The sequence below is a fragment of the Acipenser ruthenus genome, chromosome 11, assembly GCF_902713425.1.
Source record: "Acipenser ruthenus chromosome 11, fAciRut3.2 maternal haplotype, whole genome shotgun sequence".
Classification (NCBI taxonomy): domain Eukaryota; kingdom Metazoa; phylum Chordata; class Actinopteri; order Acipenseriformes; family Acipenseridae; genus Acipenser; species Acipenser ruthenus.
The window spans coordinates 31,527,547-31,581,515 of NC_081199.1; the positions used below are offsets into that span (position 1 = coordinate 31,527,547).

The 53,969-nt window shown below is 35.5% G+C and overlaps 1 protein-coding gene across 3 annotated transcripts; it reads left to right on the forward strand.

Moving 5' to 3' along the window:
- Nucleotides 1-1,445: 1,445 nt before the first annotated feature.
- LOC117426142 (obg-like ATPase 1) lies at nucleotides 1,446-43,815 on the forward strand. 3 transcript variants are annotated; one of them, XM_034043475.3, is made up of 11 exons: nucleotides 1,446-1,522; nucleotides 2,197-2,294; nucleotides 3,631-3,774; nucleotides 4,000-4,127; nucleotides 19,523-19,698; nucleotides 24,217-24,297; nucleotides 24,596-24,693; nucleotides 36,891-37,031; nucleotides 37,633-37,729; nucleotides 39,840-39,962; nucleotides 43,298-43,815. In XM_034043475.3, the coding sequence occupies exons 2-11, from the start codon at nucleotides 2,197-2,199 to the stop codon at nucleotides 43,397-43,399; spliced, it is 1,188 nt and encodes a 395-aa protein (XP_033899366.2). In that variant the 5' UTR covers nucleotides 1,446-1,522; the 3' UTR covers nucleotides 43,400-43,815. The 3 variants fall into 3 exon arrangements, with proteins under 3 accessions (XP_033899366.2, XP_033899365.2, XP_058889651.1); XM_034043474.3 differs by having other exon boundaries at nucleotides 1,474-1,584; XM_059033668.1 differs by lacking the exon at nucleotides 1,446-1,522 and adding an exon at nucleotides 1,999-2,123.
- Nucleotides 43,816-53,969: the final 10,154 nt, after the last annotated feature.

The window sequence follows — 53,969 nt, forward strand, 5'->3', positions numbered from 1 at the left end:
AGTTTGACATACAGACAGATGAACAGATGGCTCCAATAAAACCAATTCTGATTCAATCAATAACGTGCTACAAAACCGTCTTTATAAGTTTAATCACAATTTGACATTGTATAGCCTACAGATAATGTAAGTGTGACAGTCAGGTACACGGGTGTACAGAAACACAGATAAGCCTCCATGTACCCCAGATTCTGATACACCCAACAACAACAACAAAAAAAAAAATGTTCCTAGCATGTTTCACCACAATTGGACCAGCTGTTGTCAAGATTCTAATGTGTGACGTAAGTAAATACGTACAGCCACATCTACTATACTTCCTTTGCCTGGGATATAAACTACATTGCGTATGTATTTGGGCAAATTGGCTTTTTATATAAAAAGGTGCTAAATGCAATTACTAATATTGGACTACATAGTCTAAACAAACTGTATTTCATCATCCATGCTAATCCTTAAATACTGTACATGGAATTACACGAAAAAGAAGAACAAGACGCTGGCTTTCATGGAGATTGTTGCTAAGACCCGGGATTCCAGTGACGTATTAGCCTGCACAGTGAAATGGTACCAAAGAACTCGAAATTGGCCCAAATTGGCTTGACTATGAAACGATGGAAACGATGTCCACACCATATATATTGCAGGTGATAATAGAGTAATAATAGGCTTGTGCTTTACATCAACACACTATAACTAAAACTCCAGCTGCCATGACAATACTCTTTTCCCCAATTGTAGAGATTGTTGGATTCTCTCCATTACAGTGCAACAAATGTTAAATACATAACTTGCTAAAATTTCTACCATGAATATTGGTATATCACTTCAGAGTAATCTCCAGCACTCAATGGGTTTCCCCACCAGGCAGACAGGATGTGCAAAAAAATGAGGAACTCATACATTTTTCACCAGAACATAAATAAAAGGTACAAAATATACGAAGTTTACATATATCTCTATCTCACCTGCAAGTCGCCTTGGATAAAGGGGTCTGCCAAATGAATAAATAAATACATAATAATAATAATAATAATAATAATAATAATAATAATAATAATAATAATAATAATAATACAATTTGAGAACAGGAATAATTTAGCTGACACATCTTTGCAAGTAAATTTAAACATCCTGCAGACTTGTCAACTGTCTTTTAATGTATTTTGGAATTTGAAAATAAAAATATTAATGTTTTATTTCATTTACTGTATTTGATGCGATTTCCAATCAACTTGATAGCTAATAATAATAGCTGAAAATGCTATTATAAACAACAGCTGTCAACATATGGAGCATATAGAACACATTCTTTAAATACAGTATGTCATGCAACCCGATTGCCAGCACTTTCCCTGGTATTCCTTGCTTCAATGACGCAACGTTCCGAGTGATAAACGTATTGCTGCGTGCCTTTCACGTTTTCACTGTTTTGACCAATAGGAGGCACGATTATGTTGATTTTCCGGTCAGGGGGCGGACCTCACCCTTTCTCTTTCAGGTTCTCTGCAAAGAGAGTACGGTGTGTATTGTTGTGCAGTATTTCTTATTTGTTCATAACTCCGGAACAAACTAGATTTCCAGGTGAAGTTAGACGTTTTCCAATGCATGATGTAACAATTCGTGTTTCCAGACGTGTGTTTGTAACGATATTATTCCATGTCGGCATTGCTGGCGGTGCAGAGATGAATGAAAGCAGCAGGCCGCACTTCCCTGTGTTGTCTGTACTGAGTTTGCCACATGGATTTCTGTCGTAGTAACAACTGATAAAATTTAATGCATCATCGTTGCTTGCTACCCGGGGTTTATGTAACAGACACCAGTCCAAGCCATGCTAATTACTGCCGTTGAATCAGTTTCAAAATGATGTAATTCATAAACGTATGTAGTAAATATAGAAAGCAGTAGGGTCAGCAGCGGATACAATTTCAGCTCCCAGCTGCCTGTACTGTAGTCTATTTTTAGTACTGCTGGTCGGGCTTCAGTTATTTCACTGTGATCCCAGTTCAGTACTGGTGCATTCCCAAATCCTAATTGTTCACAAGGAATGCATTTATCTCAAAGACTGTCTTAGTTTTCTACATACACGTGTTGACATTACTTCTGGCATGTCTCCAAAAAAGGTGAGTCCGTTTTACATGATGTACTGCACCAGCATGCAGATGCATATTCATTATTTGGTCTCTGCTGTTTCAGATGCCTCCAAAGAAAGGGGAAGAACCAAAGCCGCTTCCACTCATTGGGAGATTTGGAACCTGTTTGAAGATTGGAATTGTTGGATTGCCAAATGTTGGGTATGTCAGTACAGTATTATAGAATGTGTAAAAGTAAGCACATGAGAGGACAGAGAACAGCAGCATACACTATTACATGGTGTGGAAGTAGGTCACTCTGAGTCATTGACATACCATGTAGTTCTGTTCTTGATTATAATTGTGATCCAGATGTATTAGATTAAATTCAATCTAAAGAAAAATAACTTTAATATGGGTGAGTTGAAAGTTTATGTTATATAGGTTGAGCAACAGACAGAAATGCAGTTGTAATCTCCACTGGCTGTAGACTCTGCTACTTCAGTGAGTTATTTATACTAGATTGTAACATGAAGATACATGCTGTGTTATACTTTCATATTTTTCTATCATAATAGCCCCCAATCAGTAAATTAAATGCATATTCATCCAAATAGTGAACTTGGTTATCTATTTAAGCAATAAGATGGTACATTGGAGTGTACAAGGAGATAACAGACTCGAGAGGGAGACTCCAAGCAAACTTAATATGTTCTCTATTTATAGCTAATATTTAACGTGACTGGGGCTTTACTTCTTTTTACTCCTGTTTTTTTTTTTTTTTTAATAACTGACTTTTAAAAGTTAAAATTGTCTTTAAGTGCCACTTCCTCTCACTGAGTAAGACTTCAATTGACAGTCATTTGGCTCGGCTACAAGCTGCTTTTGCTCCCCTTCATCATTTGTTTGTCCAAACTGTACAGTATCGAATGATTTGGAATCCCAATGGAAGTGAATGATGTGAGATTCCACCATAACTATGTGTATTACATAATTTAATACAGTTGTCCAAGTTGACTTCAAGGAATATGTTATGATTTATGAGGTTATTAAAGCAAGTGAAAGTAGTTTTTTAATGTACCTTGGCATTTGAACATACTTCCTCATTCCATTGAAATCATAATGTGACCTTTCAACTGTACTGCCCCACTACTTTACACAGAGAGAGAGAGGCGCCAGTAGATTTTAAAGGTTACATTGTCACGTGATTTATGTTGTATAAGAAAATATAAATGTTCTTACTCTTTTGAAACACACCTTCACTGTAATTTACACTTGGAGAGACTGGGTTTGAAAAGCTTAATACCTCCAATGTTGCCATTTCCTTCCAGTGTTAACTCCTTGCTGGCAGGAAGGGATTTGTCAAGGATTCAAGTCAGTTGCCACAGGCTTTGGCACTGAGGATAGTTACTTCATAACTGCAGGCATTCCACCATCTCTTCCCTAAACTGTCACTGTTGTGGTACAACAGCTATAACTGCTGCCATTTCATAAGCCTTGGTTAAGTTTATTTTAGTGAATGTCACTTGTTACACATATTTTATTATATTTTATGCAGGAAATCAACATTTTTCAATGTCCTAACAAAGAGTCAGGCATCTGCAGAAAACTTTCCCTTCTGTACTATCGATCCAAACGAGAGCAGAGTGCCTGTACCTGATGAACGCTTCGATTATCTCTGTGAATACCACAAACCAGCCAGGTAACATTTATTGCTTGTAATATATGTTTGTGTGTAGCAGGTTAGGTAGCACTGGAAAAATTAACAAGTTACAGGAATTTGATGATGTAATAAATTGTAAACTCTTTAAAAGAGAATTTTTTTTTTAAAATCAGTTAATCCTATTTAAGGAATCTAAAGTTGAACTGAATAGTTGGTTTGTACTTGGTTTGTTTTAATGTGTGTAATTTATTTTTACTTTTTTAGCAAAGTCCCTGCATTTCTTAATGTGGTGGATATTGCAGGACTTGTCAAGGGAGCCCATGCAGGACAAGGTCTGGGGAATGCTTTCCTGTCACACATCAGTGCCTGTGATGCAATTTTCCATATGACACGTTAGTATACTATTTGTTTGTTACAATCCAATCATTGATGTGATGCATATCCCCAGCGACACAGAGGCAGAATAATGGAGGTGCCTATACAAATGCATGTCATCCTTACGTTTTGAGTACGTCTTGAGAACAACTCATCTATGTACCTTAGCACAAGTTCTTTAATCTACTGTAGGTGACCTAGTTCAGTGGTAGCATCTGATTGGTTGGTCTATGTTTCCAAAACCACTTGAATTTTACTCCACTTCAGTTTATGTCATCATCTATGCTCAACATAATGTGAATGTTACACATGTGAATATTTTTTGGCTGTGCTGTTTTAATGATCCTTCGCCTGGCCTTTTTTGTAATACAATACTATTCATGTGCTGTTGATTTAGGTCATGTTGACCTAAAATATTTTGGACACACTTTCTCATTTGAAGCACTAACCACCTACAAAACAGTATATTAATTGGTGCTGGATCAAACATGAGGTTTTCATGTTCGGATATTCACTCATAATTTAAATATTCGTTTGGATATTTGTTCGTTTTCAAAAAGTAATAAAATACATGATATTGCTCAATGCAGGCAGAGACAGCATAGCAGTAGGGAGGCGTGGCCCTGGTTTGTGTGCATTTATTTTACAGCAAGGCGTTACACTATATAACATGTTAAAGTGAAACAAAAAAAATATATCCCAGGAGTAAAGAGTAAAGTTGTGTTCAAGTTAAATGTTGTTTTGTTTATTCCCGGAATATATAGTACAAAAAGTTGACACTGCATTTTATTTATTTATTACTTTTTCTTTTTCATTCTTTGCCATTGCTGTTTCTTCACAGTAAACAGTGGCCATAGACATGTTTCCATAAAGTAATAACATGAGGTTTACTTGAGCCTTTTTGTAGCTGAACAAGCAAACGAGAACTGAAATTTAACTTTAAACATTTAAATGGCGTTGTAAAATGAAGGGGAAAAAACTGAATGTTTTGGTTCTCATTTATTACATTCCACATAACAGAAAGTCGCAACAAAAATATGTACAATCTATATAAAAAATCACTACATAACATTTCCAGCAAGTTGGGCACTGTTTAAGCGAGGAATTTCAGAATTAAGTGCTTGCCTTTTTTCTGTCCCATGAGATTCTGACTCACTCTAAAGCAGCACAACGCTTTTTTGACCCAGATGGCTTTCCATAGAGATCACTATGCGTGCATGCGCATAATCTGGTTTGTTTACATTTTGCTGTCTAAAACTTTTAAATAGAGACTCGAGCTGCTGTGTTGATCCTGTGTTTTTTTTTATGTATGTCAATCTCACATATCATACAGAGCTCTTTTTCACTTGCCATTTTTTAAACTGTGGCGCAACTTCTGGTGAGGCGGTAAATAAGTGCAAGGTAGTTTTGTCATTTCTAGCAAATACGAACATCTGATTCTTGTATCTGAATACTTGTCAAAAAATATTTATTCGTATATTTGGATATTTGTCCCAGCACTAATACTAATTATTATAATTTAGCTGAGTGCTTTCTATGTGAGAAGACTTTTTAAAGACGAAGTGTGCATGACTGTGGATTAAACATTTAATTCTGACTGTTGCATGATCAACAGCCATCCACATATGTGAATATGCCCTTAATGTTTGGGTCAGAATTTCAAATAGACCGGGGATTACATTTGAATTATCCTTTTAACTGCTTAGTAAATTAGTGATAATTAGTAATCTGTTATATGTCCTTGGAAGGATTTTGAAAAACCCGACTATCCTGATTTTACTGTAAATGAACAGTCTCATTTGAAATACTCACCAAAAATAAACATTGTCCTTTTTCATGAAACTTCAAGATTGAGCTTTTGTGTTGAAGCAGATACAAGCCCTCTATGAAGCAGTTTTGTAATACTGGGGAGAAAATACAATTGCAATGAGTCTTTTGGGTGTCCACTATACCTGTCTCTCTCTGTCTGCCCTGTTCGGTGGTAATTATTGGAGATGGGACAGACATCTGTTCTCTGGGACCTTATAATGAATCACTCAATCGGTGGTCTTTGAATGCTTTCTAAGTCAGAAAGTTTGGTGATGCCTTGCTTTCTCCCCTAATGGTGACATCAAATCGCAGGGTATTTCTTCAGCCCTATTCAGATGGACACTGCATTAAAACTTCCCATAGCCATTGTATAAAACCAAGAGGAGAGCATCTTTTTCATTATTGTATAAGGACAAATATTATTGAGGCTACATAATATAGTGTTTTATTTTTCATCATTGCTTTTTATAGGCAAGCAAATCCCAAGATAAAAATCTGTAAGGCATTTTGAGCAAGTGTTTTTCATAAATAGTCTTTGTTTCATGGATTTAGTTATTAAAAGGTTAAGTAAGAAGGCTTTCTTTGTTATTTCCACTTACAAGCCACCCCCTGCCTAAGATACATAAGCACACTGATTTGAGCAGAATGCTTATCACTTGTCAACCATCAGTGGCAGCATAAAAATTACTTGTAGTACTCCCTTTGCTAGAAGTTCTTTTGTGTCTCTGACATCATCTTTGTTTTACACAATTAAAGTGTTACACGCTAGAATAATTTAAATTGCAAGCGTTAAATGGCGATGGGGTCCTTTTTAAAAATAGCTGAATTTGTTTACTGATTGTGTGCAGCTATTGACTTTTCTGTGATGTGAAAAGGCTCTGATTAGTCAGACTTTTTCTTCGCGCTGGCTGTGCCACACAAATATTCAGTATTTTCTGACAATACAGTGTTTTTTTTATTTTGAGATTGACAAATATTGATGATTTTGTTGGGGACATTTTATGAACAGTGTTAATTTTTTTTTTTTTTAATATTGTACTGTTTGTAGTTTTTTTTTTGTTTGTTTTTTTTAAGTGCGTTTGCAGTGACATTTATTTATTTCAGCATTACTAGCACCATGTTAATATAATCATGTGTTTGCATACATTTTCCAGTGACAGGAAAAAAAAGTGGTGAGGGACAGGGGTTTGAATTGGTAATATACCAAAATTGTCTGTAGGACATTTAGTTTTGTCTATTTTTCACACCACAGTTGTGTGTACATAAAAGGAATTTTCTTTATTTTCAGTTTCAACTTGAAGATTCCTTTGTGGTCTCAAAACCTAAAATCTAGTAATCTTTGTATATATCAGCTAATCCTATTAAAAAAGAATGCTTTTTTAAATTCTTAACATACTGTTTTTTGAAAGGCGTAGGTGAACCCTTTGGAAAAGTAAGTAAGGTTGTCTTTGTCATCATCCCAGAATGAGTGAACTGTTTTATCTGTTATTAAATGGCACATACACACTTGAGGTGTAATGCATGATTATATGTTAGGTGAAAGAAGAAATCTATCAACCTAAGAAATGTGATTGGCTTACTGGACTATTTTTCCACTAATAAAAAGGAAGAACTTAAATTGCAGTGAAATGTCTGACCACTTGAATTATCAAAAGCAGTCATCATTGCATAAGGTGACCATATGGCTGTGTGTTCAGTGGGACAGTATGGGATAGTTCAGGCTTTACAACTCATAACCCAATGCATTCTGGTACATTTTACTAGTCTCGGGTACCATTCTTTCTTTTAAGAGAAGCAGGACTATGCTTACCAGAATGCATTCGGTTGCGAGTTGAAAAGCCTGAACTGTCCCAAACTGTCCCGCTGAACACGGAGCCATATGGTCCCCTTATCATTGCATATTTACTATTATAGCTGTGGATCATGTCTATTACACAGAACCATACCACAATGACACAAAACATTACTTTTCAGTGGAATTAAATGGTTTCACAGTATTAGTTGAATGATTAATGACATATGCTGCAAAGGCCTCACAGTGGGAGAAATAATGAAATTAACAGTTTTCTCTTGAAGTGCCTTGCTGCCCTTGGTGATCTGCAGTTATAATCTGTTCCAGGGAACAACATGCAGTCCTACCCTATGAGAATTCAAGGGCAAGTGTCCTGTGCAAAGTAGCACAGTAACATTTATATGTTCAAGGAAATGTTTCTTTAAGATACTGAAGTACACTACTAGCTAGCAGAAGAACAACTGTGGTTGGCCCAGAAATTACAAGGTGTTTTTAGGAACTGACTTTGTACCACAGCAATGATTCAGAAAATCTAGAGAGTACAAGGCTGTAGGTCATTCGTGTAGCCCAGCAAAAGGAAATTGTGACAGGTGTCAGTACTATGAAAAAACACCTCCGCATGACCAACATTCTTAACATTTATTATAGCATCATAGTTTCATCAGTTCCAAGCTTCTCAAGTTGTAGCATTCAATACAGTAGCTCTGTTGATTGTTTAAAAGTAATTTGTCGGAGGACATTTACAGTACCTCTGTATTAGAGCTTGAGGAGATTCTACACAGCAGTAATTAACTTGGGTTCAGCGATCGCCAGACCTGTGAGGTTCTTGTGCTTTATGTTTTGACCTAGGGGCAGGATTCAGTTTGGGTCAAGGCCCCCCATCACTGTTATAGAATTAGATATCCGTATTTAGCACCTTTATTTGAAATCTGTATTATAATTGCAGTTCCTGTTTGTAGCTCAATATTTTGAACCACCTATGGTATACCTTGAAAGGTTCTAATTAAAGGCTAAATAGTTTGCTACACATTATTTTGCCCCTCAGGACAAAAATATTATTTTCCCTTTTTTTTGCTTTCCCTTGTTTTACCGGGATGCTTCCATATGGTGAATATTTATATAAGAAGTCAGGCTTTTTTTTTTGGTAAAGTCCTGGTGATTCTAAAATAGTAATAACAAAAAGATATAGCAGTGTTTTATGTGTTGGGAGGCTTAGCTTGGATAAGCAAATTTATAAATAAAAACAATAGTGCTTGTTTAAAAATAATAATTGTTAAAGTAAAACAAGAAAATCTTGATTTTAGTATTATGTAGCTTTTGAGGTGAAGTATATGCATTTTTTTCATAGAAATGTGTATAGTTATTTATTTGTGTATTTCCATTGTAAATAGATTTAGTTGCAGATGTAAATATTGCATGTGCTTACAAACCTCCTGAGATCTATTATTAGTCTTAGAAATCTTGAAAACCAATTCCCTAAATACCTTGCAAAAGAGCTCCGTATATAAAAAAAAAAATACATAAATAAAAAATAAAAAATCTTTCCAGCATAGATGAGGCCCAGACTGGAAACAGTCAGGGATATTGGTGGCAATGCCAATGAACAAGTTTGAAGCGTATACTTCTCTGTTCTTTGCAGGGGACTGTTGAACTATCCAAGACTTTTCCCTCTGTCTCTCTGACTCTAATTGTGGTGGTCTTATATAGGCAGTCAAAATGCATACAGTTTCAGTTCGTACATCATTTTTTCATTTGCTGTACAGTATCACTAAGCCTGTCTTTATCCTCAGTTAAATACTGTGGTTATATTTTCTTCTGATATAATGTTTGTTCAATATCAGTAGTTGTACAATTGCGACCATAAACTCTTTCCAGAAGGGATGGAAATTGTGCATTTAAAAGCTTTGCACTGTTTTAATTTTTATTTTCTTAAGGCAATTTCTGTTTTGTTCAGAATAGGCATTGTGGGTTTTTTTTAAATCTTTTTTTATCTTCAGTATACTGTACATTGATTTCTTAAAGAGCAAGCATTATCTATCTGACAAATGTAAAATATTACTTTGCACACATCAGTAACACAAATACTTACTAAATTAGGAGGTAACTCAAATTCTTTCTCTTTGTGTTCTTGGATTGTTGACAGTTGAAGCTTGGAGTAAGTAGTCATGCGATGTAAACTGGAGGGAAGATTTGTTTACTTATTTGAAGCTTTAAATTGTTTTAAACATTAATGCTTTAACAGTGGACCATGTCGACAACTACAGTAATTGCAAGGTGACAAACCAGCTGTCCTTGTTTAGTTTCCTCTTCTCATCACCATGATTGCAGACTTCCTGACCCTCAGGGGGATGAGGCTTAGGGAATGCTTAACATTTTCTAGAGTACGTTTGATCTTTTCAACAGTGTATCGGCTTCTTTTGTGGTATTTTGGCATGAGAATCAGCCAGTACGAATATACCTAAGCCATGGATTTGTAACAGGGGTACAACTGGTTTTAAGTTTTAGATGGAAGATGCAAACTAGTAATAGTATGGGACTTTGTGTAAGTGATGTTGCAGTTCAGAGTTGTTGAAAACTGCGCATGATACCGAATCTAGGGTTTCCTTCGGGAGTTGGCGCTTGTTTTGTCTATGAATGCTCATCAGCTCTGTCTTGACAGTTTTATTAAATGGGCTATTGAAGAGTTAGAACAGCCTGTGGTGATCACTACAGATGCATTACCTTTTGTTGTTGCTGTAGCATGGCAATATATCGCCGTGTAATCAGGATACTGATAATCGGGATTGCTACTTAAATGGGATACAACTCTGGGAGACAGTTCTCTATTTATGTTGTTTAATTGGAACGTCACTTTGTTTAATTGAGATACCGTATTTTCAAATGATGAACAGAGATCGCTTTTCAGAGCAAGACAGGTCACGCAGCACAGTGCAGCAAGTATGTGAGTACACTGTGAATTGCGTTGAACCACGTTGAACTCTTGAAGAGTAGTCTCCTGCGGTTTTTCCGACTGCTGTTGCAAAGAAAGTTGGCATGTCAACATCGCAGGTACAATTTAATTTTGTTTAGGAATAAAAAAAAAGTTGTATTTTAAATGATTTATTTAACATTTCATTATAACATGATGGGATTTCATTATTTTTCTTTTCATTAAGAATAAAAAAAAGCGTGACAGGTTGTCTCGACTGCCTCTCATTTAATTGGGACAACCGCTTTTTCAGTATATTTTTCCTTCTCCCGAGGCGTCCTGATAAAGCGCTGCTGACTATGTTTATTCATCATTGTTTATCTGGGGAATTAAAAAAAAAAAAAAAAAAAAAAAAAAAAAAAAAAAAAAAAAAAAAAAAAAAAAGCTTGAATGTGCAACCTGCATTTGTGCACTCGTCAGTGTGCAGAATGTGTGTAGAGGGCAGGCTTTTCTCTAAAAACCTACTTCAGGTTGTTTGACATGCAGCAACAGTGGTACTCTAATTGAAATGAATGACTGTTTTATGGGGTTAAGGTAGTTACTTTAGATAAGGTAGTTTAAGACTAGTACTAATATGGGTCTGTTCTCATCATGGATGTCAGTCTCTTCTCATCATGGATGATTAAACTGTGAAACCAGCCGACAGTGAGTGGTTAATATAGAAGCTTTAAACTAAACTGACTAGTGTATACATTTACAGTAAACTTGACACAATTTGGAAAATCAGCCCAGTGTTCAAATTGTGTTCATTAGAATAAGTATTACACACAGCATTCATCATCAGCATTTGAGATTTATATTTGCCTTTAGCAGAAACAGATAAAATTATGTATGTTGCGTTTTCGATGCCTGTTGAAAGATGTTCATGCAGTTAAAATAAGCATTTTGATGCTGGTTGAATTAAGAGTTTTGGCAGTCTCTTCTCATCATGGATGATTAAACTAAAATGTCTGCTTGTCTTGACTTGAGATCACCGCAGCTTCAGATAACATGCTTCGTGATTGAAGGTCGAAATATTTTGAATTCTAATAGGCTGCCAAATGAATTGCCTGAAATAGACTGTAAAATTTCAAGGCTTCCTTTTCCATCTGCAGTGAAAAGAACCATTGGGAATGGCTGAGCTTGATGATCATAGAATTACTTGATGGTGATTCTAAACCCCTCAAAGAGAAGTTGCTATGGAGATCCAGTTCCAAACTGTGAAATGATTCACCTTTGAAAGGCTTGAGGGGCTGAAAACTGAACACATCATTGTTCAGGTGGCCATCGGTTAGGAAATTGCTGGTGCCTGTGCAATCAGCACTCCTACGATAGTTAAAGATCTAAAAAGGTTTGTTCTCTGAATGATGTGGGACAACAGTGATGTGCATAAGATAGCTTCTTTCAATCACAGCCTACTCAGCCCTGCTCTTAAAGTGCAGTGAAGAAAATGAAAAGGATTTTTTTTTTTTTTTTTTAAAAGCTTGTGCTGTATTCATTCTCTAGCTCAGTCACACAACAGATGTATAAATTGGAAATTTCATCCTGTGCTCTCAGAATAATTGACTTCCTCATTTTATATTTGTATGTGATGTAATAAAATAGATGTAAACATGGTAACATATACCAAGTCGTAACATACTGTATTTCAAGAATCAAAACATTTAGCCAATCGTCTCCTCAGATGGTGCTTTTCAAATTTATTTAAGATGATTACAAATAGATTGGAAGATGTAAGCTATTTATTTGTACCTCACATCAAGCTGTTACAGTTATTGATTCATGGAGTGCCTGTGTTGTTGTATTCCCTGCATTGTGATCACGGTGAATTACAGAATGTACTAGTGACTGTATTTCTAACCTCTTTATCTAATTGTATCTTCCCGTTTAAACATTTTAAGGCCAGAGCAAATATGTCTCTTGTGGATTCAAATTCAGCTCTTACGTTTGCAGTGTCTTTTACAGACCTCGGCTTAACAACTCGATCCTTAAAGACTAAGTAGCTGGGCTCAGAAAAATAGCGTTACGCGTCCCCATGTGTTGCTGCAACTATTTAAATAACGTACCTGTAATTTTTCTTTTCATTGTTAACATCCTGACAACTTGTTTCAAAGCTCTTTTCAAAATGGCTGCTCTAGTGCACAGAATAGTGATAGGATTATTGCCCACATTGTCAAACAGGTAGAACAGCAATAACAATCCATGATGTGGTATGGAACAGAAAAGCCAGAGTACTTGTAAATTGCTCTTCCTGCAGTGATTTATTTAGAGGACAGATCTCAAACTCCAGTGCACTACAGTGGCCATTTTGAAAAGAGCTTTGAAACAGATTTTAAAGTCATAAGTGTAAAAAGTTTTCAAGATGTTAACAGTGCAAAGAAGAATGACAGGTACGTTATTTAAACAGTTGTAGCAACACGTGGGGCCGTATAACGCTCTATTTTTTCGGAACCCCGCTACTTACTCTTTAAGTTAAGCTATTAGAGACCTCTAATAGAAGTACAAATCATTTTATTTTGATAACCTGCGTTACAGTGGCTCTTGGGTATGAAACCTGAACGCTGTAAGTAGTAATAGGATCATGTCTGTTTAGTTTCCAGAGTAACAGAACGACATTAAAGCTCCATAGAAGAAGGTTACACTGTTATAAAAATACCTGATAAATTGCTTTTTTGAGACTTGTGTTGTAAAAACAAAACAAAAAAAAACTCGTGCAAGAAAGTAGTGTACATTTGTTTGGTGTGCTATTTCCTCAGTTTCGTGTGATAACATACAAAGGATGTTGCATGATACCGTAATGCTGTAATTTGTACAATTATATAGTTGACATGTTGTCTTGAGTATTACTCAAACCAGTTTAAACATGATTGATATGGCTCTGGAATGTATATTTTGGTCTATGCTCATTTTGTAGTAAATGACAATTTCACTGTACTTCAAAGGGACAACATATTTTTAAATATATCTTTTTTTTTTTTAAACCAGAAAAATTACTTCTGCAGTTTGTAAAACAGTTGTTACTTTGTCTTATGCAAAGCTGTGATCTTTTGTAAATTACAGGTATGATGAGAGAGAAAGAATGTGAGAGTTACAGTATAGTGTTTCTTTTTTTTTTTAAATTCAGACATTTACTCGAGGGGCTAAATAAAAGGCAATGCTATGCTGCCTATATTTGAAATTAAGTGAATTCTTCATTCCTGCACCAAGAAAATATTTTCTTATTTACATTCATGGGATTTAGGCTACTGATCCAGAAATACTGTACCTGTATTAACAACCAAAGATGTGAACACATACAATCATTTCTAATGCCTGTTTAAAATACTGGCTCTTTAAAATGCTGCTGCTTCATAATGTTGTAGTACAAAAGGAGAGATTTATTGCAGATTCCGGTAACAATGGTTGAAGTGGTGTCTATCTTGCAAGGCAAATTTCAACACAAAAAAATGATTGTAGTTGGACCAAAGTGGAGGAATTGTTGATTGGTCAGTCATCATCAACACTCCACTCTTGCCTATTGTGACAGTTCTAAAGCATTGTAATATTAAACACTTAAAAAAAAAAAAAAAGATTATATATATATTCCAATTAGCAAAAAGTTATTTAGTATGTTATTGTTAAGAGGTTACTAAATTCACACTTCGATTTACAGAAATGTAAAAGTTGCTTCACAATATCTTTAGAACAGATCTAATTTATTTGTAAAAGTAAAGCATCACATTTATAAATCTAGCATGTGGTGTTCCAGTAGAAAATATGTTGCACTGACAGAAGGCTCTTGAGATTCTTTTGAAGATGAAGGCTTTTGTTCAGTCAATAAAGGCACACCTGCTCTTGGTCTTTTTAAAACATACAGTAACTGAAGTGGTAAAATGTTAAATGCCACGATAGACTTGACTTCGGAGCCAGTGTTGTGTTTTTTTATTTTTTATTACAGTCTTCCTTGTGGCTTTGTTTGGCGCCACAGTCTAAGTGCCGTCTTCTAAAGGCCTGACTGGATGTAGCCGTTAAGGGACTAATTGTGGAGATTTCCCTTTTTTTTCTTATGCATAAAGCACTGCTATTAAGGCTGAATGGAGATGGTGTGAAGTATGGGTTAAATTGGGTGAAATTAAAGCAAATTACTTTGGAATGAAGAACTCTGAAAATAGAAGCTGTCTGTGAATGCAATGTGCTTGATGATTAGCTGCTGTAGACCAAGTATAATAGAAATATATATATATTTTTTTTTAATACAAATTTGCTTGTGTAATTAAACAAGGGGTGGTGTCTTTTTTGTGTAGCTTTTAACTGATCATTTCTGAAGTAAGATACACAAGAACATACAGTAAAAAAAGTTATGAACGAGAGGAGGCCCATCAGTGCTCATCCTGCATGTTAAAATACTTACAGTGCTTTATATTACTACTAATAAGTCATTATACATAGGCAGGTTTATGATTTTACAGTTTTAACCAATAAACACAGATAGAACAAGAATACCATCGAAGGGGAAATTACTAAACACTTAATAGCAGTTTTATATTTATTTATTTTTTAATTTATTTCAGACATAGTATACTTGTCAGAGAAATGCATTGGTTTCTAGTGATGAGTGATTATCACTTTTACAAGTCGATTCGATATTTTAAAATAATCCCGATTATTGTAATAACATCATTCTCAGGGGGGGGAAAGTAACAAAAAGGTTCCTGATTAAATGTTTTTTTTTTTTAAATTTCTACTTAAAAACTGCAATAAAACTTCAATAACTTTTTTCAACAGCACTTTCAAACCTACAAAACATACAGTATGCATTATATTGAAGAGTAATAATAATAATAATAATACATGGCTGGCAGTTTATTAACTCATTAAATATAACATAATACAAAAAAGTGGCAGTCTGAAACAAAATATTATAAAAAAAAATTGCTAATTACAATTTTTATAATATTGAAATGAAACGTAATACAATAAATAGTAATTGGAAACATTTTTGTTATATATAATGTAGGAATTGTTAGAATCAACTTTCAAGGCTTAATTTACTTCCATTGCTGCAGAACAGCTGTAAGTTGTTAACCCATTACTTGTTCCCTGAAAAAGGCCTTTTTGTATAACTCTGAAATGTACATTATTTTTCAGTTTTTGGTAACCTAAACTTTTTTTTTTAACCTCTGGCAGTTTACTGCTTACCTTTGTACCATTTCAGGTTATTCACTGGACTTGAACTGCTTAAATTTCAATAAAAACTGGAAAAATTGAGGTGTTCTAAAACTTTTGACCGGTAGTGTGTGTGTGTGTGTGTGTGTGTGTGTGTGTGTGTATATGTGTGTGTGTGTATATATATATATATATATATATATATATATATATATATATATATATATATATATAATTTTTTTTTTCTTAAACCAAACTAAAATGAGAAACCGAGTCAACAATAACAGATACATAAAAGTGAAAGTCCCAGTAAAACAATACGATAACTTTGGGTGGCTCCCTTATAAATGCATATTTATATCGAAATCCATGAACCTTCAGTTTCGAGGGTGATTGATCTGATATGGACTGACCCTATATTTATATAATGTAATATCCGCCTCTTTTCTCTTGCGGAATGAAACGTCATTAATAAGGTTATTGATACATGTTGCAGTATTTAAACACTCGCTCACCTTCTTTCTCTGACAAGTATTTATACCGTAGAGTTCTGATACTGCGCTACGCTCAGTGTATGTATTTGTTCATGGCGCCATTTTGTATGCATTATGGGAGCTTTAACAGGAGGACAGGTCTCGAGGTTCCCTTGACTACAGGTGCCAGAGTGAGAGCAGCTTCCATGGCTGAGTGACGCAAAACCGCTGGAACGCGGAAGTAACTTTTATGATGAGGTGAAGTTTTATAGTATAATAATCGATCGAAATTGTACAGTTCAAAGTTGGTTTCTGTGTTTAAATTAATAATCGGAAATTAACCGTATTTTAGATTAATCTCTCATCACTATTGGTTTCCTTTTGGGTGATATCCTTTTGATAGTCATTTATTGAATTTAAAAATAAAAACAACCACAATTTTCTATAAACAGTGCTGATCAAGTTATTAATGGTATTTTGAAGCCTGTCATGTATGATGCCACAAAATAATCTGGGTATTGCATAATATTTTATGACTACTATTAAAAGCTAAACTTTACAATTTTTTTTTTTTTTAAATATAAAACAGGTCAGTTTTAAGATGCAACATTGAAAATGCATGCTGCACATTTTGGTAGCTTACAGTTCATACATGAACACAGCATACAATAGCAAATCTTTATACCAATCAGTGCATACATTTAGGATTGTAAATTGTAGCAGCAAAACAATAATTCCGCTGATTAGCCCTTTTCCGTTTCTTGTAAGTGAACTGTTTATACTGTTAAGTACCTCTGAAAAAGAAAAAAAGCCAAAACAGCCCTGATTAGTCAAAGAGTAATTGGATAACTTCATTTTAGCAAGAGAATGAATTGCTTGATAACAGCCTACACCGAAGTGCAGTGGTACTGTTCAGCTGAATGCATAACAGACTGTTATTGGATCTTTCTGTAATATGGGTGTAACGGTAATCCCCCCATTTGTCTTCATTATATTGCCAATATGGTGCTTTATACCAAATTTCCAGACATATCTACAGTGAAATCGGTCACTGTTTAGAGAGTGGAAAAGTGAAAGATCCATATTGTTTAAATAACTAGAACAATCTACACTTTGATTACTAAATTGGTGCCACAGGCACAAAAACAAACAAGATTTTTTTTTATTTATTTTTTTTTATTTGTCTTTAAAGTTTGCTGCACAACCGCAGTATTTCCAAACTATGTTCAAGGAAAGGTAATAATAAAACACTTGCAAATATTTTGTGTTAGAATATCGTAGTGCCAAGAAGAAAGGAAAACCTGGTTTGTTGTATGTAATGTTTCGGCTTCACATTTGGTAGTGATAAAGTAAGAACCATTTTTGCCCCCAACAGTTCTGGAGGACCTCTTAATCGTTCACATCCTGAAATGCCTATGAGTGTTTGTCCAATAGACTTTTTGAATACTTGTTTATATTGAGGTTTGTAACATCCCATTTTGTTTTCTTTTCAAATGGTTGTGAATGTGACCCTTAATGTATCCACCCCCAGATTCGGCAGTAGGGTTGGGCTCATTTTATTTCCAGACCAGTTTTGTTTCTGAAGTCATTAATTGTGCATGTGCTTCAAGTACATGCTAATGCATGTGAATATTATTTACCTATGTCAATTATACATTAAGAAACCTGTGATTGATACAAGAGACATCTGTAAATTATATTGACCATATTCTAACCTTCAGCTGTCAAAAAGCACTCTGCTTTTCAATGTTCTGATGGTTTACCTATGGTAACTAAATGTAAAGGTAGGGTGCATTATAGTGCCACATCATGTTCTGAAAGGGCAAGAGTCAGAGAGCATACTTAAGCGATATGTGGTTGTTTTTCCCTTCTGTTTCCAGTTGGCAGTTTGAAATTATGGCCCTAACTGCACTTTAAATCTGTGATAATAGCATGTGTTTCTAATAAGGGCCAGCACCATTTTGTTAGGTTTGTGTGAATAGTTGTCACTCATGTGACAAATGCACCGTCTTCTGCTCTTTTGGATGGCCTTAAACCCATACCCTGGAATCAGGGCGATGAAATTAGCTGCTGTGTAAATTGTGTGCCTAAGTGGTTCATTATCTAATCACCATCAGGACCATCGCAACAAAGCAGATTGATTTAGAGAAGAGAGACTGATTTCAGCCTTTCTTTTTTTTTTATGCTCCTGAATGTTGTGATTCAGTAAAGGTTTTTTTTTTTTTTTCTGTAGTATTTTCAATACTTGCACCACGACTAAAAATCCCCATGAATGTGGACATTTAAGCAGCAAACTAAATCGGCTGTTTTTTTAGAACTAGTTTCTATTTTGTTGTACTTCATACTAATGGTATTGTTAAGCTCCTTAATAGCTCTTTTGAGTTTATAAAAAGTGCAACAGACTTTTGATTAAATAACAGAATTAACCATGGATACCTTACTCAGTCATCCCAGCTGCACAGGTAGCAATCTGGGTGGACTAGAAGTTTAAACCACTATCAACAGCTGAGATGCCGTATACTTACCACTGTTTGTTCAGACCACTGAGATTTTTTTTTTTGTTATCGTTTATCTTATTATTCCATGATCAGTGGTCCTAGTTTACAGTTTAAATTTAAATCCTACTCCTGCTACTGACATTGCAGTCTGACGGTATGCTGGTTGCCTGGTTACCTGCATACAGTACAGTTTGGAAAATACTCTAAATCTGTCTTTCTGTAGAATGTGGAGTAATACAGCAGATACATAAAAGTCCTTTTTTATGAATAATTTAAACATAATTTAAAACTACCGGTTAGAAATATGTCAAGCTATGGAGACATATTGCTTCCTGTAAAGAATTCAAATGTAAAATAATTGTTATTGAAAAGGAGTTGGTGTAAAAAAATAAATAAAAAAAATCACAGTACAAATAGGTGGCTGTTAAAGGTATTCAAATAAGCAATTACGTTTTTAAGCCGTGTGCACAATTTGGAAACTATGGATAAAGTCTGTAGTACAAGCAACATTTGTGAACATCAAATTACATTACTTCTCCTCTAAAAACTTACAACTGCAGGAATGGATGTGTGATTGCATTTAAGATGTATTCACCCCCAAATGTATGTATAAAGCATCTGAATTGTAATACTGAATAAGTGTTTTACACCTGATCTCTGTCTCTTGGCAATTACCAGCTCTGATAATGATGCATTGCTAGCATTCATTATTTGGAATATGTAAATAATGAACCCGTGCTGTTTTCAGGTGCTTTTGAGGATGAAGACATTATCCATGTGGAAGGGTCTGTCGATCCTGTCCGAGACATTGAAATCATCCATGAGGAACTCCGGCTAAAGGATGAAGAGTTTATCATGCCAATTATAGACAAACTGGAGAAAGTGGCTGTTAGAGGAACCGACAAAAAATTAAAACCAGAATATGTAAGTCAAAAATCTAGGGTTCTCATTATGTAAGTTTTTCAGAAGTCCATGCCTGAGGTATGTTTCTTTGCAACAAGATTGAATGTAGAAGTGGTCTATTTTTATTTTATTTTATTTTGCTCATAAAATTCAGAGGTCATAGGCCAGTTGTGGTAGAAATCATTAGTAGTGAGTTACTTATTCAGCTGCTGACCCAGGGTCACACTGCTAGGCTAATGAAAGTGCTTCTACCAGCCTCTTTTCATATAAAGTAATGCTCAATCACTTCACAGTCTTGTCTCACTGATGTTTAATAATACAAAAAGGTGACAGCCAAGGATCATATGCAAAATATAATACCAATGTTTTATTTTGTTTTGACGGTACCTACATTTATCTTCTCTGTATTCTAAGAAAATTGCACTCATTAAATACTCTGTTGTAGAATTCTGTTCACCTTCATAAAGCAAAACAATACGGTCAAAAAGCTTAAATCGCTATGTACTGTGAACTTAGCTGGCGGGTGTGTTTCAGACTATCACAATGACAGATGCAAAAATAATGTCCGTTACTTAGGGATAACTTGATGTTAATAAACTAACTGTCAAACTAAATTAACAGGGCGCCCCTACACACGTTACAAAATGCAGCTCACGTTGCACTTCTGATGATATTGTTGTGTGATAGAACCTGAAAAGTGAGCATCAAGATTTTTCATTCCTAAAAACTGGTGAATTGAACTGGTGACAATCCCCAAATCAGATTTATGAAAAGTTTTTGCTGCAACTACGATATGTAGTAGTCGGATGCTTTTCAATGGGCCAATATACTCTATTGTCCCATCTCACAACTACAGGGGCTGTACAATGGAGATAAAATCGACTTGTTTGGTCAAGTTTTACTTCCCAGAATTCTCTGCCGCATTTTCAAATAGGATTCTGGGTAGGAAAATGAACCTGCTCCTATGTATGGCAGCGAGTAAGGGCTGGATCTACATTTACACTAAATAAAAATGCAAGGGCCTTACCAAGATTGAAAACAAAAGACTGCATATTAAACCAGAGGAGCAAATTCAGGCGAGATAAATACTCCTTTCTCTTTAAAGGTGTTGTGCCCAACTATGAAAGAAAACAAACACCTATTTTTGAACTAAGGTATTGGTACATATCTCCTATAATTTATTTTTTTTATAATATTGCAAAAACACAGAAGTAAAAAGGTGATCCCTGTTTTAATTTAAGAGATTGAAGACATCATTTAAAGCCACCTCCTAATACTATTACAGACTATGAGGAGCTTGGGATCCCATAGCTCAAACTACAGCATATTTAGCAATTTAAACAAACCAGACCTTCAAGGTTTTTTTCTGATAAAATAGGAATAGTAGAGACACCAATTGAAGTGTAAGTGTAGTATTATTAAGGCATGTTCTCTCAAATCTATTGAATTACGCACCTTTTATTTTGTGAAATTTAATTTGGGTTATTGCACAAAATGGTCCTGTATTACTGTTTGCAGAAAACATTGGTTTCATAACAGGTTTTGATAATGCTATATAACCCCCCTCATTCCTTTACATTGTGTTTTACCTGTTCAAGCATGGTTTTGATTCCTGTCCAGAATGCACAGTATAGCTATGCTTCGTGTTCCAAGACATGTTGTAAATCATTTGCAGTGATTAGAGGGCGCTGTGCACATAGTGGGGATTCACGTCTTAGAAATTGCAGATAGGCTGACATACTACTGTCTGAGTGTTAAGACTAGTTATTGACAGATCATGCTAATTTTATCAATGATTTTTTGGGACTTTACTCCCTGTGAAAAATAATCATTCTGTTTCGGTGTTAAGCCACTGAGAAACATGCTGATAAACTTAAACCAAATATTATGTATATATATATTTTTTAATTCCTTAAATGTGTGTACATATAGCTTACAAAATAATTAAAGTAAATCTTACTAGATTTGTACTGCATTACCATAATTTCATTTCATGTTTTCCTAGAAGCACACATTGTTAACTGTGTATTTATAAACAGTAAAACTGGTGAACGTATTTTCCACTAAAGGAACGCACCTGGCACACATGAGTTGTTTCTGGTAGTTTAAGCCCTTTTAGGAAAAATAATTCTTAATGTGTCGTTTTATTTTAGACAATAACTCTTCCTAAGCACGTTTTATAAAATATATATTTAAAAACAAATAATAATGTAAAAATAAAAACAAAAGATTTAAAATGTTTGCCATTTATTTTCTTTAAAAGAAGCCCCTTCATGTAACTTTAGGAATCTGACCGGAAGTACAGTTTTGAGGTATATGCAGCGAGCATCTTCTCCAACAGCTTCAAATACATTTCCATTTAAAAAGAATTGACCTTTACCATAATGTGTGTTTCATATAGAAAAATGAGACCAATGAAATTATAGCTATATATGTATAAAATTTACTGGAATCATTTTATAAGCACCATATACTTTAAAACAGTGTGTTCTATTCCTCTTTTTTGAAGAATTTGTTACATTTAGTAGCATGGATAAGCTTGTATGTCTAAGTTTAATACAACAGAAACTGCATTCAAGCAGTGAAATATCACCCAGTAAGACAAAAGATGTGCATTCAGCTGTCTCTATGCGATCAATTGTAGGTCTGGGCATATGTAAGCTTTGACCACTCATTAAATTAATGAGCTGGGCTATTTCACCTGCTGGACCCATTAGGACTGTTTCCCCAGAATAATCCTCTCCTACACCGGTTTTCATACTGGCTGCTGGAGAAGCCATTCATTATTTGCAGGTGGCCACTGACATACATAATTGCTGACAATTTTAGGCAATGAATAAAAACGATCTACATTACTTGTCAAAGGTTGTATATGTGGTGCCAAGTGAAATCTATGGGAAACCTTTTTAGAGTTGAAAGAATGGTTCTTATTAAATACATTTTAGAATGTTTGTATTTGACACACTGAACAGAGTTTGATTTTAATAAAAATGAAAAGGCTTGTTATTGAGAATCATTTGTTGATTGTTCAAATTACTTACATTTATTTTTATTTCTCTGCATTGCCTTTTTGCCGGAAAACCTGTTGGAAGTACAGCAGGGTTTTGAATAAGACATTTATTTGGAGAATGTTTTTGTTCCAAATGTAATGTTAGAACAGCATGCAACTCTCACTTTAACAGCACTGCTCTCAGTAGCAGCTTTTTGTATGTTTACAGTAGTTGCAGTATTGGAAGTTGTGGAATGCACACCTTAAAACACCTGAACATGGTTCTGATAAATTACTGAAATGAAAGACCAAATAAACATTTTCCCTAGAAATGCAAGCACTTCCACAGTTTAAATCAATTTGGCAACTGCACATTCATTAACGACAGTGCTTTTTCAACAAACCCATTTGAAAAAATATGCATAGGCAATTCTTAACAAACACATGACCCTTAAACTTTCTCTGTCTGCCAGAGAAGCTGAGTTTGACCTCTCCAGACCTGTGTACCTTTTATTAACACCTGCCTGTTAGGAGAGCCATGCCACACGCAGCTTTCTGTTTCATTGCTGCGAAACTGATGAGGAAAATCTCGAAAGGGTTCAGTTTGTGTCACTTGCCGTTTGCTGTTTCCATTTCACAGACGATTAATCTTTCTGTGAGGAAAGGCCAGAGAAACAAAGTGCATTGGGCTCTTCCTGCAGTTGCTCCTTGTGAATGCACACTAGCTCACTAACTAAAAGGCCTTTCGATTTCCCGTGGAGAGAGATGTTCTGAAAGTGAATGCAGCTGGTTGGAGGGCAGCAGCGTGAGGTTTTTGCCATTGTGTAATTGAGGCTTTGGCAGATTTCTTTCTTTTTTTTATCTGCATGTGGGGGGGGTGGTAGAGTCGGGGGAGGAGGGGTGATGTTGACAAAAAATGAATGTGATATAAAGAAAGCTTTGACTAGTTCTGCTAATTTCTGTGGGGCTGGATCAACAATAATAGGCTCAATTTCTTTACAATTTTTATAACTTACTCCCTCCCATTTTCCGACCCATTCCCACTCCCTGAATAGCAGTGTTATCTTGCCTGCGGTCTTTACCCACAATTTATGAAATAATGAATATGGCAAATCACTCGACTGGCCTAGCTTTTTTTTTTTATGGAGTTGTAATTTAATTGGTAACTTAGGCTTACAGTCCACATTATATTACATGGAGTAATTTTTGGTGAAAGAAATAGGAATGAGATTAATACTCAAGTTTTTCTAGTATAGCTACATTATTTCAAATGTTCCCTTGCTTCAAAATGTTAGATATTTTCAGAAGCAGAAGAATCCAGTGCTCATTATTAATCAAACATCTTGCATCAAGTTCAATTTAAAGCATTTGTTCATGATACAAATGTTCTTACTGCCTGCATGCAGTCTTTTAATATGATCATGCATTGTTCACTTTAGCATTAGAATGCCATGCATTTAGGAAATAATTACCCACTATCCTGCTGAGTTTACATTCTTTTTCATCTGCTTTGATTTATTTTTCATTCTTTTTTTTTTACTACTGTACAGGACATAATGTGCAAAATCAAGAACTGGGTAATTGATGAAAAGAAACATGTTCGTTTCTGTCGGGACTGGAATGAGAAAGAGGTAGGACTTTGATGTACACGCAGATTTATTAATATGCGTTTGCCTGGTATCTTTTAATCTACGATGCATGTCAGATTCCTCTTTTAGTACAAAATTATATGATGCAAATTGTAATTGTATCTGCTTGCTTTTATCGGACTAATGACATCTGTCCTGAATGTTCACAAGGGACAAGCTTTTAGAGAGACTTTAAATAAAAGATGTCTTTTATCCTTTTTTTTTCTTTGTTAGTAAAATATATTTGATGCCTTTTTGTCTGCTGCAATTTTGTTGACTTCTCCACCTCTTAATTATGCAGATTGACGTGTTGAACAAGCACTTGTTTTTGACTTCCAAGCCAATGATTTATCTGGTCAACCTCTCTGAAAAAGACTACATCAGAAAAAAGAACAAATGGTAGGTTAGGAGAGTTATATTTTTATATTTCAATGTGATGTTCAGTACCCGGAAATACTCCTTGTAAGTTTAACTTTGCAAGTCAAAATATTCCTCAACCTTGCTGTACGAAGAGGATCCACAGTACTCCAATAGATTCGTACCATTAACAAGTGTAGCCTCTACAGATCTATGGATAATCTATATCGGTGGTTCTCAAACTTTTAGGACCACACCATCCTTCCTTTTGTCTGTGGTACTTGATCCAACATGCCACTGGCTTCTCTGTATGTCACTGCTGTTTTCTTTTGCACAAACTATCCATCATAATAAGAGCAAACTTAACACTGTAAATAAGTTTGCTGATTATGTCCAATGCTTAGTAATGTGCACACCACATAGTAAGCTGATAATCAATGTATATCACAAGATGTCGGCAGACTTTGTCCAATAACATGCAGCTTTAAAAAAAGCACCAGTCAGATGCACAGCACCATCTAGAAACTTTGACATGCCATGAGGTGTCAGCAGTAAGATTTTCTTTATATATATATATGTTAAGATGTGCGCTGTCATTTTTAAAACATTTTCTTGAACCTTCTCACGCCCCCCCAGGATACATTCTGCACCCCCTAGTTTGAGAACCACTGATATGTATAATAGATCTTTTTAGATTTGTCTTGGTTAAAATTTCTCAGCTATCCTTCCTCCACAATTTACAAAATATATAACAATGCATAAAGACAAAGCTTAACCAAACTAGATGAATCTTGGGTTAGAAAAGACTAACCTGATCCAATCCAAACAGTGCTCTGAAAGTACACCATCCTCTGCTCTCTGTAGTTCATTAAGTACTTAGAAGCACATGGTTTCAATTTTCCATTTAAAAAAAAAAAAAAAAAAAAAATCTCATTTCCATACGATATCAAAGAGTGAGAAGGCTTTAAACTGAAAAGTAAACATTTGTAGACTGGAAGCCAAAACAATAATGAATGTCATATGGGTAACTCCAATAAATCATTAGAATAATTTTCATTGAAAATGCTGTTGTCTGGAGTCGTCCTGCTTAATGTTTAGTTTATCCATCATTAAAATAAATTCAAAGGTGGTGCAAAGAACACGTTACTTTTGTTTTTGTTATTAGTGTTCTTATAAATTGTTAGGTAAGCACATTTGTTTTGCAATACTGTACAGTATGTTTACCTAAAATATCCCTGCTGGTAGTGAATTCAAAGTAGACCTTAACCATGGTTTCCTGACTGATAGTGGAACTTCACAGGTTAATTTTCTTTTACAACAGACAGTCCTGTAAATTTAGATGATTCATATGTTTTAAAAATCTGCTGTCATCAACAGGAAGGCACTTTTTTCTTTAGTATTTGTTATTACCTGACCTGAGTGTAATAAATCTTGAACTGTTTTATATGCTTGTATGTTGAGGTGTCCCGAGGCCCACTGTAACAATGCAGACATCAAAGTTTATTTATCTGACATTTGATGAGTCAGTTCCCTTGTCCATAAAGCTCCTCACACCTGTACTAGGATGATTGCAGGTAGGTCTCACTGGTTCTAATTGTACAATAAATGCTATTTCCAGACCCTAATAGTAGACCGTCTGCAAGGGAGACGCCAGTCTGTGATTTAGCTGTCGCCAGGCGCCCTGTGTTTTTCTGATGATGACATGGTTATAGGCTATTCAAAGCAAACCATCAAACACATTACAATCTTTGCATTTAATATGAAAAAAAAAAATAGAATTTGACAAATAAGTTCCACCAGCTTTCATATGTGATTTGCATACAACAGTACAACCAATACTTAGGTTTAGGAAATGTGTGCGTATATATAAACCAAGTACAGTATGTACACTATGTATGTAGGTGTGTAACATAAAAAAGCAACTCCCTGCTCATTTGGATTTTAGTATAATTGCAGTTGAAAGATCAAAGCTAGGCCAGTCGAGTGATGTTCCAAAAGAGAATTTACCACATAGCCGTTTTTCTGTCCATTTTCTGCTGCCTGCTGTTCCTATTTTCCCTCAAGCTAGCCGTTGACTACCCCCTGGTCATCCCTGCTCGTAAAAAATGATTGAGGAAGTATTTGTCATGTATTTATGAGTGGGAAGCATTGCGTGATAGAGAAATGGCATCTACTGGAGCCGAAAAGAGATTGCCATTTTTCCTTTTGTTCAGCTGCTCTGCCATGGCTCTAATGCCCTGTTTATGCAGCATAGTTTTTGTATTGGAGAGTATAAAATAAATTACTTCACCACAAGGAATGCAAACAGATGGTCTGTCGTCTGGTGCAGCGTCACAGTAAGTCTAACCAATGTATAACCTCCATCGCTTGTTTTTACACCATTAACGTGTTCATATTCGACACTGTCAAAAGAATAGACGCATTTTTTTTTTTTTTTTTTTTAATTGTTGAGACCCTCCATACCATAATCTCAAAGCCCCTGATATTAAATTGTAATAAAAGCTAAAGGTTAATAATGGAGTGTCTTTAAATACCTACTGGCTACAAAGTCTATAAGAAGATATGTCTACAGTAGGTGAAGCGTTTGGGGGAAAATACCTATCCTACAGTGTCTATGCTATACAGTTCCAGGGAAAGATCTGTTTAAAATAGCCTGCTGAACAGTTTTGTAACCATGCTGTGCTTCATACTAACAGTACAATAAAATACCCTGAAGATTAGGCCATTGTATTTTCTAAGTAGATGGATTGACCTTTTAAAAAAGATGGAAGAACTGGAATTGCTCCAAGCAAGTACTCACTGGTTTTACCAGAGTGTTGAATTAGTCACTCACTTGATTTACAATTAGGGCTTAGCCTCTGAAGGGAAGTTGACAAAGCTGCTGTGCCAGTTACTGAGGTTCTCTTATCAGAGGGTAGTTTCTAAAGAGTGGGGGTTGTTTTTAATCAAAGCTAAATCTTGATAAACCTGGCCTACAGGTGGTGCTGTTACCTGGTTTCAAACTGTTAATTATGATAAACAAGCTTTCTGGAGGGTTTTAATGTTCCAATAAATACTAAAACATCTCCAGACATCAGATATAAATGCTGTGTGCTGCCATAGTCTGCTTTTTGGTAACTTCATAATTTATTCAGAAAGTAGTCGCAGGTGCACAAACTGGAAAAAAAAGCAACACAAACAAATAAAGCGAATGAACATGACCTGTATTCAGATCACCAGCCTTTTACTGTTTAAGAATATCGGTTTCATCTGATCAGACAAGTGTGATTTGCCACTAGTTGTGGTCTTCTCATTAATTGTCCAGTATCACATCTCACTCCACAAACAGGTCAATATTTGGATACCAGATATTACCAATTAAGATCATGATAGCTTTTCATAACAACTCCATGTTTTCAGGAAGTGGTGTATTTTACTACTGAAAGAATGTCATAGTGTGTTTTTCCAAAGCTTTGGTCACAATAGCTAGTTTAAGTCTGTGATGCTGTAAAACATTTAACAGATGGGATCTAATGAGGTTCTTTAGGTATTTGTTTATTCAGAAAAGGCCTGGGGGTCAGGTAACCTAAAGATAACCTAAGAATAGGTAACCTAAGAGTACTAAATCTGGTTCTTTACAAATCTCTAATTTTCAGGTTGTGATATTGAGTTGTAAGAGGACAAAGTGACCCTTTGTTGTAACTTGGGAGTGTCCATTATTCTCTGTTCTTATCACTAATTAGATCATAACTTTCAGTATTTGATCTTTGAGCCCAAGCTGCCTTGAGGTTATACAGTGTGTTCCTCTTAATTGGGGCACATTTATTGCAAGCAAGTTTGCCCAAAATACCAGATTCGAAACCCACTTTCTGCTTCTGAGACCAGATCAATTTGTTTAAGCTGGATTCATATACTTGGACAAGCTGCTGTGGTTTTTTTTGGTGAGAAATGTTTGAACTTTTTTTTTTTTTACCTTTTTACAATATTCCATATAAAGTTAAAAAGCTTCCTACTACTACTATAGATATTAGCTTTCTCTAGTAATGTATTTCTTTAATTGGAAAACTTGAGTTTCTTATAAAAAAATATATCATCTCCAGTTGTATGTCAGCCAGAAATGAGTATTGGATAAGAAGGACGTTACTGCTGTGGCAATATCATCATATCCTGGTGTTAAAACCATTAATTGCAATTAGGTTTACTTATGTAAATAACATATAAGGTTAAATTAGTGTTTTATAACTAAGTCATTTATAGAAATAACTATAGTATATTTTAATTATATATATGTGTGTGTGTGTGTGTGTGTGTGTGTGTATATATATATATATATATATATATATATACAGTATATATATATATATATATATATATATACAGTATATATATCTATACAGTATATATATCCTAATGGCATATAAACATATTTTGATCATTTTTATAGCTATGTAAAGTTATTTTTTAATCTTTGAAATAAGGTTGTAACAAAATGCACATGTCACAGCAAGTGTCCTGTAGTGGTCCAGTTTAATGAGCTCAATAAATGTATTTCATGTGCACACTTCCAGCTTGTGAAAGCTTGTTATCAGAATGATTGTTGAACTGTTATGAATGGAATAGGATGTTGAAACTGGGCATGATTGGCTGATGTTACATATGTCCTTGATTACCTTCCTTTGGCTTTTATTCTAATAAGTGACATTCTTTGTACTCCCTTGGAAGGCTAGACAGTCTGACACGGGATGAGAATAAATATTGCATGTGGTACACATTAAGCTGTCATCTGAGACAGCGTTTATAAAAAAGTAACTGGAAAAATTCATAAGAAATTATGCTGTGCTACAGTTTTCTGTGTCTTGTCGAAATTGACACATTTGACGTACAGTCAATTCTCGTTAAAACAAACTCTGATTTAGAATAATGTCACTAGCAGTTGCTTATTGTAAATTACTATGCAGTATGAATTTCCTGTTCGTGCAAATTATTTTGGAACCCCTCCCAGGGAAGGAAAATGTGAATAAAATGGAACACCCTAGTTTGAACCTACTGATTGCAAAAGATATTGGGAAATGTTTTCCCTTGCATCCATATTAGCGCCGTTGTACTGTATTTTAGTGCTGTTTGAAGACTACAGATCCCCATATTGCTCACACAAAAACGTGCACTGTCCTTGCCGACAAAAGTGGAGGTGTTTAAAACCATACAAGAACAAGAAATATATTGCTACAGATTTCAACATTCCCACAATTTGTCTAAAAACGGGATACAAAAATCTAGGCTTATGAACAGCAAACTGTGGATGCAAGTCGTGAATGTTTCTGATTTGCTCGATACCCTGATGTTGAGGACGCCTTGTTTTGGTGGTTTCAGAATCTCTGATCAGAATGGGAGATGCAGATGTCAAGTGCAGTTCATTTGCAATGTATACTTTTTAAAAGTTAACTTATAGCTGTATTTACAATTTAAATGCACTGTTCTTTTACATTTTTATAATACTTGTCATTGTTCTATAATTGAAATTTGATTTCAGTGTTACTGTAACTTCAATAAACACTGACAGTATGCATTTTGGCTTTAGATTCCGGATAATACAAATTACGGATACAAGGATTGTTTGTTCCTGGTCCCTTAAAATTTGCGTTAATGAGAATTTACTGTATTTTAAAATCTATCAGCAGTGATTGGGCTACATATTTGCTTTCTTGAGTGAATATTTGTCTCTGAAGTCTATGACCAGAATCCTGCTTAAGTTTTATACGTTAAGTACCATTATATTAATATGATAACACCATGTAACACAATTTTTGTTCCTGGGTAGTAAGTGTTATTTCCTAATTGCTTATGCCTCAAAAGTATAAAAATTGGCTATTATTCCCCACAAACTTTGCTTTGTGACCAGGACAGTGATATTTTGAAATTTACCTATTTCCAATGAGAAAACAGGCGAATTTGTGTCTTTTCGTTCACATAAAGTCAGAAAAAAACAACATATGAATCCAAATTAACATATATTTATACTAAAGTAATACAAAAATGACTACAAAAGATTTAGAAGTGAGTAGTTTTTCGAGATTTACGATTATACTGTAAATCACTTTCACGAATCAGCCCCCAAATGTAGTCTCCCATCATGTTCTCGTTATACTGTCCTTGGTAGCGGCGTTCAAAGTCCATTATAACCTGGTGGAAGCGCTCGCCTTGCTCCTCCGAGTACGCTCCCATGTTCTCCTTGAATTTATCAAGATGAGCATCAAGGATATGGACTTTAAGGGACATCCTACAGCCCATTGTGCCGTAGTTCTTCACCAGAGTCTCAACCAGCTCCACATAGTTTTCGGCCTTGTGATTGCCCAGGAAGCCCCGAACCACTGCGACAAAGCTGTTCCAAGCCGCTTTCTCCTTACTAGTGAGCTGCTTGGGGAATTCATTGCACTCCAGGATCTTCTTTATCTGTGGTCCGACGAAGACATCGGCTTTGACCTTTGCCTCAGACAGGTCCGCTGTGGCCAGTCCCGCCTGTGGTAGAGCGCCTTGGTGTCCCTGCTGTCCCAAAGGCAAAGATAGCAGGGAAACTTGGTAAAACCGCCTTGGAGACCCATCAGGAATGCCACCATTTTGAAGTCTCCTATGACCTTGATGCCATCTCAGAAAAATGCAGATATGTATCCACTTAGGCAGCTGGAACTAAACTGAACTGGTGGGCTTAAGGCCCCTGTATTTATACTACTATTTATAGTACTGGAAAGTTCTCAGCACTGAATCTATCTGGAATGTTCTAGAAAATAGGTAAATTTCAAAATATCACTGTCCTGGTCACAAAAGTAAAGTTTGTGGGGAATAATAGCCATTTTCTATACTTTTGAGGCATAAGCAATTAGGAAATAACACTTACTACCCAGGAACCAAAAAATAAATAAAAAAATTGTTACATGGTGTAATTAAAACTTCAAATGAAATGTTACGTTGGTGACTTAAACATACAGAACAGACTATTGTATTATGAACCTACATTTCTGCACAGATATCTATAATATGCATCTATAAATAAATAATGCTGTAATGCCACTACATTTGTCAGCAAAAATAATTTAAGTATCTCCATTATTTAATTACCGTGAACTGACAACATTTAGCTTAAAAAGAAAAATAACTTATCCAGTCCCTCCCATTCCCTACTCAAACCTCTAATGATCCTTCATCATGCCTTTTGATTTGCAGGACAGGTTAAGTAAAATACAAGTAATCTGCAGGCAGCGGCAGTGGCTGCACTGATGTCTTCAAAAGAATTTACTGCTGGGAGGATGAAAAGCTTCCCACAGAGCCGATGACTTTCCAGCTGCAAATCACATCATGAGCTTGTGCACTTTTTTTTTTTTTTTCAGAAGAAAAAAAAAATCACAATAGAACACATAAGAACATTCAGCGAGGCCTTGTTTAGATTAGAAAAAAAAAAAAAAGATTGTAAGGTTATTTAGTTGGTGCATCAGTGCATAGCATCACAGTAAAATGGGAAAGTCTAGCAGAGACATTTCAAATATAAATAACTTGCTGGATTTGCAATATCAGTAAGAGGTTACTGTGCAATATTAGTATTTACACTGAATTGATTGTTTGCTTAGCACATTATTGGCATTCCTTTCTAATAAAATTGTTTACTGTGGGAGTGTCTGTCTTCTGGTCATTGCTTTACAGTTTTATGAGCTCTTAGTGGTATTCAGCAGTGAATTGCATTTCAAAAGGGTCATTTATACCCAGGTGTTTTGCCTCTTTCGTCAGTTCCTTTTATGGGTTTACCTCCCTAATCACGATGAATCCATTTGTATGCATGCAGGTAAATGCACCTACAAATGCAGGGCAGCTCAAGCAATTTGATCAGGTGCCTGCACCTGTACTTTGGGCAGTTAATTGTTTTCCCCCTACTGTAATTTGAGGACATCAAAGGATTCATACAGCTTGAGGGAACCACAGGCATGTGGGAACTCTCGAATGATTCCTGTACTGAAAAGAAGAAAAAAAAGAAATTGTGTGACGGGTGGGTTCTTAGATTTATTTTCCTTCCATTTGTAGTTCTCTGTTTCAAATATGCAATGTTTGAGTGTTATCAGTACTGCATACTATTTCTAGTTGCTGATGCCAATAAATAAAAAAACATCACGTGATTAAAATGTTTGTGCTTATATCAATTGCTTAGCCTTAATTCAGCTGTAGACTGAAACAATTGTGTATTATATACAATATGTTTTTAAAAGCTGTAGCCTAATTAACAGGTATTTACTGGGCCTTTAGCTGTGCCTTTTTGGTAATCGTAGTTAAATCCTCATTAGTGTGACAGAACATGTGGAGCAGTCTAAAGATAATCGTTTTGCTAGTGTCAGTACTGAGTGACATTAAAAACCTCTCTATAGCAGGGACACAGTGTCACATTTGTTTGTTAACCCGGTATCGTCTGGTGAACTTGCTGAGCCTATGGGAGCATTTTCTAGTACCGTAATGTCACTTCTGTCAGTAGATGGTTATGTGGTTGAACTTTTCACCGAGGCTTGAAGATAAAACTGTACCAAGCAACACTTGGAAGTTGTCTATTGGCTATCGCCAATTAGTGTACTCCATTTTACCAACAACAGCTTATACCAATGTGACTTTGTTAATTATTGCTATTTCTACAAGACACAAAATAAAAAATAATACAATTGTATTTTTGTACATGTACCATATGCAGTTTAGAAAATCTTGCTATGTTTCACATTTGGCTGTATATACAGTAATATTGCATGGTATAGAACTACTCTACTCCTCAGTTTATAAAACAGTGTATTGAGAATGCAGTTGATTTTAGTATGTGTGCAGTGTTTTTTTTTTTTTTGTGTGTGTAGAGTGAAATGGCCAATGCTGTGTTTAAAGCTTATGTATTTTTCTGATTTATTTTGTAAACCATATACATGAATGAAAAATCTGATTTTATAAAGTGGATTTTTCCTTTCTGCTGCCAGATAAATAACTATTTTGGAACGTAGTTACATTTCTGAAAATACTGTGTTTTTTAAATGAAATGTAAAGATATGCACACACAAAAAAAAGCTACAAAGTCTCTTACCAAGTCTTATTTGAGCTTTTTAAGCAGATGAATGATTAGCAGAAATAATGACCCTGTCAGCCTTAATCACATTAAAACGTGGTTAACATTTAATTTTTTCCACTTAATATGCAAAAATTTCCACTAGATTTGCAGTGAAGGCCATTGAAATTCCATTATAAGAAGAATAAAAATTTCAGGCATCATTTGTTCAGAGGAGGAGGAGGCCTGGACTAGAAACTGCTGAGTCTTTCTATTATAACTGAATAATTGCACTGCACGCAGACCCACGAATTACAATCTAGACGACGCAGCAATAGGTCAATCCGTACAGTTTTTGTTTTTGTGCCATAGGAAATTGTTGCGCTTGAGAATGTGTTGTCAAAACAGCTGAATGCCCACCGTCACTGCCAAGCATCACATTTCAAACATGATCAAAGAATAAGAAAAGCTGTGGGTTCAGAAGAGCCAAAGTTTAATGCAAATTTGAAGGAATGTAAAACAAACGAAGAAACATGATTGAATTATGGAATACAGCATTTAATTTATTCAGTGAGGGTGAGGTCCTCACACAAAACTCCACAATTCAGAGCCCCTTACAAGGAGCTCTGTAGAGCTATGGGTTTTGGTCTTGCCCTTGACAATGTGAATAATAATTTTACCTAAAATGCATGCACAAGTACATTATATTTAGATGACATGTGGGTGTAGGTTCTCTTTTAAGCTTAAGATTTGAGAGTAGTACTCATGAATCCCCTGCCACCAATGCTACCCGTGACTCCCCACTGAAAGGTTCAGCTTTTCAAACCATTATTTGATAATGAAAAAGTGACATAACTTTGGTTCCTTTTGTAAAGACTAATAAAATGTACCTTAAGAAATACACAATGGGAATGGCAGCAGGAATCCTGAACAAGACTGCAGGAGTTGTCAGTGTGAAAGTGATGTGTAAGATTGTTGACAAAGGATGGGCTGATACATCCGACTGATTCAGCTGTCTAGTGGTTTTGCTCTTTACAAGGCTAAAATAAAATGCATTTTCAAACATTATTTGACAATCTATGGAAAAACCTGAAGTGTTATGTGTAGTGGTACTTGCTATATTTACATTTCACTGCTTTGTATATTTGTAGATATACAGTTGTATCAGTCTTACAGTTTGGAAATATACATTTTTTTTAATGATTAAGTATGATTTATATGGAAACAACTGCCTATATATATATATATATATATATATATATATATATATATATATATATATATATATATATATATATATATATATATATATATATAATGGTACCAGTTCATTTGTATTTAAATATGTCTGTTTTTGTGTTTCATGACTTCTCTGAAACATGTTTCCTAAATATATTTTGTTTTGTTACATGATGCTGTTTTTTCATCCAGATTGGATTTTGACAAAGTTCTGCAGTTGCCTTGTGAGTTTCGAGTTTCATACTGTGCTGGATTTACATCTCTCAAATCACAAAGGCAGAGCACTGAACCTTGAGAATTTGAATACTTTGTTCTCCTAGCAGGGTTTTGTCAGGTCCTGTGTCACTCACTTTAAAGACCTTTAGACCCCCGTGCTCATTTACTGTTCACTTGTACCATTTCTGCTTTTACATTATGAAAATCATCTGTCAACACTTTAAAAGAGTCTCTTCTGTTATTTAGCTGGTGATGTTCAGCACTGTCAAGTTTTTGCCAATTATAGCTTCAGGTACAATGGTCTATTCAGTGGATCAAAGTCTTTTAGTGCTAGGAAATGATTTGTGAATCATTATTCAGCTGTATTGTAGAAGACTGGAATACCCGAGGAATGCAAATAATCCTTGTAAGAATGGATCACAAGCTCTTAAAATGACAACCTGCAACTGCCATTATCTAAGATTGGTGTACTAGCAAGACGCTGTTGTCTTCTGTTTCCTAAGTTTGACAGTTTCTTGATTCATCAGTCACACCAAGCATTGTCCTTGCACAGAAATGTCTACCAGTATGTCCTGAAAGAGTGTGTGCAACGACTCTAAATAAACAAATCTGACCTTTGCTGGTTTTACAGATGGAGCCTTTGTTTTCTTAAAAAAAAAAAAAAAATATATATATATATATATATATATATATATATATATATATATATATATATATATATATATATATACACAATAACATTTACAGTATAGGTGTGTTATCTTTTTGAATACTTTAAGTGAGTTTGCAATCCAAGGTTAAACTAGCCCAGTAGTGGTGTGAAGTTATTTTGTAATATTCCACCAGTTGTACAACAATAAAAGCATGTCTAGGTGCATTTTTTGTTGGAATGATAGTAAAAACCTTGAAGTAGGTAGTAATCTGCTGGGGCTTGAAGATTCTCTTATTGTTTAGTAACTTCTATTACTTTTCACATAGCATGCCAACAAGTTTATAAAGGAAATAAGGATTGCTGATAATGACCGGATATTTCCTAAGTAATCTAAGTATGAGAACTAACAAACTGAAGTGTGGAATGTGTTTTATGCACTTATTTTTTGGGATCAGTCCAAACCCCTGCTGAATGGGTGTGTGCTTAATCTGATAATTGCTCCCATCCCCTGCTGTTTTGTTAAGAATTCAATTCGTCATTAACTGGAGAGTCATCTTTGTCCTGTAAGGTCAGGCGCCCTGCTGTTGCTACCTGTTGGTCCATATCATGAATTACTTTGTCTTGGATTGTAATTACCAATAGATATTTCAGGCTGTTTTATAATGGGGTGGGGACACGACCATACTGATTGCTTGTCCGGTGCTTTCCTTAGGAACTTGCAAGTATAATCTGCTGAACGAAGAGATTGTGCTTGTCTAGAATGAAAGTTTAGCGGAATTGCATTATAGAGAAAATGGCAACCATGACCATACAGTCCTCCAGCCTGTTTGTCGTGCCAGAGTACTGTATTAAACTTCTTCTGTGCCTTTAAAAGTGGAAATGTGAATTAATTTATTATATTTATTTTAATGAGTTGATTGGGGGGGGTTGAAAGCTGTCGCCTGGTAGTATCTTGACCTTGGAAAGCGATACACAAAAAAAAGTCATCATAAACCATGCGGTTCTTATGAATATGTATGTGCCACCAGTACTGGATAATGAATGTAGAACTGTCAAGCATGCACTACATGCTAATGTTGTAACCTTTGTTGTCTGCAGGTTGGCAAAAATTAAAGAGTGGGTGGACAAGCATGACCCGGGAGCCTTGGTCATCCCGTTTAGTGGTGGAGTGGAACTCAAGTTCCAAGACATGAGTGACGAAGAGAAACAGAAGTATTTGGAAGAGAACAAGACACAAAGGTTAATTAGCATTCGTTTCCCCCACTTTATTATCAACTATTTCCTTGCTGTAATTTAATTGCTTGTGCTGATAGAATAATAAATGACAGAGTAATTACCATTATAAAGAAGGAATCGTTCTCGTTGCTGTAACACACAGTGAAAGGATTTATTTAAAATTAAGTTTTTAACTGTCATCTGTCATCTCTGGGTAATTATAACTTGGGTGTTTTTATGTATTTTTTTAAGACTATAAAAACTACTTTGGCAGAGTATTTCGTAGGTACTTATGAATAGTAAAAATGAATGCATTTAGGTTCTAAACACAATTTAAATAAATGAAGTGGCTGTGGAGGAAATATAAGTCTCATATGGCCAATATAATGTATTATTATTGATTTATATATGTATAAAAAAGCAGGAGATAATCTGTGTTTTCATTGGTACAGTAACTGCTCACACTTGCACAATACCTCATTCACTTCAGTTCTCTTTTTCTTTTTTTTTTTTTCTCCTCAATATAATGCCAGTGAATACATTTCTAATAACTTACAAGAAAATGTGTTGCTTGAGTATATTGAGCATGAAGCAGAAATCTGAGGTTGGTGTCTTTGTTTTGCAGCGTGTTAACTAAGATCATCAAGAGTGGATACGCTGCTCTCCTGCTGGAATACTTTTTCACAGCCGGACCAGATGAAGTGCGCGCATGGACCATAAGGGTATGTTTCATAGTTATTCACCAGCTACATCCAGTTCCACACGATTGAATTCAGATTGATATCACTGACTTTGAAGTTTGTCATGGTAGCGGTTAGCTAGTCATTACAGATGAGGTTTTTGTCCAGGATAACTTTAATTATTTGTGAGCTGTTGAACAGTGAAAGTGGGGCTGCATTGATTGAGGTGGGTAACAATTGATTCTGCCTATTACATACTCTGAATTTTTTCATCCTGTAGAATCTGTCTTCCCTCCTCCTGTGGTCAGAGATAAGACGCCTCAGTATTGTGCTTGCTTAATCTGTGTGACTGGGTTTGTCTCCAGTGAAATTGATGTCGCTTTTCATTTGCCGTTTGTTGGGGGTTACTGGTGGCTTTTTACCCTTGTATCTTAGTTACCTTTCGTTTTGTGCATTTAAAGACCACAGAGTAACCATAATACAGATGTTGCATATGAGTAAATGGGATATTTTATTGATAATGGAAAGGGCAAAATAGGATTCTTTATCTTTTAAAAACATATGCATGTGTTAAACATTTACTAAATGTATGTACATTATACATTTAATTTGTCTTACATTTTATATTTTTTATTTGAAAACAGGATAGAGCTGTTGATGTATTGACTTGCCTTTTTTTTAACAAGCCTTTTATATTTGTTAGTATTATAATTTTCTTGACTTTTTTTTTTTAATCACATACTAATTTCTTAGCTTTAACATTAAACCTCTTTAGGAGCTGAAATACACCTACAAGTTATTTGTTTTAAGTTTAAAATGACCTTTCCTTTTATTTCAATATAACACGATTGTATTTCCTTCAAGGAAACCTATAATGAATGCCCTGTTTTATTATATGACTGATTATAAGTAGCCTTGATTTTATGTGAGGGGCATTTAGTCAGGTAAGCATCAGTGAGTAACTATATTAACCCAATACATCTCTTATTGTAAAAACTGCATTCTATAATGTCAGGCTCTTTAGCACTTTAACATGCTTTATTAGGCAGCCTTGAGGTCACCATTATCTATCAGCCTACTCTGCATGGTTATGTGTGCACAGAATGTGTATCCTTATAATTCAACATATGGGGCAATCGCATTATAATGTATTTTTCTCCACCTAGACAAACCTGGATGCTGATTTATGATGGTTATACTTACAAGTGCTCTATCAATGAAATTACATAGAGATTATAATATATTGGAGTCATTAAATACACATCATTCTTTGGCATGAAATATGTTGACCCTGACCTTATTATATACATAATTTAAAGTTTCAGATCACAAAGCTAGATTGACAAAATGCTGATTGTAATTGATGATGATGAGGTGGTAAAGGTTTGTTGTGATGTCACACATTATCTCTTCCACTGTGGCAATTTTAATGTATACAAATTGATTTAAACAAATAAATTTGATTGACTTGGAATATAAAGTAAATATTGAATACAATTTATAAGCTGTAGATCTGGGAGACTATTAATTAATAAAAGGCAAGAATGACATTGATTTTAAACTCCCATGTAGCTGTTGCCTCTATTTCATAACAAGTCATATAATTACACTGTTAAAGAACAAATGCTGCAAAAATCATAAAAAATGTGAAGGGTTAACCTTGTGAGGAGTTTATTTTTTGAGTACATTTGTAATATGAGGACTCCGACCAGACTACTACATGTCGTGGTATATTTGTAAACTGCTAGTTATGATCCGTGTAGGTCAATAAATTCAATTATAATCTCAGTTTCTGTAAGCAAAACCTCACCTTGGATGCCAGAGATGATCAGAGGCTAAGCTGAAACCCACAATGAAAGAAGATTGCTTCAACTGAAATCAATACTACCTCGAAATCTGTATCAAAAATTGCTGCCTGCATTGATAGCGGCAGTGTGCGCTTATCTTGAATGAATTCAGCCCATGTGAGTAGCATCGGAACAGTATTCCCATATCAGGAGCAGTGATTGTACTCATGACATGCCAAGCGATATGAAGCAATGTTTCAGTGAATCCGGATTTGGTATCAAAAGAGGTGACTGTCTGTGCTGTAATCCATCTTCTTAAAAAAAAAAACAATTAATTTTCTTTGGGTTTTTTTTTTTCCTGACAGAAAGGGACGAAGGCTCCTCAGGCTGCAGGCAAGATCCACACAGATTTCGAAAAGGGCTTCATTATGGCTGAAGTAATGAAATTCGAAGATTTTAAAGAAGGCGGCACTGAGAGTGCTGTCAAGGTGAGACTTTTCTTTTGGAACAGCTGAGGCATTCTTTTCGATTGAAAGAAGTCTCTTGCGATTAGTAGATCTGACAGTCACTTTGGACTGTGAACTAGTCAGCCACTACAAATGTACTTCACCTTTACACAGGGGAAGGTATTACCACACTTCTCTTACTCTAGTGCTGACAACCTAACAGTCTTCATGACTAAATACTTTCTTTTTGTTGAAGTCCAGTAATTGTCATTTTACACATACATGTAGGCTCAAACTGAAATTGGAAGGGAAAAAAAAGAAATCTAGCTTCAAATTTTGTTTTTCCAGATTTATAGAAAGCAACTATCATAATTGTCAGCTTACTAAATATAGCCATATAGCTATGTTGAAACATTTACAATGGGATGGCAGGCTATGGCAGTGATGTGTAAAATGAAAAGTCTGGTTAAATAAAGTGTGTAATTTTTAACATAACTGTTTCACGGATGAACAACCAGGTTTAACACATAAAAAATGGCTTGTATATCCTCCTCAGATTTCTAGATTTATTTATTTAACTATACAAAAATACAAATACGATATTATTATTATTATTATTATTATTATTATTATTATTATTATTATTATTTATTTCTTAGCTGACGCCCTTATCCAGGGCGACTTACAATTGTTACAAGATATCACATTATTTTTTACATACAATTACCCGTTTATACAGTTGGGTTTTTACTGGAGCAATCTAGGTAAAGTACCTTGCTCAAGGGTACAGCAGCAGTATCCCCACTGAGGATTGAACCCACAACCTTCCGGTCAAGAGTCCAGAGCCCTAACCACTACTCCACACTGCTACCCTGCGTATAAATATGTATATTTACCACAGTAATGCACTTTGAGGGGGCTCCAAAGTGGCGCATACGGTAAAGGCACTCCGCGTGGAGTGCAGGATATGCCCTATAGCCTGGAGGCGGTCGGTTCGAGTCCAGGCTATTCCACTGCTGACCATGGACGGGAGCTCTCGGGGTGACGCATAATTGGCCGAGCGCCGCCCGGGGGCGGGGGAGGGCTTAGGTCGGCCAGGGTGTCCTCGGCTCACCGCGCACCAGCGACCCCTGTAGACTGGCCGGACGCCTGCGGGCTTGCCCGTAAGCAGCCCAGAGTTGCGTTGTCCTCCAACGCTGTACCTCTGGGTTGGCTGCGTGGCGGGCCTGCAGAGTGAAAAAAAAAAGCGGTCGGCTGATGGTACACGCTTTGAAGGACAGCGTGTGTTAGTCTTCGCCACTCCTGAGTCAGCGCAGGGGTGGTAGCGGTGAGCAGAGCTTAAAAATAAATAAATAAATAAATACAATTGTATATGTCAAATTGGGAGAAAAGTGGGGTAAAATTAATTGCCGACTACTAAATAAAAAAAATAAAATAAATGAATGCACTTTGAAATCTGACTTACCTGACAGCTGTTATTTTTTGCCAGTATTCTACATATAAAAAGTACTATGTTTCACATTGTTTCTTCTACATGAATATTAACATTATCCATTCACTCCTTCAAGCCCAGGTATAGCTATTTAAATGGGATTACAATGACAATGGTGGCGTGAAAATTATTATGGGAGTTGGCATATTATTAAAGTGTTCCACCCACGCAGTAACTGAGGTCAACTCATGGGGCTGTTGTCTTGGTGGAACAGGTTTAAGTGGTTTTATGCTTTTATTATTCCATTGCATGTACATATTAAACAAAACAAAAGTACTTGTACAAGAATATTCTGCATCTTAGAGACCTTGTTTTTTGTCAGTGTGCAAAGACCAACATTAAATACAAAATAAACATTTCAAAGAGTTAGGTGATCATCTTAGTAAAGCATTATTAACTTTGAATATTGTTATATATTCTAATGTTATCTAATAACAATAAAAACATATAGAATTGATTACTTTAATTGAAAAAGGATACTGTAGACAACCAACTATCCAAGATAAGGTCTTGGTATAACTTTGAATACTACTTTTGTTTTGGTTAAATAGTATAGTGATGACATTGCCTACCCCCCAGTGTTTGGATAGTGAAAAGGCAGACCTCCTGAACAGGAGCCCCCCCCCCCCCCACCACCACCACACACACACACACACACACACACACACACACACACACACTCACTCACTCACTTACTTCCTCTGCCTGAACTGACCACAAAACATTCCTGGTTTACTGGAACATTTAGACCAGCCTGCTGGAGAGATCCTTGCATGTCAACAGAACATTATGCTGTTCACTTTATGAAACTCATTATCTATGGTACAGATGCTTTTTATCTGTACAATTCCTTAGATTTATATTTTATATCACATTTTGTATGTTTTTAGTTATGTTTTATTTTATAGGTGTCTGACAAAAATGCATTTTAGAAACATTATAAATTATTTCAGTATTGTTCCAAATTAAAATACATAGTTATTTTACATCTGGTTGGAGGGAATTGATATTCATATCATTATTAAATTATATTAAACTGGATGTTTAGAAAATATCAGTGACTACAATAAAGGGTATATTATGAACATTCTTTAAAAAAAAAAAAAAAAAAAAACACATTGAAGTGAAATTCCCAAAAGTTGAAATCTAAAGGTCTAAATTCAGCTGAGAAAAGAGCAGAGGTTTTCACTGCATGTTATCGGGTTAATCCTTTTTTTTAGGTTTGATTTCTGTGTTGAGCACAAGTACAGCATAACTAATACCATTTAATGTCAGTGCTATGAAGTAGACATTGAGTAGCTCTGTGTGGGTTTTATAGTCTACAGGGATATCACATTATTAGTAATCAGATCTGCTTAGGCAAAGCTTGCTTCTCCAGATGGTTGCTTTCAAGTGCAAATGAACTGGTTGGACATGTCTGGTTTAATACATACTCAGGAATCACAAATAGCCATTGATTTTTTTTTTTTTTTTCAACCAGTGTTCTGGTGGTATTGAGAATGGATTAAATGGTCTCCAGAGCATTTAAAAGGAACATCGTTTCTTTTAATTAATTGTACACTCAGACAAACCAGAATGCATAAACTAACGCATATAAGCACATCAAGTGAAGTATATCAAGTTTGATTGGGGGGAAAAAATAAAATAATATAAAACCAATGTTTATGAAAGAAGACATTTAATCTTTCACATTATTAAACACTTAAAATACATGTTTAAAAAAACAAAACAAAACAAAAAAAACAGTACTTGTAAAATGTTCTATGAACAGGAAATCAGTACTGCATTAAGAGTAGGATTAAAAAGCCAAAGTTATTTTTGGGGAAATTTACCAAATAATCCACAACATAATTATTCACCTAAACCATTTTTTTTTTTTTTACAGGCTGCTGGAAAATACCGACAACTGGGTAGAAACTACATTGTTGAGGATGGAGATATTATCTTTTTTAAATTTAACACACCGCAGCAGCCCAAGAAGAAGTGATTTGATAGCATTTTGCATAACAAATGAACTGTGCAGTCAAGGAAAATGTGTTTTATTGTTTTAGAAAGAATAGCTGGAAACCCATGATTGAGACCTGCCAAGGTTGAGCAACTGTCCCACTTCCCAGTCATATTATCACAGACTGTTTTTTGGCTTTTATAATACAGCTCCCTCTGAAGCATAAGCACTAAATGTTGACAGCATTGCTATTTAAGATTAGGGCCCCACTCTAAATTGTAGAAGCATTTTAGGAACCATATTACTCTCATGATACTTCATTAATCTCCATCGTGTAAGCCAAACCTGACACATTTGACAGCAGGGACAATGCAACTTGCTCCTTTCTGAATCTACACATAATGCATGTTTTACAGTACCCCAGATGTCTACACTCAATAAAACATTTGACAAAACCAGCCTGTGTGTGTTTGGGGATGTCTGTATTGACTGACTGTGGTGTGCTGAATGTGATATGACACCTGGTGTAAGCTGATTACAGAATTTAAAGACGGGTGTGATACAGTAGCTGGCAGCATGGGGCTGCTGTAATTGTATCTGTTCAAGTGATTCTTTTATTGGATTCAAAAGGGTAGGTTACTGATGGTTTCATAAAAACAAAAAAATGAGAAAGAAAATGCTGTAGGTATTCGTTCATTGGGCATTCAAAACCCCTTTGAAAATTTGTCCTGGTAAAATAAAGGCTCAAAATGAAGCTTAGTCATTTTGGTGATGATATAAAAAAGGCTAATGACCTTTTAAATATTTCATTTATTTGTTTTTGTTTGAAGGAAGGGTCGGGGATACATCTGGTGATGTTTGGCTTTCTTTCCAACATGCAACAAAATTGCATCTTTGTTTACTGCAGTACTCATTTAGCACCAAGTAACTTTTACAGAAGACTTAAATTGTTTCAGTTTAATACAGAGAAATACCTGCAAATTGACATAAGGTAGACAAATATATTAATATTGGATGGGTCTACTTCCTATATCAGGAGCAGTCTGCAGGAGCGGAGTTGTCTATTTCAGTGGAGTGGAAGGACTTAACCAATTCTGAATTGGCAATATATGGAATAATTAAAATGTAGTTTTTAAGACATTCAAAGTCACATCTGTTTTGTCCAATGCATAAAACATGTACACTATTTGGTACTGAGGGTTTGATCTTGTAGAACCAATACAAACGTATTTACTGGCTGTGCTTCAGGATTTGATTGATTTTTCTCTTTGATATTGCAGACTGTTGAACACTAAATAAAACCTGTTTCATCTCACTTTTGACCTTTCCAACTAGAAGTTTTGCTTACAACCCATTTTCTTGGTTCAGTGTTTGAAACAAACCGTTATTATGGGATCAATTCAATTGACAAAATACCGACAAGACATTGCAAATTCTAAGCAAAGAACCTTTGATTTTTTGTTTCGTTTTGTTTCTTAGATCAATTGAATACACCAATTTGGTATCTATCTGGTACCTTCTATGAAGTGATTACAGAGGTTATTTTAAATTTTTAAGTCATATTGTTAAATTACTGTATACTGTAAGTAAGTTTCTCATTAAGCCATAATTACAGGTCCATGTATTTTTTATAATTGTTATCTTTTTTTCTTTACAAGCTTTACTATTATTTATGTACAGTAAAGGAATGTTTGCTGTACAACTGAAAAGCAGGAATGCTTTCACCACGAGGTTGAATACAGAGTGAAGCAACTCCATGAGAATATTTTTCATACATAAATATCCCAACGTGCATGTGAAATAAAAAGGGTGATTCGAGATGCATTGGGATGGAATAAAAATAGGTTATTTATACTTGTATTGGAATAGAGAAATATATATTTGTATATATGGGGTTGAAGCACAACTAGACATTTTATAAGGTAGTTAAAGTATGTATGGACATCTCTATATGTAACAAACTAACAGAACGCGCACCTACGACAAATTACACAGCACTAATACTGGAAAAGGGGTTGAGTTCCCAATATTAATATGCATATTGTAATAGTTTAGATATATGTACAATATGAACTGCAATTAAAAAACATTCAATTAATTATTTTATATTTATAATAGGAAATCTTCAATCTTATTGTATACAGTCGGATGCAAGCTTTTGTCATGCAAAAATGTTATTTTTGATAAAAGCTTGGAAGGGTTTGTATTTTATTTTATTTTTTTATAAGCAGCCTACCAGATTGTGAAGTAGTGGTTTATTTAGAGATATTGTGCAGGGCTTTCTCTGCAGGCATAATTAGATACCTTCCTATCATTCGAATACCTCTCGTTACTGTAGAGATCCTGACCTGCCGTGAATAGGCGAGCCTTCACTGGAACCCCAAGTGTTGCTTCAAGAGAAAGTAGATCCAGCAGTGGAGCAGCACTACACAGATGTGATGCATAAGGAAAACCTTCTACTACATATAACTGCCTTTAAAAAGACTTGGAATGGAACCTGTTTGTACAAATTCTATCAGCCCAGGAAACAATTAAAACATGAAAAGAATACGGCATTCTCTAAGCCAACTGATACTGTATATGCCACACACCCAAATCAATGTAAGTGTAGGTTTGGGATAATGACTTTCCAGTTTAGTCTAAGCAGATGGTGAAGCATTGCTTGGGTCAGACCCCTGAATACAGTCCTCAATAGAAGTGTGTGATTGTAATGTCGTGCTAGACCAATGCACGACGCTCTATCATGGCATGATTTCCCAAAGGTAGCTAATTATGAACCAAGTAGCTTCAAGGCTTTATTGCAATTATATTGATACAGATTTAGAGTTAACAATTACTAAAAGACACTTACTAGTTTATTCTTGTATGTATTATTAAAGAGGAAGTGTTTCATTGCCGGGGCAAGGCAGTTGATTTGTAGTACTGAACATTTTAAACATCAGATCGGTCAGATGGAAAGTGTTAATGGACCTTGTGCAGAACCGAGTGAACATGTGTGTAATAATTAGAGACTCCTTGTCACTCAGTGACCTTACAAATTTATGAAACTGGAAAATTGTTTTCCTAACACACCAAATACATGCCAGCGTGTGCAAGAAAAGGAGTATGCTCATAGATCTATTAATAGGTAATGTCCCATGCTTTGGTACAACAGTTTACAATTGTGCACATTGTGTTCTTCCAGCATTATGAAGGAATATCAAATCGATCCAACAAATTATAAGAGTCGTAAGCTTTCAAAGAAACAAGCGTTACGAAGAAAAGAAAAATCAGTTTGTGCGCTGCAGGAGCTTGTGCACATAATTATGCTTATGCATTCCCCTAAGTAAAAATAGCAAGTCGTAATCATCTGACAAGCAGTCCATTTCAGGCTTATGTTTGTAAGACTTGCAAACTGATATTCAAAGAGTCTTTCTCCAATACAAAACCTGCACCAAAGTTCTGTTTGGCTGGTTCTAGCAATGGTTGCACTGGGGCATTAAGCTATGAAAACCATGCTGACATAAAAAATATTATTCAAGCATACTTTACTTATGCACTCTGTATCTTGCAGGATGGGTTGTAACTTTCTATTTAAACATAACTTGTAAACTTGTTTTTGTTCACACCTAAGCACCCTATTTTGTTAGCATGAGTTACTGAGTTACATGAGTTACTGATTAGGGTTATTTATTTTGTAGTTTTATAAGAAAAAGTTTTCAAAAGGAAATCATGTGTCCACATGTATTGTTATTTGAATTATTGAAAACTGGTGCACTGACATGTCAGAGATCTTTTATGTGTAAAAAAACAAAACTGATCACGTACATTACTCATATTTGATTACAGATCATGTAGGTGGAAGGAAAGTTAGCAGCATTGTGATTGACAGTTATTAAGATTGTGTTATGTCTTTTGGTTCCAATACATTGTCAGGATCATCAATCAAACGCTACCACTGTGCCCTGAGGAAAACCACAATGCCTTCAGACAAGGCTGGCAATGAGTAGAAAGCAAATTGAAGGAACTGGGATCATAAAAGGACAAAAACGTATGATTATAAATCATGGACTTTCAATGTTAACCGAAAAGGGCTGCATCAGCTTTTCAAATAATCCCTTTCATAAAAGTCAAGCGTGTAAAAATAAAATAAAAATAGATTAAGTGGCATCGTACAAATAATAGAATTTAATAAGTGGTTGCGTGTAAAATGTAACATGTATCAAGCAGTAATATGTTTTTTTTTTTCTCACAGTACAGTATATAGTCATGGTAATCTGAAGGCAAATAAATAAAACAAAAATAATTACGAACAATGTTTCCATTTGGCATACTGTATAACAGCAATAATCCACACTTCCCAAAGCCATATACATATCCCCATGAATTATATAAGAAACATGTTGCATAAATCTGTGCTGTAAAAAAGAAATTCACCAGGACATAGAGAGGTCTATTCAACTGGTCGAAACGGTGTTGGGTGTAAATACCACCGTTGTTTAAATCCTTGGTGTTTTACACATGCTCACTCAAATGCACTGTCAGTGATTTGATTGTCATTTACATCAGCCACAGATTAGACTCTCAAAACAAATGCCAGCCCATGTTCATCCAAATTGTATGAACAGTTCCTAAAATATAGCTACAACAGCAATGAATAACATGTATTAGTGGAATAACCTATAAACAAATTATCATGCCCAATTGAACTGTTACCGAGATAAAGCTGTCATAACCAAATAGCAGGCTAATGTCCCATTACCTACTGTATGTGACATTCCCAAGATTTGTCCTGAGAAACGTCTTAACGCACAATTGGATAAACGGTTCTTAAGAAATACCATGTTCCTGGGAGTTCTATTGTTTTGGGTGCATGACAGAAATTGTTCGAACAAGAGCACGATAATCTAGTTGTGATTTATTGCCTTTGCCTTGGGGCAAAACAAACATGCCACAGAGAGTGCAATCTTTTTTGTATTCATTTCTGTAAAAATATCCTTGATAAGAAGGTGGGTCCACATCAGCTTCTGTACCAAGCTTCTAACATCCCCCAAAGTCTAATGTAGCATCCCAGATAATAACAGGTAATGCATGGCAGTCTCTGCATGTCCAGAAAGGATTACATATGTAACATCATTAACCTTTATTTTTTTTTTGCCTTTCTGTTTTCAACTTTCTTTTTCAAGTTTGATCTCATTCAAAATACTCAATAGTGTGTTAGTTGTCTAGTGGTAGGAAATTCTAGGTGTTAGCTTATGTCCCACGTACACGCAGTTACTACATTTGAGAAATGTAACTAAAGTGTTAATTGTAATAAAAATCAATACCGGTATTTTAAGTTAATTAAAACTGCACTCGTCTGAATTGAACCACTAGGGGGGGCGCTGTCTTGTGCTTCCTGTAGTGCTGCATCCAAATCACAGAGCAAAGCAGCACGTAACTTCCAGTAACAATTTAGTCCTACCCAAACTTGGGAATTCGGGAATTCGCAGTAAAAAAAAAACAACAAAAAAAAAAAAAAAAAAAAAAGCTTTATGGAAAGTTGGCAGCTCACTTTTGAATTTGAATGCGAATGAAAGCACATGATGTTTCTGATTAGTTGTAAAGCTCATGATGTTTGTTTGGGAGACTCCCCTGGCAGTTCTAGCAGCGCATGCTTAGAGACCAGTCACTGATATCTGGCAGTGAATGCAGTTATCAGATAAAATGACAAGTGCTTCCATAACCCAAAGAGAACGAAATGAAGTTTGAAGAACATTCCCCAAAGTCCATGTCAGCCTTTGTTATACAATCTGTTCTCTTACCTTTTGGGAGATAAGGCAACAGATGAAGTAACTCACACAAACTGTATCAGACAAAACAATCAAATCCGCAGCAGGGCTCCATCTGGGATGTTAAAGTGCAAAAGGTTTTTTAAATGCCAAGTCGAAACAAACATAATACAGATACTGATCGAGAGATCAGCAGTGGACAAACTTGCCCCTAACACTGTAAAGACAATATAAATCACAAGCTATTAAATAATAACAATCTGTTCTGAAATGCGGGCCACCACTGGTGCAGTATCACCAAACATGCATGCAGTCTATAGGGATAAACTGGAAAAACAGTGACTGCAGCTGACAAAGTGTTGATGATTGGTGGGTTGTATAGAAAGCTAAGTTACGGTTTCCATGTAAACTCCTTTATCTGAATAGCATCAATACAAACTAGTTCCATGAGCCGGGAGCTGGTTGGATAAAAGGGCTTCAACTGAATATGGTAATCAGAAATAAAAGAACAGATTAAATAGTGAAGCATGCTTTATGTAGAAACTGTCAAGTAATAATCTTGGTAATTGCCTGCAATTTTCTCTATTTCTAGGTAATACAGTACCTGTTAAAAGGGTTCAAGCTGGAGTAAGGGTAGCAAAACATTATTTGGCAACAAATCCTAACAATTGTAATGACAGCAATGTAAAGACTTAGCAAAATGCTAAGGATAGTGTGCCCTGACCAGTCAATATTTAATGAGATACAGGTAAAACATTGTAAATATAATTCATAAATATTCCTGTATTATATTATTTTACATCTGCGTTCATTTGACTGTTTACACGATGTTTAAGATGTACCGTTTAAAGCCCTTTTAAACATGTCTTACCTCATTAGCATATTGTTGTTTTCCAAACCTTTTGTTTTTATTCTTGTTTTACTTTGACTGACAGCAGGCTCATTTATTCCGACCACTACAACACCCACACATAGTTTCCTACGTGCAGCATAAGGCCCTGTCCACACTATGCCTTTAAACCGTATTAGTTGCATTTAAGCCGGCTTAAAAGTGCTAAATACGGTTTGCGTCCACACTACGCACCATTTAATACCGTACTGGAGAACCAGACTCGAGACCACCTCAGGAGGTAGTCTCGAGTCCGGTTCTAATTAGATCGCATCAGGTAGTGCGGTTTATCACAAGTGTGGACGCTGTAATACCAAACTACATGTTTTGTGTATCCTCCAATATCCTAAATTGCTTTGTGGTATGTTTGGCGAAATACTCAGCACAGGCGCCCGAAGGAGTTGCTATCTGTACACTCCGCACTAGGTATTCATTTTTATGCTTCAAAAAATCTTTCAGGACATCTCTGTTAAACTAGTGGGGAAAATCGTATTTTTTCTTGAATCGTACTTGTACTTGCTAGAACCAAAGTCATTGTATTTATCTTGCTCTTAACCGTATTATTACTTGTACTGTGATCCTTGAAATGTATTTTTGTTTACGACTGTAAGTCGCCCTGGATAAGGGCGGCTGCTAAGAAATAAATAAATAAATAAATGAATAAATAAATAAATAAAACACAGCGTTAAATTAGGCGGCTGCAAAAATGAAATGCGAGTTAAAAGTAGGATCGGGGATGAACAAATTACGTAATTTGTCAGCTCTGTTTGAAATAAAATTAAGAGGACCAGAATTAGACTCAGGCAAGATATGAAGGTAAAAACAAAGATTGTTTTGTAATTAACAGCTTTTTCTGAGTTTAATTATAAAACAGAATCAGCTCAATTTGTTTAAAGGGACTTCACCTGATTAAAAATAAAACCTGAAAACTTCAAGCCCTACTTGTGTGTGTGTGTTCGGATTTACTTTTTCCGCAGTACTTGTAATATTTAATTTATGCAATACGGACCTCTGTTAATATGGGGCATAACACATTATTTTAAAATATAATACAGTGCATGCTGGGATAATATCGTATTAATTTCCACGGTGGGTTGCGCTGCTGGGGATTGTAACTGAACTATTCTAATGGTGTGTGGACGCAATAAACCTGACTAAACATGAAATGGTACTTCAGTGTGGACGCTTTGAGCTGGATTAATTAGAGCGGTTTCGAGTACGGTTTTCGAGATCGGTTATGTAGTGTGGACAGGGCCTAAAGCAATACGTACAATAATGCTCACATGGGCTTTAAATTAATAACTGCATCATAAGAACGCATAAGACTCAGAGTAAGTGAGTCCCTTACTGTTTTGCTGTTAGTCTTCGTTATGTTCATTTTTCACTGAATCTGCTGAAGCCCATTTATCCAGCCACATTGATGTATGTTTATTGGAAGTACAGTAAAGCTCTATTAATATTATCCAGTGAGATTTCCATGAAATTGATTTGTTCTGATCGTATGACATACTATAGACCTGTTCGTTTAGCATTCACCATGAAGAATCCTCCCGAGCCCATTAAGTACCAAATTCATTTTACTTTGAAAAAAATCAGAACACCAGCTGTATTTAATTTGATACATTCTAAATCAGTATTTCTTTACAGAAAAAAATGTAAATCCTTCGTTATGACTACAAACTGCTGTGTCTTATTTTGAGTTCACTAGTCAAGTCAGAACTGCCCGTAATGAGACCAGAGAAATTTCACGCCACTACGAAGCTCAGCACTGAAAATTGAGCTAATCGTCACTGTGGGTTGGAAAACACTAAGAAATGTATCATTTTAAAGTCATTGTTGAGTGCAGCTAAACTTTCTATACATGTCCTGAAAGTTTCATTCACACTCGTTACTTATAAAGTGGGGAGAAAAAGGCAAATTTGTGGTTAGACCGTTTTCAAAAACCTTCGATACCTCTACGCGGAAGAGCGCGCGTACGTGACGTCAGACAGGACATTCACTGTTGTAAACAAATGCAGTAGATGGAGGACAGAAGTGAAAGCGATGTTACCGGTTCGGATGTTTTATCATCTTAAATCAAACAGATCAGAAATGTTGGTCTTGTGCTTCATTTATATTTGCTTCACAATGTAAAAAAAAAAAAAAAAAAACTCGGTCGGTTGACACCCTTTAAACATAAACAAATAAACAAAAAATAATACAGACTCTATCGTCTTTGTTTCGAGACAAAAAAAAAAAAAGTGAGTTCTCCCAGCTCAGGAACTCCGTACAAAATAGCCAGTCTCTAGTTTCTTCACTGTTGGCGTCAGACCTGGTCTGGTTAACACATTTTCCCTTTGTCAACAGAGCAGTAGAGCTTTGCTTGGGTAACAGAGGTGTTTGTAAAATTAAAGTCTGCTTAATGTTAATGTAATGTCATGTAATTTTATCGTAGTGTATTTGCTTTTCTCTCCAAACTCACTTTTTGCGTTCCAGGCAATAATTGACTATTGGCTGTATAGTGTAAGGCCCAGATGGGATCTTACTCTATTACCCATAACAAACAAGTGAAAATATTGGCTTCAGCTGAGTGATAAGTACGGCTGGACAACAAAAAAGCAACATCAAAATAACAGGGGACAAGTTGTTCTAATGCTAATGAGAGGAAAGAGCTGTGTTGTGGTGCCTAGGCTTTAATCATACATCTCTAGAGAAGTGCTGTGTGGAATTGGATTTTGTATACTTTGCTACTGGCGCAATCTGATCAATGTGAATTAGTGTTCACAATGTAGGTAACTGTTAGGCTGCACTCTGACGGGATAGTGATGAGGTAATGGTGTCCAATGACACATTTATTTTACTATCTCTTTAACCCTTTTAGCAAAAACCTTGGTCAAAGTTACATTAACAATTTAATGATCATTTGCATATTTGATTACATAATTGCAACAGCTGTCTTCTCCCTCACACCATGGACAAATCAGCTTCTGAAATATATGTATTATTCCTGGTCACCTCTTATCACATCATTATTCTGTAATTCTTTTAAAAAGGAAAGGTTTCTCCTTCAACCCCAGGTGGTTCCCAGGCTATCTACAGAGCTCTAGCATCAAGCATCTCCACTACAAGTGAATCCAGTTCAGTCCCGCTGGGAAAGAGACAATCAAATACTGCTGCAGCTCCACAAAATTGCCTGAAACACTGAAATGCTTTAGATACTAAATACAAATTTGATGGCATTGAAAACACTTAAGAGCAGGGAAAAAAAGAGAATCCAGTCTTTGAGTAGTACTGGCCAACAAGAGACTCTTAGGATGTCAGACAAATGTCTTCATGGCGTCCTTCTAGTATTGGTCACTCCAGACTGACTCCTTACAAGTGGTTAACCATAAAGAGACAGGCTTTCCATTCTAAAACATTGTGGCTGAATAATTTACAATTACTTTGCAGCTTGTAACATGAGAACAAACAATAAGAAGTAACAACACATACATTAAAAAGTACAGTTCATGAAAAATTATGTTTCCCTCATTTTTAATTTTTTTTTGTCAGGGAATTTGGCTGCTCAAGTAAAGGGCCTGAAGAGTGTAGCTATCTCTGTGCATCTGCAAATCAGGTACAGCCCAAGCAGTGGTAAAGTGAGCCTCTCACAATCACTCAAGCCTGCCCAAGAACTACAGTCTTTGGAGTTAGGGAGCAGCCCAGTCTCCATCTCCCACCCAAGAAAGTATGAATGACTGATAGACGGCGGCTAATATGTGCTCAGTTGGCAGGTGCTTCTTTATCCAATAAATTACTGATGTTTTCAAAAACAGTCTCAAAAATGAGGACTCTATTCACCATTTGCAGACCTAACTTCCCATAAAAAATTAGAGACGGAAGTCATTGAGAAATATTCAAGCACCCACAACAATGAAAACTCATTCTGACTTGCATTGAATTAATGGCGTCCTCTCTGCCGTGATGACCCTATACCCTATTAACAGTGTTATGG

What these genes read in the sequence shown, in the direction of transcription:
- LOC117426142 (XM_059033668.1), top strand. An exon ending in GAATACCACAAACCAGCCAG is followed by an intron (nt 3,775 to 3,999) that starts GTAACATTTATT and finishes TTACTTTTTTAG; the next exon opens with CAAAGTCCCTGCATTTCTTA. An exon ending in GGGACTGGAATGAGAAAGAG is followed by an intron (nt 24,298 to 24,595) that starts GTAGGACTTTGA and finishes TTAATTATGCAG; the next exon opens with ATTGACGTGTTGAACAAGCA.